General features: G+C 53.0%; 4 protein-coding genes and 1 non-coding gene across 11 annotated transcripts; 2 read left to right on the top strand and 3 right to left on the bottom strand.

The window, feature by feature from the left end:
* Window positions 1-3,384: 3,384 nt before the first annotated feature.
* On the bottom strand, window positions 3,385-12,150 carry Psmb3 (proteasome 20S subunit beta 3). The gene is made up of 6 exons (XM_051175486.1): window positions 11,992-12,150; window positions 11,544-11,728; window positions 7,744-7,851; window positions 5,631-5,808; window positions 4,278-4,372; window positions 3,385-3,498 (listed from the first exon to the last, which is right to left on the bottom strand). The coding sequence occupies exons 1-6, from the start codon at window positions 11,992-11,994 to the stop codon at window positions 3,450-3,452; spliced, it is 618 nt and encodes a 205-aa protein (XP_051031443.1). The 5' UTR covers window positions 11,995-12,150; the 3' UTR covers window positions 3,385-3,449.
* Window positions 12,151-12,923: 773 nt separating this feature from the next.
* Trnan-guu (transfer RNA asparagine (anticodon GUU)) lies at window positions 12,924-12,997 on the top strand. The gene has a single exon. It is a non-coding gene; the product is annotated as a tRNA-Asn (tRNA).
* Window positions 12,998-15,274: 2,277 nt separating this feature from the next.
* On the top strand, window positions 15,275-26,123 carry Pcgf2 (polycomb group ring finger 2). 4 transcript variants are annotated; one of them, XM_051175440.1, is made up of 11 exons: window positions 15,275-15,392; window positions 15,923-16,035; window positions 21,458-21,611; window positions 22,129-22,225; window positions 22,390-22,445; window positions 22,528-22,578; window positions 22,811-22,919; window positions 23,018-23,072; window positions 23,158-23,253; window positions 23,909-23,989; window positions 24,545-26,123. In XM_051175440.1, exons 3-11 carry the CDS (start codon window positions 21,500-21,502, stop codon window positions 24,914-24,916), a joined length of 1,029 nt encoding a protein of 342 aa, XP_051031397.1. In that variant the 5' UTR covers window positions 15,275-15,392; window positions 15,923-16,035; window positions 21,458-21,499; the 3' UTR covers window positions 24,917-26,123. The 4 variants fall into 4 exon arrangements, with proteins under 4 accessions (XP_051031397.1, XP_051031408.1, XP_051031416.1 ...); XM_051175451.1 differs by lacking the exons at window positions 15,275-15,392; window positions 15,923-16,035 and adding an exon at window positions 16,090-16,357; XM_051175429.1 differs by lacking the exons at window positions 15,275-15,392; window positions 15,923-16,035 and having other exon boundaries at window positions 21,381-21,611.
* A 207-nt stretch (window positions 26,124-26,330) lies between these two features.
* On the bottom strand, window positions 26,331-29,707 carry Cisd3 (CDGSH iron sulfur domain 3). Of its 3 annotated transcripts, none has more exons than XM_051175504.1 (4): window positions 29,587-29,689; window positions 29,266-29,379; window positions 28,868-28,987; window positions 26,331-26,673 (listed from the first exon to the last, which is right to left on the bottom strand). In XM_051175504.1, exons 1-4 carry the CDS (start codon window positions 29,650-29,652, stop codon window positions 26,494-26,496), a joined length of 480 nt encoding a protein of 159 aa, XP_051031461.1. In that variant the 5' UTR covers window positions 29,653-29,689; the 3' UTR covers window positions 26,331-26,493. The 3 variants fall into 3 exon arrangements, with proteins under 3 accessions (XP_051031461.1, XP_051031468.1, XP_051031455.1); XM_051175511.1 differs by having other exon boundaries at window positions 26,333-26,673; window positions 29,266-29,298; window positions 29,587-29,707; XM_051175498.1 differs by lacking the exon at window positions 29,587-29,689 and having other exon boundaries at window positions 26,338-26,673; window positions 29,266-29,510.
* Window positions 29,708-31,379: 1,672 nt separating this feature from the next.
* Window positions 31,380-52,423, bottom strand: Mllt6 (MLLT6, PHD finger containing). 2 transcript variants are annotated; one of them, XM_051175363.1, is made up of 20 exons: window positions 51,967-52,423; window positions 50,699-50,778; window positions 50,167-50,221; window positions 49,867-49,976; window positions 48,810-48,913; window positions 48,557-48,650; window positions 46,231-46,446; window positions 45,576-45,674; window positions 43,217-43,436; window positions 41,821-42,432; window positions 41,318-41,499; window positions 41,062-41,170; window positions 39,967-40,033; window positions 39,703-39,848; window positions 39,131-39,328; window positions 38,955-39,043; window positions 37,624-37,973; window positions 37,200-37,290; window positions 34,553-34,909; window positions 31,380-33,805 (listed from the first exon to the last, which is right to left on the bottom strand). In XM_051175363.1, the coding sequence occupies exons 1-20, from the start codon at window positions 52,073-52,075 to the stop codon at window positions 33,764-33,766; spliced, it is 3,330 nt and encodes a 1,109-aa protein (XP_051031320.1). In that variant the 5' UTR covers window positions 52,076-52,423; the 3' UTR covers window positions 31,380-33,763. The 2 variants fall into 2 exon arrangements, with proteins under 2 accessions (XP_051031320.1, XP_051031329.1); XM_051175372.1 differs by having other exon boundaries at window positions 43,301-43,436.
* Window positions 52,424-59,072: the final 6,649 nt, after the last annotated feature.

Raw genomic sequence — 59,072 nt, 5'->3', positions numbered from 1 at the left:
CCAAGCTTGGAAGCCAGGCTCCTGGCCGGTCCTATTGTCCATGCATATGAAACGTGTAACAATCTTATCAAAGCAACTACCGGGTATCTAACTTGTTTAACATTGAGTTTTGTGGGTTGTTTTTTTGTTTTGTTTTGTTTTTGTATATTGTTTACAATTTTGAGAGGTAGCATTCTGTTTCAAATGCTCTGTTTTCCTGACAGTATTGTTGAGTGGGTCAAACTAATTGAGCTGTGGTTTGGTGGACTTTATATTGTGTTTTTTCAAGGTCATTCTCTGTGCTGTCTTCAAAACCTCGGGTTTGGCCCCGATTCCTTTGCCATTCATATGTTTAAAAGCTATAAGTTTTCTTCCTCTTTGTGACAAAGATGTGCTATTGGGCTTCAATCTCAAAGTGATCTCTCTCTCTCTCTCACACACACACACACACACACCTATCTGCTCCCTCTTTTTGGAGTCCCCCCATTTATTTTCTGGACAGCAGGTGTTGAGATCCTTAACTTCACTCCTCAGGGCCATAAAGAACGGCCAAACCATCCAGAATCCTTTTGGGTCTTCCATGAATAGAACTTTGAGCAGAAAGACCCAGACAATTGGGTGAGGCCTGGATTGGGAAAAGGGAGGGAATCCTAGTCCCAGTTCCTCATCCAGCCACTTACTGTGTAGCATCAGTCACAACTTCTCTGGCCCCCTTCCCTCCTGTGGAAAGTGTGAGAAAATATGTCTCACTTGCAGCTCAAGTGAGGGTACTATGAAAACTCTGAAAGACACTAAGTAATGGCCTCAGGCTGTGTTCCCTGTCTTAAGCCCCTCCCCGTATCAGCGTACAGGGCGGGGCAAGGGGTGTGGCTCTGCGTCAGTGCTCATTCTCTCCTTATCTAGCTCAGGGGTTACTGGTCTGTGGCTGGCGCCATGAGTGGCCCCCAGGCTGTTCTCAGTGGCACTATAGTCCCCCACCCCCAGGCAGCTCTTCCTCTCCCCTCCATCACTTCATCCTGGGCTTTAGGCCTGAACCGGTCCCCTGGCAGGGCTCACGGCAGGAGACTGGAGTGAGTCCTGCAGAGCCCTCCTCTCTCCACAGTGTGCCAGGCCCGCCTGGGGTGGAGGTGGACCAAAGACCCAGGACCTCCTCCGTAGCCAACCCCACCCCCATTGTCTCTTTATCACTTCAGGTTGAGAGGGAAAAGCATTAGTTCTTCCCAGCACTTGACCTACTCCAAATGTTTAGGGCACAAAGGACAGTGTACTTAGCCCCCAGGGCCCCGGTGTGTGGCGCCCTGAGTTTAGAGACCTCAACTCTGTGGCAGTAATGGTGGTTGGGGTTCAAAGGGAAACACATGGCAGCCCCAAATCTGCCAGCCATGGTCCCAGTCCTCCTCTGAAATATGCCTCTTAGGAAGAGCGACTCAAGGGAAAATGAGACTCAGATGTCCTTCAACAGGCTGGGACGCCAGAAAAGGGGCTGGGAGACACTAAAGAGCCTGTCACTTGCCCACATCCATTTTGTGAGGTGGGAGCCCACACATTTAGGGGGAGCCCGTCTGCTTGGCATATCTTGGCAGCAGGTCAGAACGTGGAACACACAAAATAATAAGTTTGGAGTCACCTTTGGAGCCGAAGGATTGAAGTACCACCCACCACACGTGACTTCTCCATTTCCAGCTGCAAGTTCCATTTTTTTAAATAGGAATTTTCACCCCTGTGCTTGTCTGATGTCTGCTCTGAACAGTTCAAGCCCTTGTTGCTGTTTTAAAATGCATGCGTGTTAAAATAAATCTCCAACCGGAGGACAAAATAAAAGTCAAAAAGCTTTGTGTACATCTGGTATGAGTCCTTTGATGACATAATCCACCCTCTTCAGAATTAGAATTGTTTTGGTCCCAGTTTTAAAGGCGGTTCGGGCAAAATCAGTGTATGGTTTGGAGAAGCAATATGGCAATATGGCAATTAATGAGCAACGTTGAGCTCACAGCACTGGGCGGCATGCCTGCCAGTTAACAGGATCATGTACCATGCCCCTTCCCTCACTTCAGCTGTGGATAAGACTGGCTGGAGCCATATATCCCTACAGGCTGTGTGGCGCTGGAAACAGCAGCCATGTGTGCTTCAACATGGGTTTACTACTTGGGCTGGGCATGTTTCTCAGTGATAGTGTGCTTGCCTAGCATGTGCAGGTTCTGGGTTCCAACCCCAGCATATGCACAGCACGCACTTTAGTTTAACAGCTCTCAATGTTAACCTGGGCCAGCCATTATCAGTGGCATCTGAGACTCAGAAACAAAACTGTTAACTCATCCCAGACCTTCTGATCAAAAAGTTAAAGAAAGAAAAAGAAAAGAAGGTAGCCAAATGCCACCACAGTGGTGTGTATCAATAGCCCCAAGCCTGCAGAGGAAGGCAGAAAGGCCACGGGAGTCTGGAAGGCAGACACAAGCCTGGGCCGCGGTGAGTAGAATACTGCCCATTTGTAGTGAGATAGCCACCCCGCCCGCCCGCCCGCACCTGTTGAGGCGTGGGGACAGGCACAACAGGTGCAGGTGGGGTGGGTATCTCACCACAATGTCCCTTGTAGTCTAAAGAAGAGAGTTAGGCTTGATACAAAACTATATACAAAGGCAGTGAACACCATGTGTGCTCTAGGCGAAGGAAAGGTAAGAACATTCACACCTAGACCTATCGCCAGTGACACAACCAGAGCAAACGGCAAGAGCTGTACAATGTTGAAGGCCTTGTGCTCAATTCCCCTAACTCTACAAAAGGTTATTTTAAACAGGAGAGTTTGGATGGGCCCTCCAGACAATTCGGAGGCTTCCTGGAAACCACGCAAACATCCATTTACTGGCGCACTGAATCTACTGCTGGCTTCAAGATGGCCTACTGTGAGCCCGATAGTGTCCCAAGTGGTCAATGAAACCATCAGGGAGGAGGAGACTGGGCCCCACCACCCAGGTGATGAACCAGACAAAAATAGAGAGTGACATAGATCATTCATGGGTCCTTGGCCAAATCCAAATAAAGCACTGGAAGAACGGTGGATTGCCAACAGCTTAATGAAGGAGGTCTAGGTTTGGGGTCAAATGGAACGCCTGTCTATATCCTCGCAACACCGCTTAGCAAGTGTGAGTGACCAGTCCAGGCCAGCGCAGGCGTCAACTGGTGACTAGGAGGGAGCCCCATGTGTGCCAATGAAGCAAGACAAATCCTAAAGGAAACAGGGTGGGGGCGTAGGCCAGTAGCTGAAGGTGTGCTCAGCAAGTCCAAGGGCCTGGGTTCAAGTCCCAGCACCAAAAAAGAAAACCCAAAGAGGCCTGAGATAAAGTAGCTCTTTGTACTGGACTCTGTCCCCAGTGGGGACAAAGCTGCAGGAACAAAGACAAGTGGAAATGAAAGAAAAGCAATTTTATTAAAAAGAAAAAACAACAAAAGGAAACTGGGACCAGAGTGCGGAGTTAGTCCATCCGGGCCTTCAGTGTCCTGGTGGTGATCTTGTCCTTTTCACTGCCAAGGGAGAAATATCAGGCGCACACAAGCAATCATGTATACAGCTCTCACCTGCCTGCCGCCCTTCTGACCCTCCGCTGTAAGAATGGGAAAGGCTGCCTGGCGCCTGCTGCCCTACAGACCGTTATGAAAGGGGCGGGGATCTTTTCTCCAGAGATGGTTTGTGCTGGACTGAGACAACCTCTAAAAAAGCAGAGGCCCCGGAACAAGTGGCTTTGCAGGCACCCATGTCTCACCACAGTGGACACAAGAACCTTGGGCCACTCAATTCCGCTTCTCATGGTGAGTAAGCAGGACCCACTAGGAGGGGGACACTGTACCTTCCATTCTATCGGGTTCCTGGTCATAGCCTCAAACAAACAGGGAGAGAGCATCTCAGGTCTGGCTGGGGACGGGGATGTGGGATGTGAACCATGCACACAGCTCTAGGCTGTAGACTAGAAGGTGTGTGGAGGATAGACAGCCACTAGCAACGCAATCTGCAGGAAGTTGCTACCCACGATCACCTCTGAAACTTTGGGGACACTATTAGGAAGGTGACACAGGGCCACAGTCACCAACAGAGGGCTGGAGTCTGAGCTGCACCCAGCTCCTACTCTGGCAAAGCATTCACACTGCTACCTACACCTATTGTCGGCTCACGCCTTCCTTCTCTGTCCCTCTCTTCCTTTTTTTTTTTTATTTTGTTTTGTTTTTCCAGGACAGGGTTTCTCTGTGGACCTTTGGAGCCTGTCCTGGAACTCAATAAACCAGGCTGGCCTCAAACTCATACTCACATGATGTGGACAATGACGCCCATGCCGGATACAGCGTCCCGGTCCACAGCATTCAGCATGGCTTGGGAAATGGTTTCAAACAGGTGTTCTGGGTCCTGCCAACAGAGGAAAGCTTTCAGACCGGGGCTGTGTTCCTTCTCAATCCCTCCAGATGCCCTGTTTAGGCCCCGCCATGCCTGGTTTGAGGGATAATGGTTCCTTGGATATGGGAACTTCTTAGCTCCTTCCTCAGGAAGAAGCAGGGTGAAGCAAACACTTCAACCCATCTTGGGCAAGTGTGTCATAATTATATCCAATGACGGCCTCGGTTACTCCCTTGTAAAAGGGACAGCAGCTCTGCTTGGTTCAGGTGCACTTCTCACTCAGCAGCCTGAGACATCCTACATGACTCGGGTACATCAAAACTCAGCCCATCCAATCTTACAAGCCCACCCCTCAAACCAGCCCCTCTTGTCAATTTTCCACCTTGGTTTCCCTGCCTTGACTCTGGCTGCCCTGCTGTCCCCAGTCAGGACCTCAGCATCTCCTGGACATGAGTGACCACAAGCCGTCACAGAAAGCTGTAGTCTGGAGGCCTCAGGTTGCTTCCACTGAAGGAACGCATTTACATATGGTGTGGGTTCAAGGCCACACCCATTCTGTCGGTCATCTCCAGCCTCACTGCATTCACCACAAGCTTTCTTCCATTTTCACTGACTTATCTGGCCCTTCCTGTACCCAGGACAGGCGTTCTGCTGGCCCCCGGGGCCTGCTTTGTCCCCTTCCTCTGTGCACGTGAACAGCCATTTGAATGACTTGCTTGTTAAAAGCACTAAGCCCCTGAGGCCACTTTGGACGTGGCTTTCCCCAAGCCTGCAGGGCCTAAGAGCAGCACTTCAGCGCCTGCCTGCCTGTCAAGTGTAGCTCTAATGTCTTCATGTGCTTTTCTCGTGCCCTCTCTGAGGAATGGTCCAATTCACAGCTGAGGTAAATGGAGAGCAGAACAGAACCATCAGTCAGAAGAGGGTTTTGATCCACACTTGGGAGGCAGAGGCAGGCAGATCTGTGAGTTCCAGGACAGCCAAGCTGTTACACAGGGAAACCCGTCTCCTGCCAGTCATGGGGGGTGGGACGTGGGACAGGAAGCCCAGTATGATGCTGCAGTAAGCATGTGACCAGGGTGGGTCAACAGAGGCTATGTCCTCGAGGCCTGCCCGCCCGCCCGCCCAGGTGGGACGGCTGGAAACCCTCAAATGGCGCAGCAGCTGTGGTCTGCCCTCTTGCCACACCTTCCCCTCTACTTCTTGCTGCACAAACACATGGCTATGGTGGCACCGGTTCAGGGGCCAGCCTTGCCGGGTGTGGCTAACTTACCATGTTGGGCTCCCAGAGCGACTCGCACATCCCATACATTTGTTCGGAGCAGGTACCACTGACTACAAAGTCATCAGTCACCATGGGGCAGCCGATGAGGTCTAGAGAGCAAATGAAGGGCTTAAAGGTCTTCGGGTCCAACCCAGCAATGACAGGCTCTGTATAGTAGGGACCAAACCTGTGGCCAGGGTGAGAGAGAGTCCAGAGTTCAAGAGAACTGGCTTTCAACACTCGTCGTCTCTTCAGACAAGGAAGGCTACCGAGGGAAGGGCATGGAAGCATCTTTTCCCTGTGGCTAGCTCTGTGCAGCCTGTTCCCCTTTCCTGGCAATGTTCTAAGGTATGTTCACCTGCCGCACCATGACTGTACTCTATTCGTGCATTTATACCTCTGCTCACTGACAGAGCACATGCCCAGCAAGCATACAGCTCAGTGTTTGAGCTCCATCCAGCACTGCAGCAAAGTTTAAAAAAACCAGAAGTGGCTGGGACTCAAGAGTCAGGAGGATCAAGCGAGTTGGACACCAACCTGGCCTACAAACAAAACCTTCTGGGATCTTAATGTACAAGTTCAAGTTGGGCATGGTGATACACATCTTTGATACCAACATTTGGGAGGCAGGAGCATCTCTGTGAGTTTGAGGCCAGCCTGGTCAACATAGTGATTTCTAGTTCAGTCAGGCCTACACAGAGACCCTGTCAAAAAAAAAACATCAACACCAAATGGCCAGTAGTCCCAGTAGAAACTCCTTGTTTGTAGCTTTTTTTTTTTTTTTCTTCTAGACAGGGTTTCTCTTGTATTGCTTTGGAGCCTGTCCTGGAACTCACTCTGTAGACCAGGCTGGCCTCAAACTCACAGAGATATCCGCCTGCCTCTGCCTCCTGAGTGCTGGGACTAAAGGCATGTGCCACTAATGCCCAGGTATTTTTTTGTTTTTTGAGACAGGGTTTCTCTGTGTCCTGGAACTCGCCAAGCTGGCCTCAAACTCGGAGATTCCCCCCTGCCTCTGCCTCCTGAGTGCTGGGGTTAAAGGCTTGTGTCACCACACCCGGCTGCAAAGTTATTTCTTTGATTAAAATTTTATTTTGTGTTTAATTACGTGCCAGAACTACCATAGTTCTGAGTTTCTCAAGCCTCCTGAGCATCAATTTTACAAGATATTTAAAACTTGTATCATCTTCTTCTGACATATGATGACCCTCAACTTTCTTTTTTTTTTTTGAGATTTTTTTTTTAATCTTTATGTGTATGGACGTGTAGTGAGAACCACCCAGCTGCACCTGTGGAACTGGTCCCCACAGGTGCCTACGTGAGCGTGTGGTATTTGTCTGGGGTCTGGGACAGGCTTGCTCTCTCTGGGTTCTGGTCAGGTTAAGGAGAGCAGCCTGGGTGTGGCTCCTTGGAGCGGGAACTTGCGGGTCATTGGTTTCTCGTGTAAGTGACTTCTCCCAGAATAAAACATGTATTTTATCCTCGTCCGTGCATCTTAATCTGCACATCATCATGGGTCTTTTTGCCTGCATGTACATCTGTACACTACATGCATACAGTGCTCTTCAGAAGCCAGAAGAGGGCATGAGATCTCCTGGAACTGGAGTAGCAGACTGTTGGGAGCCGTCCTGTGGGTGCTGGGAATCAAACCTGGGTCCACTACAAGGGCTCAGCCAGTGGGTGGTGGTGCACACCTTTAATCCCAGCACTCAGGAGGCAGAGGCAGGGGGATCTCTGTGAGTTTGAGGCCAGCCTGGTCTATAGAGTGAGTTCCAGAATAGCTAGCGCTGTTACACAGGGAAACCCTGTCTCAAAAAACAAAACAAACAACAAAAAAAGGGCATTGGGGTGCAAGCGGGAATGGGTGGGACGGCAGGCAGGTCCTGTGAGCCAGCATTCTCGAGGCAGGTAACCCTTGAGGAACCTGGTGTGTATGAGTTCAGGCCACCCATGGCTAGAGTGAGACGGTCTCAGACAGGACGGGAGGTGGGGAGGGAAGGAGAGTAAGGTGAGAAATGAAAGAAAGAGGGAAGCCAGGGAGAAACAACACTCCAAAGAACCCTTCTAACTAAGCATCCGAACCTCCCCTCCCCAGCTCACTGCCTGTCTGGCTTCCACTCACCGCTTCTCATACAGGAGGTTGGCCACCATGCTCATGAGGGTGTAAGGCTTGATCTGCCGACCTTCCTTCAGCTCATACAGGTTCAGCCGGAACTTGAGGCGCTGGGCACTGGGGTAGGAGGAGCAGAGAGTGAGTCACTGATAAAAGTCCTCTAGTCTTCAACCTGTACAGTCAGGACTAACACAGGGAGACACAGGGCTTCTGTCCCTACCAGGGAATGCTGGAGCAGGTACTATCCTCACTGATGAGAAGGTGCCTACAAAGGATGACCCCTTGTCTCTCAGCGCCACCTCAGAGTTCCAGGATAGTCCCTGCATAGAACCAATCAATGCCACACCTACTGAACAAATTAGGGCTTCCTAAGATACAGGAGCAGAGGTCTTCGGGTGAATGAACTTGACTTCATCTTATAAATGAGGAAGCCAAGGCCTTGAGTATGAGGACTTGCTGCCCACAGCAAGCAGGCAAACCGCATGGGAAGAGCCTGCAGAGAGACACAGCAAAGTAGGAGGCTCAGGAGCCCAGGGAAGCTGTGTTCTCAAGGCTTTTCAATATTCCTGAAAACCGCCAGGTAGTGGTGGTGGCCTTTAGTCAGTCCCAGCACTTGGGAGGCAGCGGCAGAAGCAGGCGGATCTCTGTGAGTTCGAGGCCAGTCTGGTCTACAAGAGCTAGTTCCAGGACAGCCTCCAAAGCTACACAGGAAAACCCTGTCTGGAAACTCCCCCCAAAGAAAAAGGACTCCCCCCCCCCCATCTTGTGGGACTCTAGCACCTGTGGCTGCTTGGACCTCATGTTCCTCCTGGAAATCCTACCCCAACATCCCCCTCTTGGTTTTTGTTGTTGTTGTTGTTATTTGTTGTGTTCATGTGGAGGTGAGAGGGCAACTTGTAGGGAGTCAGTCCTGTCCTTTCCCCACCTGGGTTCCAGAGACTGAACTCCGGCCACTGGGCTGGGCCACAAGCACCTTTACCCTCTAAGCCATATTATAATGCCTCCCATTCCCTCTCCTTTCCTGACTTCTCCCTGATCTCTCCAGGTACAGCTTACCCCCTACCCCACATACTGCTCTCTAGCCTCTGTTCCCCTAGATTCAACATGTCACCAAAGTCTCCCCAGCCCTGAGGGGTGACTTCAAAACCATCGCTTTGAAGGGCTTGCCCTAGTTCCTCAAAAGTGTCATAAAAGAAAGGAAGGGAGGGAGGGAGAGAAAAATCACCATCAGGGCTAGAGAGATGGCTCAGTGGTTAAGAGCACTTATTCTTGTGAAGAACTCGGGTTCGGTTCCCAGCACCCACATGGAGGCTCATCACTTCCTCAGGCACCTCAGGCATGTGGTGTAGACATGCATGCAAAGTACTCAAATGCATAAAATAATTAAAAAAAAACTGCCCCCTCCAGTAGTGGCTCACATGCCCTTAATACCAGTACTTGGAAGACAGATGCATGTGGATCACTGTGAATTCAAGGCCAGCCTGGTCTATACAGTAAGTTCCAGGACACCCAAGGCAACACAGAGAAACCCTGTGTTGAAAAAAAAACAAAACAAAAAAAAAAAAAAAAAAAAAAAAAAAAAAAAAAAGCTGGATCTGGAGAGATGGCTCAGCAGATAAGAGCACTGACTGCTCTTCTAGAGGACTAGGTTCAATTCCTAGCACCCACATGGCACCCCAACACACGAAAGCATACATGCAGGCAAAACAACAATCCACATAAAATAAGAATAAATAAATGATTAAAAAAAGACCTTGTCTCAAAAAACAAAACAAAAAACCCAACAATAACAACAAAACACCATCTTTCCCCATAACTGTCCTAACTGCTGATCTCAGTTACATGTTCACAACAGGAACTGTCTTGGAAATGTCCCTGACAACTGACCTGCCAGGCAATTGACTAAATCTTCCTTACATGAAATGGCATTGTTTTCAAATCACCTTTTAATTAGAAAAGTTCCCCTGGATCTTCAAACATGCCGGGTTACTTTGTGCTGAAAAAATGTCAGCACAATGTGTTCTAATCCCCCTTAGTGTGCAGCCCAGGCCAACCTGGAACTCACTAGGTAATCCAGCTAACCTTGGGGTAGGTGTCAATCTCCTGCCTCAACCTCCATAAATGCTGGGATCATAAACAGGAACTACCATAATCATCTTATCTCCTTTCCCTAATGCTAGAGATTGAATGCAGGGTCTTATGATTGCTGAGTATATACTCTACCACCGAATTACAGCGCATTCCTGCAAAATACTTTTCATTCAAGTTAGTTCAATCTGATGCAGAACCTTCAGACACAGAGGATGGCCTGCATTACATTTAAAAAATAAGATAGGCCTGGGGTTGGGGAGGGGGAGGCTGGGGAGATGGCTCAGTGGGTAAGAACACTGGCTGCTCTTCCAGAGGACCTGGGTTCAATTCCCAGCATCTACATAGGAGCTTCTACAGCCTTCTACAACTTCAGTTCTGGGAAATCCAACAACCTCTTCTGTCTTTGGAGCCACAGCATACAGCTAGTGCACAAACATACAAGTGGCAAAACACCCATACATATAAAATAAACCTGAAATAATAATAATAATAAGAGAGCTTAAGGGATGTAGTTCAACAGCACATCACATCACATGCTTAAGCATTTAAAATCCTGGTCTCAATTTCTTGTACAGGGAGGGAGGGGGAGAGAAAGAGAGAGCTTGACTCCACTTCAAGGTTCAAGGAATCAATGAATGAATCTTTCTTTGGCTTCACAATGGCCACTAAGGCTAGTCATCAACTCCCAAAGTCCCATCCTTGAAGGCAGGGAGGTGGTCAATAGGCAAAAACACCTAATACCAAGCCTGACCAGAACCAACTCCTGCTAGATGTCCCCTGACCTCCACACACATGTGGCACCTGGGCCTACAAACACAATAAGAAATGTAGGGCTGGAGACAGGGTTCAGCAGTTAAGAGCACTGACTGCTCTTCAAGAAGAACTAACTTCTATTTCCAGCACCCACATAACAGCTCACAACCATCTGCCACTCAGGTGGGAGGAGGGCCAACGCCCTCTTCTGACCTCTGCAGGCACTGCACACATGTGGTCACAGGCATCCATACACATAAATAAAAATAAGGAAAAGAAATATTTTACTTTTTGAGCCCCATCATTGCTTCCCCCCCCCCCCACCAATCACAGCAATCATAACCTCCACGCTAGGGCCATCACAAATCAGGACCTGTTTTCCTCCCCTTTCAGACTCTCGATCTCTCAAATCACCTAAACACTGTCAACTAGGTAAGTGGGCAGTTAAAACCTACCAGCTCATCAGGGTTAGTTATCGCTCTGTAAGTCTGCTTTGTCAGCAAACTAATGCTTTAGTGGTACGCACACACAGCCTTTGGCTCCAGAGAGACCTGCACTGGGATCCTGGATGGCATTCATTAATGTGCACCTAAACAAAAGGTTCTCTGAGACTCTCAATGAGACAGCTAACCAGTAACAAAGACCATGATTAATGGATTCCCTGACAAAGATGCTTCCCATAGAGTCCAGCACAGACTAATGCTGGAAAACAAAGGTTGGGACCCATCTCTGGTTGTGTTGTTGTTGTTTTGAGACAGGGTTTCTCTGTGTAGCTTTGTAGACCATGCTGTCCTCGAACTCACAGAGATCCGCGTATGCCACCACCCCCAGCCTGGGACACATTTCTGTATCGCTATAGGTGTTCAGCAGTGGTGATGTTTGGCAGATGGCTCACATCAAGCTGCTCAAGACAAGCTGATCAACGAAGAGACACCAGGGTAAAGGTGGGGCTCTGGGTGACTTACACTGTCTGGACATCGGTAGCCAGCCCGGCCAGGCCTATGTAGAGCCTGTCACCCATGGGAAAGATCTTCTGGAAGTCCGTGGTCACCATCTGGGCCTGGATCCCGAAACGCCTGTCCGCAGCGATGGCCACACAGTTTTTTCCCTTCATGGCCATGACGGCCCCTCCGTTATAGGACATAATAGACTGGAGACAGACAAATCAAGGGGCTCAGTTCGTGGAGCTAAGTGTTGCCATAACCTTCAGCCCAGTCTCCGGAGGTGCCTGGACGCCCGGAGCTCCAGCCCTAAGATGGGCCCGGTGTGGCATCCAGGAACCGCACTCATCCGCACGGTCCTGCCATGCTCATTCTACTGACTACCAGGCCCTCTCCGTCCCGAATCCAAGCTTTGCCCGTCCATTCTTTCAATTCCCATCCCAGACTTAGTCCCTTCACTTCCCATTCTCACCATGATTGCACTCTAATAGGATTCCGATCGCCACTGCGATTCCTGAAAACCGGCTCTGGCTTTCTCTGGTCCAAGGCTCTCGCCGAGTCTCCCCATTGGCTGGTGGGCCGACCCTACCTGACCAGTGCAGTTTTCTATTGGACAGTCGTCCCGTCAGTCACAAATATGCATAGTTTGGTTGAGACACCAAAACGGAGGCACGGAAAGCGGAAAGTGAAAAGTCACTGTGAGTGCGGAAGAGCCTGCGGCCCGGGGCATGTTGGGATATTGGCGGACCTAGACTCCCGCGCCTCCGCCCCCCCCCGGGGGTCCGGAGCAGGCACCACGTGGGCTAGGGACGCGGCCTTGTAGGGCTTCGGCTGTACGCAGAGGATATCCCTGGGCTTACTGTGGCGCTGTAGGAGTTGGGCATTTTACTCAAGCTATCTGACTTCATGTATTCATTCACAAATCCCTACAGCTTCTGTGTTCCGGGTATTTTGCGAACTACCCAGGAATACCTACTGGCGCCAACTATACCGAGGGCGGTCATTCATTGCAGAATGGGAAGATGACCGATCGTGCTGCGATGGTTCAGCTGCAGAGGGGGATTTTGTTATTGTTCTTTTGGGGGTGCTACAGATTGTTCAGCCTTTGAAGTCCCTCGCCCCATCCCCGCAGGTCGACTGACATAGCCCTTAGTCTCTCTTCACGCTAGAAAAGAATGTTCTGTGTCCTTCCACATCACTAACCGAGGATAACCTGGGCCAAGCTCTCCGGGGCAACCCCGGTGGGACGTGCATGTCCCTCGCCTTTCCTTCCTGAGACTAACCCGCCCTGGTTCTGCGGAATCGGATTTCTTTCGCTGGAAAAACTCGCGTTATCGCTGTTCTTGCGCCATATCGCGATCGCTCCTATTGACTCGGCTCTCCGCCGCCTGAATGACTGTCGCTGTCTCTGTGGCGCAATCGGTTAGCGCGTTCGGCTGTTAACCGAAAGGTTGGTGGTTCGAGCCCACCCAGGGACGGTCTAGAGTTTTGGTTGTGTGCCATTTTCTTTGAATCACAAAAGCCAGAGTCTCTACCAACTCATTTATATTAGAAATTCATTGATAGAGTTTCTCCCTAACGTCTCGCCCCCTCCACTGACCACTCTTTCCCTCAATCTGGATTACAGAAAATCCAAGGACAGGTTTCTGTCTGTCTGCCATGTTTCACAATGTGTTTTTCCTAGGATTAAGACTGAATTTGCTGTGGAGACTGGACAGCCTTCCATTGTCTGTGTCAGTGGATGATATAAACTTGAAATAGGACATCTGTTCCGGAGGAAAGAGGCAGGAAAGAAACCTCGGGGACAAAGTGAGGGATAAAGGTGAAAGAGGAACTAGCTAGCTGTGATTTACGGAGAAAGGCATACAACGAGGGGATGGAAGCAGAGATGGACAAAGGGTATTGCTTGCAGGAGGGAGAAGTATAAAGGACACAGAGGTAAAGCTGCACTTGCAAGCAATGGCCATTGTCACCATATTAAAAGGGATCTCATCCTTGCATAGCACTAGTATGCACTGGAAACAGCCCTTGCCTTGATGTCCCAGGTTCCTGCTCTTTGGGAACTTCTGATTTATGACTGATAGCGACCCTCCCTATGAGTAGCTATCAGCTGGAGGACAGGGTAAGATACAGACAGAAACATGAAGAGAAGCAAGGGTTCTTCATGTTTGCTGAGGTGTATTGGCTGAGGTGGGCAGGAAGGCTCTTAATCCGTTCTCTAGACATTTGGCTCAAAGGAAGTGTCTTCTGGACTCCCTCTCCCATGGGGGTTTGCACACCCATATGAACAAGCCTAGAGGGCCACCTGGCACCTCAAAAGACGGATAAAGAAGGGTCTTTTCAGGCTTGCCCTCACTGGCCCCTGCTCTATGTCAAAGCCCAGCGTACCTGCTCTGCCTAAAGCAATACTTGACATTCGCATATGCCGGGTGCTTCTAAGATGGTTAATAGAATAAAGAAAGACCAGGGGACTTCAGATGTGGGAAGGGTTGAGTCAGGGGCTCTCTTAATAAGCCAGAAAGTCTAACAAAGTCCCAGCATAGATGATTTATTGGAGTTTTAGTGGGCAGTGGGTCTTCGGCGCGTTCCTACTCTCCAGCGGTTTACTCCGAACTGGAACTTAATAGCTGTTTGAGGAGTAAATGGATACCCATTTAATAAGCAAGGTAGTAGCCAGGGGCAGCCAGACCTTCCTGAGTGCTGGTGTTGATGGAATCGAGATTTCTGACGCCCCTTCGGTTTTCTCTTGTTCGGGGACTTCTAGTGGAAAGAAAAAGGCAAGAGACGGGGGGGTCCCTGTTGCGGTATCTTTCCTGTTGAGCACCTGTGCTCACTGTAACAGAATCCCAGATACACTGGCCCTGATGACAGTGGGCGTGTCTAACCCGAGCTCCCTTTCCACAGTAGCTCGTGAGCTCGTGGTGCCCGATGTAAGGTCTGAGAGGCAGGTGACCGACTTTCCCGGGGCCTCTCCCGCTCGCTCTGGGATCACTCGGTCTAAGAGGAAATTTCTCCCGCCCGCCCTCTCCACCGTCATTCGGCCAGCGCGGGCCGAGGGCTGAAACTGGTGGGGTCACTGGACGGCCGGCGTCCACAGGGCTCCTGGTGAGCCGGCCAGTGTGTGAAAGCACTCAGTCCGGAGACCCCCAACTTCGGGGCTGCTTTGAGCTTGGGATAAGGAGAGAAAGTGGGCGCTCCGAAGCTGCACGAAGATTCGTTCCCTACTTCAGCCAACCCACTGTGCTGGCGCTTAAAGGCATTTCAGGCCGGATAATCCAGCTCTTTGAAGGGAAAGTCACAGTGGCCACCCCCAATAAATCAGAAGTAACGAATAAGCGAAATCGAGAGACCTAATGAGGCCCACGGTTCTCGTGGTAACGCAGAATCGATTCGTTTCCTCGGCGCCGTCTCTTCCAGCTCTCCTTCCTCTCCTGTCTGGGGCCGGGGCCGCAGGGGACCCGAGAGCAAGCGCTGGGTGGAGCCGAGGGTGACCGTAGGAGTCGGCTCGCATCGTCCGCGTTCGCGGTCGCGGGTTCCTCCGCGGTGGCGAGGGAGGCGCACCGGCGGCGAAAAGGCGCGCGTCCTCTGTCGACTCGTCGCTTCCTACTGCGCCCGGGCCTCTCGAATTCAGCTACTTATTGTGTCTCTGGCTCGGCGCCTGAGTTCGTGTCTCGGGCTGCTCTCCCCGCCCCGAATTGCGTTCCATTCTTCTCCGCCCGAGCACGCCGAGCGCGCCAGCCTCGGCCACAGCCAAACCCCGCGGCCACCGTGCGCTCCCTGCGAGGTGCGGCGGCGTCCCCGAAACGGCGGGGGGCGGGGGGCACGCTCTGGGTCACACGCGCACTGAGGATTCTCAAGGGAATGTCAGCTGGAGTGAGTAAACCTCGTTCCGACGCGTGGCCGGCGGCGCCGTGTCCCCCGCCCAAGCGCCCTTCGGTGGCGGCGAGGCATCGGGTGCTGCAAGACACATTTCCGCCCAGTCTGCACCTCACCATTTTCCAAGCTCCCCAGCTAGAGTAGGAATCGCAGGGTTGGTGGGAGAAGGGGCACACACTTATTTTTGGAGGAGGAGGTATCGCGACTGGAGGAAACACAACGGGATCTTTCCTCCCGGTTCAAGGGATCTGTTTGGATAAGAGGGGTCCTCGGGTTTAGGGGAAGCCCAGGGCACCGCCGTGGAGAGCAGCTGAGCTAGCCTCTCCCCCTCCTCTTTCCCTCTCTGCAAACATCCTGAAGGAATGAGGTCACGTGGGTGAGTAGTGGGCGGGACCTACTCTTGTCTGGAGGAAAAAAGCCATTTTGTCGCCCCCCCTCCACGGCCCCTCCCCTCCCTTCGCGTCCCCTCCCCTCCCCACTCTCCCTCCCACCCCAAGCTGCTCTTACAAACTCCTTTCTTACCATAGGTTTCTACCCTCCCGCCGACCGAGCGAGCGACAGGGCTGTGGCCCCCCTCCCCTCCCTTCCCTCCCTCCCTCCCATCCCCCCCTCCCCGAGACCCACCGGACCCCGAAGCCAGGTAAGCGGCGCCGACTCGCGCCTGCCTCCCTGCTACCTCGTAAGCGTCTGAGGCTGCCGACCGGGACCGGTCCACCTTTCCCCGCAGACCCCAGTGGGAGCCGGGAGCCCAGGCCTGGCCTGCCGATCGCGTCCCCTTCCCGCCCCGCCAGCCGCTGTCCAATCTTGCCCCGTCCGCCTTTCTTTCTCCCGCTCCCGGTCTCTTTTTTTCCTTTCCTCCCTTCCAAGATGGCCGAAGCGGATTCCCCCTCTTAACGATTTGGCGTCTCCCTCGACCACCTCCTCTTTGTGCAGCAGCCCCCTGCTAAGACCCTGCTCGCGAGGTATCGAGGGGGAGGGTCCGGGCGGCCACGAGGGCTTTGGGGGCACACGCTAGGGTGGGTCTCACCCCCCCAACCCAGTGTCTTCACCAGCCGGAACAGACTGTGGCTCTGGCCGATCAGCCCCCTTCGAGTCGGGCCAGGGTCGCCTCTCGAGTGAGCAGTGAGCGTGGTAGACGCGCGAGGACTTGAGGCCCGGAGGAAGGGGACTTGGCTTTCTGGTGGCTGCGAGGCCGGGGGAGGGCGCCCTAACTGCTGGGGTCCGGATCTTGGGCACCTCCCCCAGAGGTCCCTTTCCCCAGTCCCGGTGCGAGGCGCCCCGCCCCCTCCCTGAACCACCTCGGCAGAGCTTTTCCCTACGTCCCTCCTGGGGCCCCACCAAAGTTTGGCTCTAGGGAAGGAGGGAGTGGCTACTCGGTCACTGGGGTGCCTGATCCTTTGACCTGGGCTCCGGGGGAAGCACGGGTGGAGGGGGTAGAATGGGAGCGAGGAGAGATTTAGCATGCAGTAGTGGCCAAGAGGTCTGATGAGCTGTCCCTTCTTCCATGGGGGGGGGCGAATGGAAGAGGCTACTCTTTCTTCCCTGAGCCCTGGCGCGGCTAGCTCTGAAAGCTGAGGAACTCTGGGCCTGCAGACACCCCACTCCCTTCCTGTCTCCCAGGGACGTCTAGACAAGCCCCCTTCTCTCCCTCCCCCACTGCCCGGGTCTACCCCAAATTGCTCTGCTTGGCTTCAGGGAGGAGGAGGGTATGCATGTGTGAATTTAAATGTTTTAAGTATATACAGGTGTTACCTCGAATCTACCCTGCGTCTTTGTCTCATAGCCTTGCTCCCGCCATCCCCCATGCTGCCTCAGTCTCTCTTGGGCTCGCTCTCGCCAAGGGATTTCTCTTAGCCAGCTCTCACAGTCCTGGGCCTCCCGCTCTGTACTTCTTGCCGTTGTACTGTTCCTGAAACTCATGACCCCCCCCCCCCCACACACACACACATCCCTATCCCTGCGCCAAGGTGTTATTACTGTAACCGGAGGAGCATAAAGCCTGCTCTGTTGCAGCATTTGAGTGGAGAGGTTTTCCCAGGGGTTCCCCTAGCTTAAGGTTGGGGCTTGTGCACTTAGACCTGTGTTTGGAGTGAGGCAGGAAACAGCCTCCAGTCCGCCTGCCGCCTGAGTCTGGTCAAGTTGAAGTATTGGGAGGTGAGCAGGGAGGAGGGAAAATGACTCCCTGAGATCTTGGTTGATGGAGCTGTTGCCATGGGAACGGAGAAAGCCTGAAGTGGAAGAGGTTACATATTGTACAGGTCAGATGTCAACTGTAGCCTCCAACCTTTGGCCCCAGAGTGGAGTTGGGGGCCGAACTGCTTTTGTTGCTGGAAGACTTAAATTATAATTTACCCTGAGAAGATCAAGGGTTCATAGAAGGTTAATGTTAGTGGCTCCGGTTTCAGGCTGGATGTGATGCAGTGGGTGGGGATGGTTTCTACATCTGTGGAGTGGGAGCCAGTCTAGCTGTGTATGTAGTAGTGTGTGTCTGGCCAAGTGTCTGTGTGCCTTGTGTGTGTCCACCGTTATCTGGCTGTGAGAGATGAAGGGGGTGTGTCTAGCTCTGGATATGCTGTCTTGCAGTGTTGCCCTGAGTATATTCTTTGTTGTTGTTGTTTTTTTTTTGTCTAGTGGTGGGTAGAGGAGGCTTTCAGCCTTTTTCCAGTGTCAAAGGTTAGGAGAAGAGAGATTTCACCGTGTCCTAGTGCAGAGTGCCCTGGTCCATACGTAAACACATGAGGTGTGCATAGTTGGGTCTATGGGGCTGGAAGGGAACCAGTGCCACAAAGTCATGTCTACACTCTGGCTTGCTCTTCCCATGGTGCCTCAGTTTCCCCCCATCTGTACTGTGGAAGCGGTGTGTAGGCATTAGCTTTGGCCTCCCTTTCAGCAGGCCCACTATATGGGCTTCCTGCCCTCCACCCTTCTACCCACTGGCTTAGCTCTTCAGCTGAGTAAGGCACACCCACTGGGTGCCAGCATTTGCTGGGCATTAGAACAGGCAGATATTTGTCGGAGCATTGCCCCTGCTCCGCTGTGTGACCTTGGACAAGTCCCATCTTAAGTTTTTCCTCTGTAAGATGAGAAGCCTGCAGACCATGCTTTCAAAGATCACATCCACCCCTGCTAGTCAAGTTAGGATGTGACCTTGAATGACCTCTCACCACCTGGGGCTTGACTTGATTTGGTGCACAAGCAAGGCAGAGAGGGCTGTGGCTGGTGTCCCTGGGAGCAGCAGCAGCACTCTCTCTGTTGTCAGAGGCCAACACCTACAGGACAGAAGGAAGTCTGGTTCACTAGAGAGATGTGAGATGTCTGTGGGCAGGGGGCTGTATGGGGAGAGGAAGATGAGCTCCAATGGCAAGGGATTTGGTGCTGACCAAGCCCCTTTCCTGCTCCTGTCTGGGCCCCCTGGGAGCCAGGAGCTAGGGCCAGAGAGAACCTTTTCTGCTTCTTGGGGCCTGTGTCTTTTACTTTTTCTTCCACGGTCCCTTTGTCTCTCCCGACTGCCCCCTCCATAGTGATTGATGCACTGCATCCTTCCCCTCTTCCCCCATCACCACAGCTCGCTGGCTGCCAGAGAGGAATGAACACAGGTCCTGATTCTGGGCAGGGAAATGGGGAGGGGATGTGCTGGGGATTCCAGCTCCTGTTTACAGATACTCTTGGCACCTGCTGACAGGGCCCTGCAGGTAACCATGGCAATCAGGTGAGGAACCAATCAGTGCCTCTCCCCACCCCCAGCACCAGTGGTGGCTTTCTGAGGCTCCTAGGGATGGGGAACTGGGAGGCTCTCTGCTCCCCAGGGGAGACAAGGAGGTTTTCGGTCCATAGCTTGCCCTTCCTTTACTACCCTGGGCCTTCTTGGGGGAAACCTCAAAAATGATGGGCTGAGTAAGGCTTTTGTGGCTTCTTAGGAACCGGTATCTATTTGCAAATGAAGTGAGATGTGATTAAAGTGGCTAAGGCGCGCCCGTGTGTGTGTGTGTGTGTGTGTGTGTGTGTGTGTGTGTGTGTGTGTTACACATGTGTAGGGGAGAGGCTAACAGACAACTTACCCTAGCAGCCTAGAGTCCCTGGCTACTCTGATACACTTTACTTCTGTTTCTGTGTCTCTGGACACAGACACACACACAAGGCAGTCACATGAAGTACCTTCAGAAGCCCAGACAGCACGTACATACGGTGGCTATTACCCACGCTCAAAGAGACAGCCACTTGGAGTTTGTTCTATCCTCTGGATGGTTGTAATAATATTTGGGCTTCTTGCCAGGGACTGCGTTACCATGGAAACAACTAAACAGTAGAGTAGCCAGCAACCTCTGAAATTGTAAAGAGGGACCCCATGTAAGGAGAACCAGCTAGGGCCACCTATAGGGGCAGAAACTTTGCAGGCCAGGGGTGGCTGCCTCACTGCCTCCGGCTGGCTTGTTCCCCTCTTTCTTTTCTGTCCCAAGTGTGGCCTTTGTGTCTCTCATCTATCCCAGTCTCTGGCCAGGTGCCCTGGGGCCTTATTGGCTGTTTGGGTCCTGGCCAGGCTCATCCTGGGGTCTCTATAGAAACTGCTGATCCTGGCTGTGAATTTCTTGTCCTAGAAAACCCAGTGTGATGGCTTTAGAAATCTTTCTGGAAAAGAGAAAAGGTTGTAGTTGTAAAGGAGCAGTTGGGGCTTGGCCAGCCTCTCTAGCCCAGCTTCTGAGCTTTTGCTCTGGGAGAGAAGGAGAGAGGCCGCCTCCTCCGGCCCACAGCCAGAGCCAGCTTTGAAATGACTTTGCCCTGCCAGGGCCTGGCCAGGTGCATCGGAGAACTGGGGACAGAGAACACTCTCTGGCCAGTTTTGGCGGGTGTCTAGGCGAACCTGTGGTTTGTTGGTGGATAGCCTATGAACAGGTGGCAGAAGTCACCAGGTTGAAATATGGTGGGATACCAATGGCACATGAAGCAATTCTGTGTTCATGAAAGTGGGTTCCTGGACCATGTGCACAGTAGAGAGCACTTAGTGTAGTCCTGAGGGGGAGGGGGTACCACGGGGTGGTTCTCACCACAGGGCAGCAAAGGTCTTTTGGCCAGGCTCTTGGACTACACGTAGAGTACTGTGCCAGGCTGAGCTTGCTGCTCCTTTATAACTTGGGACATAATGAAAACCCGAGTCAGGGTTCTTGGTTGGAAGGCCAAAGGGTCAGCACATGGTAGATTAAAAGGAGCTATATGTGTCCAGGGACATCAGAGGAGGGAGTGTTCTGAGGCCTAAGTGGGACACAGTCAAAAGGACAAGTGATGGGCCTGTGTCCTGGTATCTCCCAAGAAGGCTTCCCTATGACAGATCTCTCTCATCAATGGAGTGGTGGTAATTTATTCTTCATTTTAGTCAGTGAATTGAGTTGTCTGGATGATTTCTCACACTTGTTAGTACTCAGTAAATATTTGGCCACTTGAATGGTCAAAGGACAACTTGCAGCCATCGTTTCTTTTCGCCTTCTGCCATGTGGGTCATTAAGCCTGACTACGAGTACCTTTATCTGGTGAGACTTATCACAGGCCCACGGGTCCCAGGGAGATCTTTTTTGGGGGCTGAGGGGAGAGTTCTGAGATAGGACTTCTCTGTGTAGTCCTGGCTGTCCTGAAACTCGCTCTGTAGACTCAGAGATCCATCTGCCTCTGCCTTCCTAGAGCTGGGATTAAAGGAGATGCCACCACCACTCCACACCCACCCCACCCCCACCTCCCAGGAAGATATTTTTAAAAGCACTGTTACCTTCCATTTTCCTGCCCTCCCACATCCATCTTCAAGAGTTGGTTAGTGTTTCTTATACTCTAGCTCCAATCTCTCCTACTGCTTGATGGCATAGCACCTTGTTTGTCAAAGTTGCAGAAGCCTCCTGTGCAACCAACACCCAATGAGCACTCAGAGAGAGGACCAGAAACAGTCCGCCTCAAATGTGGGCCTGGTTCCACATCTCAGACAGAAAAAAGGGTCATGGGCTCACGAAGGCTATTAACAGAAGCAGTGTGGGGAAATGGCTGAGGGTGGCGCCGTTTCTGATCCCGTTTCTATTTCCCAGGGTGACACTTCCCAAGTCTCCTCAGTCCTGACCCCTGGCATCATGCATCGGACCACACGGATTAAAATCACGGAGCTGAACCCTCACCTCATGTGTGCCCTCTGTGGGGGGTATTTCATTGACGCCACCACCATTGTGGAGTGCTTGCATTCCTGTGAGTTAGTACAGGGGTGCCCAGCTTGGGGACACTGCTTAGGGAAACTGGAACAGCCCTTGCCGTCCTGGGAAGCAGACCCTGGGTCACTGGGAAACTGCCGAGAAGGGACAAAGTAGAGGTAGTCCTGGGTCCAGAAGTTCATTCCAGGACAGCATCAGAAACCTCCTTTCTTTGGTATCTCTGGCTACAGTTTGACCCCGGAAGAGTTGGGGCCACTCATTTCTGCTGTCAGATTGGTTAAAGAGACTGGTGGGGTATCTTACCAGGCTAGCTCAGAGGAGCCTGGGACTTGGTGCACTTAGTATGTTAGGCAGGACACCATCCTGTCTCACACAGAGATGTAGGGCGTAAGGGTAGACAGGGCGCAATGGGCCGGATGTGTGAATGCGCAATGCCATGTTGGGCCTTTGAGTAATCCTGAGCTACTGGGTCATGATGGGAAGGGAAGGCTGAATGTAAGCACAGGCCTGGGCAGGGAGGGTTCTCATTGTCCTCTCTCTGTCCACACCCCAAGTTTGCAAAACCTGCATCGTGCGCTACTTGGAGACCAACAAATACTGTCCCATGTGTGACGTCCAGGTCCATAAAACCCGGCCACTACTGAGCATCAGGTGGGCTTGTGTCCCCTTACCCTGCCTCCCAGTGGCTTCCAGCTTGACAAACGCTAAGAAGTGCCAGACCGAGAGCCAGCACGCATGGCTGCCAGGCTTAAAAGTGGGACAATGTTGATACCTGGCTGGAGAGGTTGCTCACATTCATGTATGTTCTTTCCCAGGTCAGACAAAACCCTTCAGGACATTGTCTACAAGTTGGTGCCCGGGCTTTTTAAAGGTATCCCAAGCCCCTGTGTTTCCCTGTTCACCTCCCCCATTTCCCAGCTGTTGCCCGCTCATGCTCTACCTCCTTCCTCTAGATGAGATGAAAAGGCGGCGGGACTTCTATGCAGCGTACCCCCTGACGGAGGGTGAGTGTGTTCATTTTCAAGCATGCTCTGGTTCCCAAAGCAACCTGAGTGCCTAGAGCTGCCCCACCTGTGAGGATGGAGTGTGCCAGCTTTGGCCCTCCCACCTCTACCAGACCTCCTTGCTAGGCAGTGTTGTCCAGAGGGGGTGGGGCTCAGCCTCACTCCCATCCGCTAGGGCCTCAGTCCCTTGCACTATCTTTGACCAATCCCTCTGAGCTGTCTCCCTCTACAGTCCCCAATGGCTCCAACGAGGACCGAGGCGAGGTCCTAGAGCAGGAGAAGGGAGCCCTGGGCGATGATGAGATTGTCAGTCTTTCCATTGAGTTCTACGAAGGAGTCAGGCAAGTTCAACCTAAGCCTTTCCCCACTCCATCCCATCTTCCCAAGGCCCTGTCAGACATGTGTATTTGGTCCACAATCTTTCGCTTCTTTCCCGCAGGGACCGAGAGGAGAAGAAGGGCCTCATGGAGAACGGGGATGGGGACAAGGAGAAGGTGAGTGTTGAGGCCTTGGGAGTGACCCGTGAGCTGAGAGAGTACCATGGGATAGCCCCTCTCACTGGGACACCTTCCTCCACAGACAGGGCTGCGCTTCCTGCGATGCCCAGCGGCCATGACTGTCATGCACCTCGCAAAATTTCTCCGCAACAAAATGGATGTGCCCAGCAAGTACAAGGCGAGTAAATGCCTCACGTCAGACATCAGGGTCCATCAGTGTGTCTGGTTGGTGGGCATCCCAGCCATCACATAGCAATATAGCTGGACCTGCAGAGACTGGTAGGCTAGCCCAACTGTTCAGGATGAGACAGTCTGTGATTGTATGCAAAAGGCCCAAGACCGGGGAGCTGTGTGTGCAAAAACATGTCAGGCCTTTCGAGAAGGCCAGGGAGCTCCAGGACCCTGTTGAACACAGCACATAGTACTCCTTGTGGGTCTCGGATTCCACTGACCCTGCTTCTTAGACAGGCTCCCAGATGCTCCTGCAAAGGCTTCACTTAGCCTAACACTTGGGTCAGGGAGACACCAGTTAGGCCAGATGCAGGATGGGAATATCAAAGCTGCTTCTGTAGTTCTCCTTGGGGCACAGGCACGGGCCTGGGGCAAGGGGCCCCCTTGGCCTCGATGGCTCTCTAGGGGCCCTAGAAAGAAGGCCCCCCCCCCCCCGACAGGTTGGAAGACTTTGGACAGTTCTGGAAGGGAAGTCACATCTACAGCAAGGAGTGGCCTCCTGCAAACCACCTTCCATTTCACTCACGTCCAACCCCCAGGACTTAGCCCTGGCAGCCAGGGGTGTGAGCGCCAGGCCTCATGGTGTCGTTCCTTCCCTGCAGGTGGAGATCCTCTATGAAGATGAGCCCCTGAAGGAATATTACACCCTCATGGACATTGCCTACATCTACCCTTGGCGGAGGGTGAGCCTGTGAGACAGGTGGTAGAAGGTGGGGGCAGTCCCAGGGAGGAGGCCCCACGACATTGGTCCGTGGCCATGGTGATGAGACACCCTCTTAGATCAGGCAGTTCATCCCTTGTCTCTGGAGCTGGGCCTGGCCCTGGTGGCTCATCATGACAGGTCAGCTCTAGGCCATTTCTTTTTTTGTTTGAGACAGGGTCTCCTTGGCTGACCTCAGACTTGGTATGCAGTCCAGGCTGGCCTTAAATTCATAGCAGTCCTCCTGCCTCAGCCCCCTGGGTGCTGAGATTACTGGCATACCCTCCCCAGGCCATTACCACTCAGATTTGGGGTCACAGCACCACGGTGGTGTTCTATGGCTTTACAGCCCCACCTCCATCTCTTACACTCTTCCTTCACTGGGTCTGTGTCTCTATCTGGCTTCATCTGATTCTTCACTCTGCAGGCTGTCTCCTCTTCCCTTTGCTCCTGGTTGGGTGCAGGATGGGTGGTCCCCAGCTGGTCTCACTGCTGATACTTTCTTTTCTTATTGCTGGCCTCTTCCCTTTCACCACAGAATGGGCCTCTCCCACTCAAGTACCGGGTCCAGCCAGCCTGCAAGCGGCTCACCCTGCCCACAATGCCCACTCCCTCGGAAGGCACCAACACCAGCGGGGCATCAGAGTGTGAGTCAGTCAGCGACAAGGCTCCCAGCCCTGCCACCCTTCCAGCCACCTCCTCCTCTTTGCCCAGCCCTGCGACCCCCTCCCATGGCTCTCCCAGCTCCCATGGCCCCCCAGCCACCCACCCTACCTCCCCCACTCCACCTTCGACTGCCAGTGGGACCAACTCTGCTACCAACGGGGGCACTTCGAACTGCCTGCAAACGCCATCCTCTACCAGCAGGGGGCGCAAGATGACTGTTAATGGAGCTCCTTGCCCCCCTTAACTTGAGGAAAGAGACCCTCTCCCTCAGCAGCCACCTCTCCCCTCCCTTCTACTTTTTCTGGGCCCCTTTTTCCACCTTTGACTTTCCCTGGTTCCCCCCATCTTCACAGTGGGAGGTGGGTTTTATAAATAAATAATCTATCTATATATAAATATATATATGTACATAGGAAAAACCAAATATACATACTTATTTTCTATGGACCAACCAGATTAATTTAAATGCCACAGGAAACAAACTGTATGTGTGTGTCTGTGTGTGTGTGTGTGTGGGTGGGAGTGTTTGTGTCTAGGGTGTCTTCTGTAGTTTGCTCTGCTCTTCTGGGGGTTACCTGATAGTCTTAAGGGGCCATTGGAAGTATTAAAGCCCTCCCCTGTGTTCCTTCTGCTTCCCAGGGCAGAGGACACGTAGGGTCTCCTGGCTGACTAAATATGGGGTCCACCTCTGCTGTTCCCCCACACACCCCTGTAAGCGCCCCCCCCCCCATTCCCCATTGTTGAATATCCAGAGAATTGCTAAGACAGTGCCTTTTACAAGTGCAGTTTGTCCTCTGGCTGCGAGGACCCAGTGGCCATGGAGAAGGCATCTCCCTCACCTCCTTGGACAGTGGGAACCTTGTGCAAAGACTAGATGGTTCTAGATGGTTCTCCCTTTTTTATCCCCCTTCTTTTTTTCCTGTGTGTGGCCTTTGCACCATTTACCTTTATGGGAGAGAAGATTTAGGCTATGGGGAGACCCCTGCCCTGCAAAGTCTATGTGGGACTTTTCCTGCCCTACCCTGACCCAGAAACCCATACTAGCAAGACTGGAGGTGATACTGGGGGCCCAGAGTGGAGGGTTGAGGTGGGTAACCCCAGACAAGCACAGACTCCAGTTCTGCTAAAGGCCAACAGCTCTCCAGTCCACTTCCCCACCCCTAACAGGTCAAGCAGGGACAGGACAGAGGCATCTAGAAGCACAAGAAAATAAAGTGGACCCCCACTCTACCTAGTGGACCAGCTACTGGCAGACCTTGCCTACCTGGTTTCCCTCATGTGTACATAGACGGGGGAGGGGTCGGGAGGGCCAGAGTATTGACTCAGGAATGTGATGTCCTGAGCCCGTGGGTCTGTTTGCACCATGTCCTGAGTCTGAGGTCCTGCGACTGTACCCTCCTGTCCTGGGTTGTTTGTATCTCTTGGTTTTGTAATAAATACTGCATACTCTCTTGAGCCTGTGGTTCTTTGGGGCAGAGGGAGGAGGAGGGAGAAGCTGCTCCTTAGCCCCACCATGCTGACTGGAGTGGATCTGAACTACTCCACTTTGGCTACCAGATACCCTCTGCTTGCACAGATCGAGCTCTAGCAGGAGGTGGTATGAGCCGTGCCGGTGACCACAGTGAGCCTCAGAGGGTAGGCCTCGTTTAATGACAGCTTTACCAGAACCCGGGGCCTGCTCTCCCACTGCACAACAGGTGACAGGTTTTTCAGGAACAGTTGCGAACAAGCAGTCATGGCCCTTGGATGTCCCCTTCATGCCTCGGCACAGTTGCCTTCACAGAGGGGAAGCCTGCAGAAGGCCGGGAGCCACAGTGCCCCTCAGAGTGGGGAGCCCACTTCCGCTTTCTGTACCTGCTCACTCTTGTGGGTACCATCACAGTAAGGAGGACGCTGGGTGGCCTTGCAGGTACACAGGGCCACTGTGCGGGTCTCTTGGGCCTTGAACTTGAGTGGGGAAAGGCCAGTGCCCTGGAAGAAGTGGGAGCCATCACAGAAGGGCTGGTGGGAGAAAAAGAAGTCAGTGGGGTCAAAGAAGGCTGACAGCCACCAATAACTCCAGCCCCGGGGCATCCAGCACCCTCTGTGTCCTCCAGGTCTCTCTGTGCATGCATGCACACGTAAGCACACGTACATACACATACATACACAGACACAAAAATAAAAATAACGTTATTTAATTGCTTCTATAGAAATACTGCCACAGGGGTTGGAGACAGAGATGCTTCAGAGATTAGAGGTGCTGGCTGCTCTTTCAGAGGACCTGGGTTTGGTTCTCAGAACCCACATGGCTGCGCACATGGGATGTAACTCATATGCCTGTAACTCCAGTCCCAGGAGATCCGATGCCTTCTTTGGGCACAGCACTCATGTTGAATATACATGCATGCTCTTACATATACACATAAAAAAAATCTTAAAAAAGAAACGTGGGTGTGTGTGTGTGCATGCATTTAATCCCAGCACTCAGGAGGCAGAGGCAGGTGGATCTCTTTTGAGGCCAGCCTGGTCTACAGATCTATGCAGAGAAACACACACAAAACATACTATCACATTCGAGGAAATATTAGAGGCGGGAAAATTCAACTTCAATGTTTGACACTGGCATTCCCCAAGACCTAAGGCTGCCGGTGTCTCTAGGCAACGGATAATCATTTGAGTCATGCCACAGACCTCTGCTGAACTTCCCCATGGCCTCACTATACTGAATGCTGAAGGGCAGGAGAGATGGCTCAGTGGTTAAGACTACTTACTGCTCTATCAGAGGATGTGAGTTCAGTTCCCAGTGCCCAAACTGGTTAGCTTACAACTACTAATAACCCTGGGTCCCAGGATCTGATACACACACACACACACACACACACACACGGAAGTCATAGAGCAACTGTGGGGAGTTGATTTTCTCCTTTTACCCAGTGGGCCCTGGGGATCATACAAGTCAAGAAGATGTTGTGACAAGGGCCTCTAGCCATTGAGCATCTTGCCTGTCCCATTCTTTGGTTTTTGGTTCGCAGATAAATTCTCATATAATCCCGGCCTACCTTGAACAGGCTATATTGCCTGAGGATGAACTGTCCTCCTAGGACTCCACAAATGCTAGGATTCCAGATGTGTGCCATCATATTGTTTATTCTGTGCTGGGGACAGACTCCAAGGCTAATAGACAAATGTTCTATCAACTGAGAGCTATATCCCCACCCTTAGTTTTGTGTGTTCTGATTTTTATTTTTTAATTGCTAAGTGAATGTCCATTGACCCATGAAAGTGATATTCTTGTGAATGTTCCCCAGTGTGAGAGAGAGCCCAGCAACCTAGCGCCTTTCCAGAGTGGGGTCAGTCTTGCTTGGTTCTGTCTGTGACAACCTGCCTGCCTGGAGAGCATTACTAAAACAGACGATGATAAAGACTAAGACCAAAAAGAGGGGAGAGGCTTTGTTAGGGGCAGAATGGAGGACAGACAGACCAGCGCTCTGCCTAAAGGGCAAGGAGCAGGCATGTGTACCTACCCCACCCAGTTCTCTGGCTGGCATGCCCTAGAAACTGCCCCACCCTCTGGAATATCTGTTCAAAGGCCATAGCAAATTTTTGGCAAAGTGAGCCTTGGGATGTGATTTCTCATAGGAGTCTCAGGATCAGGAACAGTGCAGGGTTCTCCAGAAAGAAAGTGAGGCTCCTACTATAATGCAGGATGGCATCAGACAGGGCAGAATCTTCCCAGCAGTGAGGTCAGAAGCCTGGCACATGGGCACAGATGCTGCCTCTGAGGAGGAAGAGAGGGAAAGACAGACAAGCCCCTGGTGCCCCAGAGCTGGAACCCAGAAGTACACAGGGAGGAGAGACTGCAAGGAGAGGGTATTGACGCCGGTTACAGCACGGGCCGTTACTGAAGGGACAAGATGGACACCGCACCGTGAGCTGGCCTTTTGCTATCAAGCCCTGCTCTCCACCCCCATTTTATCTCAGGTATATACAGAAAGATGGGAAATATGGATGGACTGAAAGTTCCCAGAATATACCATGCTGACCTCAAGCAAAGGAGGGGGATGAGGGGGCATATATGTGCTGCATCTCCTATCTATCCAAGCACTAACCAGGCCTAACCCTGCTTAGCTTCTGAGGTCAGGCTTGTTCAGGGTGGTCCAACTACAGAATGGTGTCGCATTTAAGTGAAAGGGGACAGGAATAACTAACTCACTTGCTTCTTGCTTCGACCACACACACACCATCTGTAGGTTTTCCCGGCAACAAGTTCCAACTTGATAGGTGTTTTCTGTGCCACCACGGGCTTGGCTGGGTTTTTGGGGAACCATCGGGCCTATGGCCAGAGAAGATAAGAGGTTAAGGGTCATCCCAAGCCTTGAAGTACTACTAAAAGTTTGCATGATCCCGGCTCCTTTTTTCAAACCCTCAAGCGACTGTCCTTGCCTCAGTCCAGAAGCCTGGCTCCTTGCCTTCTACCCTCTGGTCCACCAAACTTTTCCCAGAGCCTGCTGGGAACAGGGGTGTCTCCTGTCGCTGTCTTCGACATAGTTCTGAGATTTGGGGAACTGGGGGACTTATGTGCTGAGGGAAGAAGGCATTCGGTGTACTCACCAGCCAAGAGGAGATCTCCCGCCTTTGGCACAGCTTCAACAAGGCAGGCAGGCAGGTGTGATTTGGAAACAGAAAAATAAAATCAGTGGAGAAGGGAGGGCGCCGGAAACCCATCTGAGAAGGAAAAGACCACAGGCTAAGGGGGCGTGGGAGCGACAAAAGAGTTGGGGAAAGGGTCGCAGTAGAGGCAGGTCTTGGCATCCACTCGGCGATCCCTTAGGAAAAATGACTACCCCAGGGGAAACGCAGCCGAGGGAGGAGTCTGGCCCTGGCCGGGGAGGCGGGGCTGGACGGCCCGGGGTCACCAGAGAGGAAGCTCACCGAGGCGCCGCGCATGGCCACAGCGTGCAGGCTTGTCCCCACGCCGCGCATCGCCGCTCTGCGCATCGCTGCGTCCGGGTCGCCACCCCCTCCGTTCCGCCTCCCCCACCCCCACCCGGAAGACGCCACCCGACCCCGCGCGGGGAGGGGTAGGCCGAGCAGAGCAGCCCTGGAACTGGCAGGTGCCGCCCTGGCCCTGCCGAGCCGAAGGCAGTGTGTTTAAAAGCACACGCAGTGTGGGGATGTATCACCCAGCAGGGCTCGGATATCTGCATCTTCACCTGCACCGCATATTCTATGCATTCCGGTTTGAACGATTCCCCCAAGTACTTGAAAATAGGGTCATTGACCATACATGCCCTGTCCTCCACCCACAAGCCCCCACGGTTGTTAGCCCACCTCCTGCCCTTCCATAAGGCCAAACAAAGCAAGGTCTCTTTGAATTTTTTTTTTTTTTTTTTTAGTAAAACATTCTTTTATTAAAAGAACAAGTGCTGTTTACGAACTGCCCTTCGTACAAATAACATCCGTTATACAAAGATACAAGACCCAGGCTATGCACAATTCCAGGCTTGGAGGTCGCAAGGGAACACTGCCGCTTGGGCTGAGGATATAAAGGTTTCAGAAAGAATGAAAAATGAGCCCCTGGGTTTGCAATGTGTGGCTTCCCTTCCTTGCTCCCCTAGGAAGGGTCTGCTACATGGAAACAGGCTGGGATGGAAGGAAGGGAGCCCAAAGTTCGGTCTTTAGTGCCAAGTGGGCCTGGAGAAAGTGAACACAGGACAATGGGGGCCCTCGGTCCCCAACTCTTTAGTAGGTCAAGACAGGGTGGTCTGGTAGAAATTTTAAACACACCTGCAATCCAGGAGGAAGAGGCTGGAAGGATCATAGGGGCTCCCTGACCCCACCTTCCTCCAAGACCCTGGCGAAGTTACCTCAGTCCTGGGCACCTCTCCCCAGGGACCAGTTGCCTGCCCTTCGGCCCACAGCACTTTTAAAAGAGGATGTTGGAAAGCAGCAGGGGGAGCCTGTGTCTTTGAGAACCTGTCAGCATTGTCAGTTTGGGAAAGGAAAATGTGTTAGCCTTTCTTTGGGCTCCCCTCATTTGTCTAGGCCCTTCCTTAGGGTGGGCACTCCCTGGGTCTCAACCAGATCAGGGTACCTAGGGGCAGCAGTAGACCCAGGAGCCTGAGGGGGAAGCCCACAAGCTTGGATGAGGGAGAAGGAATGGGGAGATACAATTTATTTTTTTAAAGGCAACCCTTAAAGTGTCATTGTCTATGGAGAGGATTCATCAGCTCAGAGCTAAGACAGTCAGTGCTACATAGATAGCTTCCCACCATGGGCACAACCAAACCATCACATGCACACACCACACACACAGGACAGCCAGCCAACCAGCTGCAACTAAAAGGCTGGGCAATGGAACAGGAATAGCCAAACTAGGTACTGTGGCTCATGACTGCTGTCCCAGAGTACCTGTCCCTCCTAGGCTTAGAGCAGTCACCTGTAAAGCCAGCTCCAATCACCCATAAATACAGCTGAGTCCCTTCTAGCACTGATATCAACTAGCTGTAAACCCCACCCCTTGGTGGGCACAGACTCAGCATGCATTACTCACTCATCTTCTCACTGAGGGTGGTGACATTAAGATCCACTCATGCATTCTCAGACTCCACTTCCGCTCTGCAAACCACATCCTCCCCCTCCCCCCACACAGAGATGGCCCCAAATCTGCTTCCTTCCCCTCACCCCACCAAAGCTCTTTATCAAAAAATGGATCAAAGCCAGTCATGGTGGCACACACCTTTAATCCCAGCACACAGGAGGCAGAGACAGGCAGAGCTCTGTGAATTTGAAGCCAGCCTGGTCTGCATAGCAAGTTCCAGGACAGCCAGAGCTATATAAGAGTAGGCCTTGGGGGGGGGGGGGCACCAAGGCTGGAAGATGTGAGGTCATTATGGCCGTTCTGCAATACTCTGTTCCCTTTCGAGGGTCACGGTAATTTTCCCTGTGAAGCTGCACACCGAGAACTGTCACAGCTCCCCTCATGCCTCACTATAAGCAGCAATGCCACCAAGTAGTGGTGACAGCACACGCCTTTGATCCCAGCTCTCAGGAGGCAGAGGCAGGCAGATCTGAGTTGCAGGTCAGCCTGGTCACAGAGAGAGTTCCAGGACAGCCAGGGCTATACAGAGAAACCTTGTTTAAAAAAGAGCAGCACCAATCCATGCAAGGCCCAAGAGCTCTCAGCAAACCGAACCTGACTGTCTGCCAGCGCATCCTGGCCCAAAGTAGGAAAAAGCGCCTGAAAGTTGAGACCAGGGTTCTAGAGATCTGAGTGACCAGGGCCAGGGAGCAGCTGGCCCAGGGCACCTAGAACTCCTGTTCCAGACATCATGGGGTGGGCCTGGATGAGCAAGTCGTCTAGGAATTTGGAGAATCACTGGCTTTTCGACAAGGAGTTAAAGAGCTGAAAAGATGAAAATGATGTCTTTCTGATATTAAGTAGTTAGAAAAGTGAGTATTTCTGACGTCATCTCAAGTGTCCCCAAAAAATCCTTCCTAGTGCCAAAGAATTTGCCTCTGAAAGGTTCCCAACCCACCCTAATATCTTACAAAGTCTTACCAATGGGAATATTAATAGTATTTTCCATATCAGAAAAAAAAAAAACAGTTGAGCAGCACAGGCAAAAATATATCTGCACTACGTTTCTGTCATTGCCAAAAATATACACATCTTTTTTTTTTATTAAACGAAAAAAAAAAAAAAAAACAAAAACAAAAAACTCCCAAAAAACCCCAGAAACAAAACCCAAACAGAAACACACCAAAATGCACACATGCGAAGAGACCCACAGACGTGGACATTAGGGAAATCTGGAACTGACCCTCAGTCCCAGCCAGTGCAACCAAAGGGACGCAGACCTCCGTGGCTGCACTCCCAACGGCTTGGGCAGACTGACTGCCACCTACTACTACACCCTGGAAAAGAGCTGGTGGGTGAAAGGGACAGTTGTTAGTGTAAGTGGCTCTACTAGCTGGTGAAAGTGGGGCTTAAGAGGCAGGCTACGTCTGAGGGGGAGACTTTTGCTAAGAAGAAGTGGCATTTACCCCTTCCCTAGTCTCTTGTGCTAGGGAAGACCAAACTACTAGCGGGGGAGGAGGCCCTGAGGGGGCCCTGAGATGGAGTGGAGTCCAGAGGAAGGAAGTAAGACAGTATCCTGTTCAGAACCCCCAGCCCCCCAGGAATGCTCCAATACTGGAGTACTATAGTTCCTTTTAAGTTAACCATACATGCCCTGGAAAAGGACCAGAGCTGGTCAGGGGATAGACAGAGGTGACAAGAGCTAGGAACTCCTGCTCTGGTACTGGCCACTGAGTCTTCCCTTGCCCTCGGCAGCCCCAGGTCCAGAGAAAGAGGTGACAGACAGACAGGTTAAACAGACTGACCATTCAATACACACACACACTCACACACACTCAATCATACACACACTCACGCAGCTCCCTCTCCCCACCCTCGGCACTCCTCAAGCCAATAGTGCAAAAAGGGGCAGGGCACCAAGGACAATGAGGGTCTTCCCCCTGCCCAGCCCCATCCTGGGGCCCCAAGAGGTGCTATCCTGCCCTTCCTCAGCCCCCCACATCTGTAGGCTTTTCCAAGCTCAGCTTGTGACCCTTAGCGGGGAGGGATGACAAGAAACAGTCAAAGGATCCCTTCTGCTGGGAAGAAACTGAAGGTCACCTGGGACCAGCCCTTTTTCCATACGGAATTTCCACGCGGGGATAGGCCCAGGGCCCACCCACCCTCACCTTCCCCATCCAAGTGCTGACTGGTTTATGTGGTAGGTCCAACCAACTCTCCACTTCCTATGCCATGACCTACTTTGCTCTTTGGGGGGCCCCTAGGCATCTGCAGAGGACGGGAGCTCCTAGGCAGGCTTCGAGCCTGTCTTCCCCTGATCCGCTCTCCTGAAGCAGCCAGTGCAGTGAGGGAATGGGCCAGGTGGAAGGTCTCCCCTCCAATCCCTCTCCACAGCACCTGGAAGTCCAGGCACACACTCCCTGGGCATTAGCACAGGCTCTGGGCCTGGCTCTGCAGAGTCTGGGCCAAGGTTCCCATTCCAGGCAAGGCCCCTCTAGCCATATAGGGGTCAGGAGGGGCAGGGTAGAGTTAGCCTTTTTCCTGGCTAGCTGAGGCTCCTTTGTCAGCAGTCTGGAAAGACAAAAAGGAGACTTTGAGTGCTGGAGGCATCTGGCTCTAAGACCCAGTTAGGATGGGAAAGGCTGCCAGAGGAGTAGAGTATGGAACAGCCAGGCCTCTGCCTAGCCTAGTGTGTGTGAAGCAAGGAGGCACCTAACTTATACCCAAAACTGACTTCTTAGGCTCAGGGTAGTCCTCCAAGGAAGGAAGGAAGGCTTTTTCTTCTGTCATTGGCCCACCCAGAAGGTCATCTTTTTCTAACTGCTGTATACAGAAAAGAAATGGCCTTTTCTAATTGCTCCTCCCATTGGAAAGTTGTTTTCCTTTTAAAAAGAATTTTTAAAAAAATCATATTCAGTATGTATGTGTATGTGTGTGTACATGAGTGTGTGGACAGCAGAGAATAGATTTCTGGAATTAGAAATTTCTCTCCATCCACTATGTGAGTCCCTGAGATCAAATTCAGATCATTGGACTTGGTGACAAGCGCCCTTTTACACAGTGAGCCATCTCACCAAGCTGGAAGGTTGTTTTCTCCTAGTGGCCCTTTTATTATTGGTACCTGCTCAGGGTGGCCTTTCTTGTCTCTGAAGAAGGAAACCCCAAGGGGAGCTGAGGTCTTGCTGTCTGCAGCAGGCTACCTGGTTGACCTAGGGGATGCTGCCTCCCACTACAGATCTATCTGATGATGTCACTATAACCATCCTCCTCTGCTTGTCCCTTACAAGGGCTACAGGAAAGCTCCGGGCCCTTACTTACCCCTCCTTTAGGGCCACTCCCACTGGCATCTGCCCCAGGCAGGCTGAGAAAGGGGTTGGTCTGGGCAGTGAGGACTGGAGGTCCGCCCGCTGCTGCTACTGCCGCAGCCGCAGCTGCTGCAGCCATGAGACTTGTATTGCTGCCGAGTGAAGGGGCCACCAGGGCTCCAGCAGGCAGCAGGGGTGGAGCTGATGCGGTGGGCAACAGGCCAGGGGTGCCCGCGGACAGCAGTGGGGCGGAGCTTCCAGCCAGTAGACTGGCCATGGGCAGCTGGGAGCCCCCAGCCATCTGCAGCCGCTGTAACTCCCGTTTCTGCTGAATCTGCTGGATCATTTGGTAGACCACAGTCTGGTGCTCCTGCAAAGACAACAGACCGGCAGATCACCGGCAGTGGGTCCCTGCTGTTTCTCCCTAAGGCTGCCTGCCTTGCCAGACCAGGGCCCCTCATACTGCAACCATAGGGCCCACGGCGGAAAGACCCACGATTCTGTCTCTACTCTTGCACTCTAGGCCTCCACCTCCCTATATAGACAAGAAAATGACTACAAGTACCTGGGTGAGTGCAGATCGTAAACATCTCTAGCCCTGCCCACTGTGTCAGGTCCTCAGTCCCCAAGACAACCACAGTGCTACTCCAAATGGAAAGCACAAAATCAGGACAACAGTCACTTCCCTTTTTTTCTTTCCAAATACTGGTTTGAAAGACTTAAAAAAAAAATATCAGGGGGCTAGAGAGATGGCTCAGGGGTTAAGAGCATTGGCTGCTCTTCCAGAGGACCATGCTTTAATCCCCAGCACCCACATGGTGGCTTACAACTGTCTGTAACCCAAGTTCCTGGGGGATCTGGCACCCTCACACAGACAGACATGATGCAGGAAAAATACCAATGCATATAAAATAAAAATAAATTGTTAAAACACACACACACAAAGATATCAAAACTGGTGGCAGAGAAGGCTCAGTGGTTAACAGCACTGGCTGTTCTTCCAGAGGACCCAGGTTCAATCCCCAGCACCCACATGACAGCTCACACAAGTCTGTAACTCTAGTTCCAGGGGATCCAACACCCTCATACAGACATACTTGCAAGCAAAACACCAATGTACATGAAATTAAAATAAACAAACAAACAAACAAAACCTGGTGGTACTCTGGAGGCAATAGGCCAAGGCAGAGGCAGAGGCAGGAGGATGGATGCGAGTTCCAGGACAGCCTAGTCTGCATAGCCAATCAGAGCTAATGAAATACTGCCTCAACAGCTACTCTTCCAAGGCACCTGGATTTAAGTCTCAACAGCAACAAGGTAGCTTTCAACAATACATATACTTCCAGAGAACCTAATGCCCTCTTCTGGTCTCTGTGGGCACTGCACACATGTGGTACACAGACAAGGCATAAATAGAAATAAAATGGAAAGGAAGAGGGCAAAAAACTTTGTTTTTGAGGCAGGGGCCTATTTTAGTCCAGGCTGGACTCAAACTTGGTATGGAGCTGATAATAACCTTGAACTCCCGATTCTCCTGCCTCTCCACCTATCCACCTATCAAGGTATTGAGATTACAGCCATAAAACATCATACCCAACTATTTTTTCTGTAACTTTAAAAGGCATTTATTTACAGTGTCTCAAAAACCAAAACAAAGTCAGGCATGGTGGCACACACCTTTAACACCTTTAATCCCAGCACTTGGGTAGCAGAGGCAGGTGGGTCTTTGTGAGTTCAAGGCTAGCCTGGTCTACAAAGCAAGTCACAGGAAAGCCAGGGCTGTTACACAGTGAAGCCCTGTCTTGAAAGAAAAAAAAAAAAAAAAAAAAAAAAAAAAAAACTAGCTGTCTCGAAAACAAACAAACAAAAAGTAATCTGTCAAAGAAATTTTGTTCTTATTTCTGTTCCCATGCAGTAATCAGTTAAATTGCTTCTCCTATTGAACAGTTTTTAAAATTACATTTATTTTGTGTTAGGAGGTGCAGTTGGTGGTCGGAGAATGTATTCTACCCTCCTATACCATGAACAGCAAGGCCCTTTACCTGTGGAGACATCTTAACAGACTTTTTACTATGTGGGGTTTTTTATTTTGTTTTTTTTTTTTTTTTTTTTTTTTTGTTTTACTTCTTTAAGCCACAAGTCTTACTCTAAAGTCCTGGGTAGACTCAAACTCATTTTGTAGCCCAGGCCCACCTTGAATGCATGGTTATTCTCCAGCCTCAGCCTGCAAAATGCTTAGACTACTGTCACATCACACAGCATGTCCGGTAACTGTCTGTTTGCCTTGCTGGGGGAGACACAGACAAGGACCTGGTGCATGCTGCGCACCTAAGCCACACTCTGGCTTCAGTCCCTCATCTTTAAAAGGTGACATCACTTCTCCCCAAAGAAGAGAGGGCACAACATGTCAGACCCCAGATTTTGCTTGAGAGAATGTCACCTGTTCTGACCTTTCCCCTGCGACCCTGCAGGAAGGCCCTGCAAAGCTCAGTTACTGCACCTGCCACTCGCACTACAAAGTGACCCAGGGTCTCCCACGTGCCCACAAGCCCCACGGGTTCAATGCCACCAGCCTGAAGCCCCTTCCTGGATGACTGTGTTCTTGAAGGTAGGCTCTTTGGGTAGAGCCAGCAGGGGATGGCAAGGGAAGGGTCACTCACTGGGGTCAGCTGTGGAGAGGCCAGGAGCTGCTGGAGCTGCTGGAGCTGCTGCTCTTGCTGCTGAAGGAGGTGCCTCTGCTGCTCTGTCAGGCTGAGGCAGGTGTAACACAGATGACGAAGTGCACGTTAAGTGTACCCCACACCCATGAGCTCCCACACTCCCTCAGGCCCAGACAGATGGGCAACCTGTCCAGAAGACTAACAGTAGGGACACGGTTAAAATCTAGTCCTCTGAACTACTCCTGTCCAGATACACTCAGGACTAAAGTTCCAAAGAATCCCTGAAGTCAACAGACTGTCAGGACTATAAATCCGATAGGGTCAGAGGGCATTCCCTTCTTTTGGGGGGACAAAGGTGTTGGATGGAGCATCCCTCCCACATCCAGCCTCCCATACCCTTCCCTAGGGTTGAGCTCTCCCTCACCTGTTGAGACAACCTGGCAGCTGAAGCGTGGGGGCCCCGCCAGCCTGGCTCAAGCTTGCAGGGTTGGGAGCAGCAGCCCCATTCAAGCCCCCTAGAAGCCCATTGAGGGGCAGGCTCCCGCTGCCCGACAGCCCACCTAACAGCCCCTCAGCCATGGGCATGGCCCCCAGCCCCGCTGCTCCGGGTGCCCGGCCCAGCCCATTCTGCGGCTGAGGTGGGAGCGGGGCAGGGGCCCCAGGCAGGGCCAAGGGCAGAGTAGCAGGGCTCTGCTGGAGCAAGGGCAGCGGTGGAGGCGTGCTGTGGAAGGACAGCGATGAGCTGCTGCGGCTCGGGCAGCCTGAGTGTGGGTCCTGGGGAGGGAGAGGGAGGGGACAAGTCAGAGGGAAGGGGGCCAGCCTGACTTTTCTGGCCCCCAGCCCAGTACCCACCAGCATTCTCCTGGTGCAAAGCCCCCTAAACCTCCAGGCAACCTGACCCAACAGCAGGGCCCATTATTGAGGCCCAGCAACCTTTGTTATTCTGATTTAATAACAAACAATGGTAATGGCACTGGTTTTTCAAGGGACCAGGTCCAGGGGTTAGTACTTGACCTGTACTGCCCTGTTATTTCCACTTTGGAACTCTAACTGGAGAGAGAGGCTGCCCAGGTTCAAATTCCATCCCCACACCTCAGTGCCTTGGGTAGCCCTGGGTTCAACCTCTGCCTTGGTTTATGTATTCATGCAGTGTGGGTGATAGTAACAGCCATTCCAGAAGTTACTGTGAAGACTAAAGAAACTCATGCTTTTAAGTTACAGGGAAAGCTTGCAACTAGTGTTATTTTTATGATTATGACTTCCCTAAGTCACAGTAAATGGCAGAGAAGAAGCAAGCACCCGGCTTGTTTGATTCCAATAATAACCACAACATAACAATAGCAACTGCTATTCCAACCGCCACCAATTACACAGGGATTAGTTTGTATGAGACACTGTAATAAACCCTTCACAAATGCTTCTCAACACTCCATCCCCAAGACAGCCTTCCCTCACGCTCCTTTAGCCCTTAATTGAGCTCATCTTTCTATTTCTCCTTTGCAATTTGTTGTTTTCTTGGGCTCAGCCCATTTTCAGGAGGCCTGAGTCTACTTTATTCACTGACTGCTTAATCAGTATCCCGTATTAAGGAGGCACCCCATACATATTACTTATTTAAAATAACAGATAACCAGAAGAGAACCAGTTGTTCAACCAATCCCTTCAGTGGCCAGCTTCCAACAGCTGCTGGGTACTAACTAGACTGAAAGTACCCTCTCCAGTCCCTCCTCCCTGTCCCCTCCTTGAAGTGCCCACCTCGGAAGACGTGGACAGGGAATTGTCCAGGCCAAGGCTGTTCTTCCCTGGAGGGCTCTTGCTGGTGCTCAAGGAGTCGTTGCTGCCTGCTAACGGAGGAGATAAGAGAGGTGCAACGGGGCTAGTTCAAGCACCAGGCAGGAGTTCCCCTCCCCAGCCTGGACTGGATCTCTCACCTTGAGGAAGCAGCCCATAGGGCCCTGGGACAGGGCCATTAGTGACAGTCAAGGCAGCAGGCAGAGCGGGGAAGGGCACGGAGAGCTGTACATTGAGGATCTGGAGTCGCTCCTTCTTGGCTGTCAGGCTCAGGATCTGCTCCTGCAGCCGCTGGTTTTCCTTCTGTAGCGCATGCAGGGCCTTCAGCATCTCCACAACTTCAGAGAGGGGAGGGAGGAGGAGCCTGAGGTTATTGGTGCAGCATGCAGCAAGGAGGCAGGGCCAGCGGGAGGGACAGGGTGACCCCGCTAGCCGGAGGATGGCTCTGGGACACAGCGGTCTGAGGACACTTCAGGAAGGCCCTGATGCTCCTGAAACTGAGGGGAATGGGGACAGCCTGTGGTTTGGTTACGGTCTGTGCCAGAAGGCCATGGGGTAGAGAGAGCATGAAGAATGCCCAGAGCACCACTTAGGCAAGGTTAAAGATGAGTCCTGGGGCCACTGGCCAGGCTAATAATAAATAGGCTTGAGTGAAGCCTTGCAGAGAAGGGGAAAGAGTGGCTGGGCCCCCATCCCTGTGCACCCCACTTACTGTTGACACCAGCCTCTCCATCACCCTGCTTCTCCAGCAGCTGCTCCATATTAGTTGTCCCTGGGGCTGTGGCGTCTAACTGGCCACCCCCACAGGGTGCTGATGTTGTCTGGTCAAAAAGTGCAGGGAGGCTACTGATGGGAGACCTGTGTCCGGAGGAGAAATGGGCTCAGGCTCAGCTAGCACCCTGGTTTCAGCACCTACCCATCCCCACCCCACCAACAGGAGGTCCCCAGCCACTGCCACCCACTCTCCCCTCCTCACATGGAAGAGAGACTCTCCTGGGGGGAGGTCCCGTGACACCGGAAGCTGCAGTCTTCTAAGTCTGGCTCTTGGAAGGAGAAGGGATGGCAAGGATCAGGGGGGAGGAGGGGCATCTGCCTCAGGACCCTCCCTGGGAAGTGGGCACTGCTTCTAGAACCTCAGTGCAGGGCCCCTTCCTCTGTACCCCCCTCAATCCTAGCCTGGTAGCTCATGCTGGCAATAAGCTGAGCATGGCACCCCCATCTCAGGGAAGCTTTCTTCCCTTTCTACAGGGTTCCTGCTGCTGCTGCTGCTACATCTTCCAGTTACAAAATCTGAGGTCAAGACAAACTTGGATCAACGGAACAGACACTGGCTGTGTCACCTTGAGATGGTAACCAGCCTCTCTACAGCATTCCTCCCAGGATTAAAAATAAGGTCATAAAGGTCACGTGCTTAGCTGGAGGGCTCAACAAGCACAAAGCAAGCCCTTCATCGCTGTAGCATCCTAATTAGCTTCAACTTTTTACATTCATAAACTCAGATGAGAAAACTGTTGGCTATAGTGCGCATGCACACACGCACACTCTGGATTATAGAAAACACACCAATCTTATCCAACTGGATCCTGAAACTAAAGTCAGATTTGTTTTCTTAGACTAGCTTACCTGCACTGGCAGCCTACAGCTAAGCCCCAACCCCAGGCTGACAGGCCTGGTGTCTTGTTCAGCTCCCAGGAGCTGAGTCTCTAGGAAGAAGGTTGGGAGAGCTTGCCTCCTACCCCCTTAACTCCTAAATACCTGGAGAGCAGAAAGCCCAGCTGGCAGGACCTCTGTGACCCCCGGACCAGGGGAGATCGCGAAGTACACTGGGCTGGCCCAGGATTGCCTGAGCTTAATCATTCTCTGCCTCTCTGCCTGCTGCGTGAGCAGGCCACTTCTCTTACGTGGGATGGAGCAGCACTACCAAGCCTGGCCCTGCACTGCTTTTCCTGCAAGGTGCCCGTTTGGTAGTGTCTGAAGTAAGTCTGTTTAGACAGAGTAGGCAACAGCTAGAGGGAGAGGATGCTCATGATTTCTACAGCAGAAAAGGGACCAGGAGCAGGGGCCAGCATACCTGTGTGGCTATTCTCGGCTTGGGTGAGGAGGGGGTTTACAGTCCCCATGGGGGTTCCAAAGATGTGGGAAGAAGGGAGACTGAAGGTAGAGCCAGCCAGAGAAAACACCTGTTGGGAAGGGAAGGACGGACTCTGGCCTCTGTGCTTTTGGTCTACCACAGTTGACTGTGTGGCAGGAAACGAGGCACCCAGGAGAAGAGAGGACCACAGGCGAGTGCTGCCCCCATCTGCCCAGGAAAGGCGAACAGGTCTCACCTGAGTGGTGGAGATGGAAGCAGAAGAGGATGGGAGGGTGCTGGGGAACGGGGAACGGCTGAGGCGGGGCAAGGCTGAGGTCCCTGGAGGCCCCAGCAGGCTGGAAGAGAGTGGGGTGCTACACACAGCCCGCAGCATCCCTCCACCATGGGAGATGGGGTCCTTATTACTGGTGTAGATTCCTGAAGGCACAAAGATACAGAGGAAACCCTAAGGCCACCTACCCAGACTCCTCCTCAGACAGTGAAGGCAGCCCGTCTTCAGGGAACATCTCATGCCTGGCTGGGACTGAAGCCATTCAGTTTACTACCCTGAAAGTCCTGCTGGTGTTTACCCCAACTTCTATGTACAGAAGACATCAGAGGGAGCTTCTCAGAGGTAATGCCGCCTCCATTCAGCCTGTTTCTCCCTAGCTACATTTCTCTAACTTTCACATGTATGCCCCGCCCTCTCACAGGACTGGCCAGATATGGAGATGGTCTTTAACTACAGGAGTCACTAACCTGCCCCCAGCAGAGGGGATTCCAGGCTCAGACTGGGCAAGCTTCCTGAAGGCCCAAAAGTCCGGGAGGCCAGACCCCCAAGGCCAGAGCTGACCAGGGAACCCCCGGAGAAGGGTGAAGCAGCAGTGGCAGTAAAGCCAGCCAGCTGAGCCCCAGCAAGGGAGGCAGCCGGGCCCGAGGCACCACCGTCTTTGCCTCGGCCGCCCTTGGGACGGCCTGGCCCATGTCGGCTCCTCTTGCTGGCTTTGTGCTTCTTCTCCTTCAGTCCTGTCTCAGGGGCCTCCTCAGCAGGTCCAAGGGTGGCACTCAGTGCAGGCATCCGCTTATGGGTACCTGCAGAGGCCCCGGCCCCGGAAACATGGGGAGACTTATAGTCCCCGGGTGAGGGGGCGCGGGCCCGGCTGGAGTTGGAGGTGGTAGAGAAGCGCATGATGGGCCCAAAGCCAGAGAAGACCACCTTCTGTTCAAAGAGGTCAGCCTTCGGGGGCTCAGGGACAGTGGGCGAGGCAGGCGCTGGCGGAGTGGGGGCTGTGGGCTTGGAGTACTTGTCTTCCTCAGGCTGCTCCAGCTTGGGGAATGCTGCGAAGTCAGGAGAGCTTTGCAAGGATGGGCCTGCAACAAAGGAGAAGAATTACTGCTGGACCACCTCCCTCTTTCCCTACCAGCAGAAAGGAGAGCACTAGGTAGGAAATTAAGCCTTTGTGTGTCCTAGGTTAGCAGCACCTGCTGGAAACAAAACAGGAGGAAAGCAACTTCCACCTTTAAGCAAATTACTGCTACATTAGCACTGGCTGGGGACAGGCTCGCACTCTTTAGCACAGGTTGGTCTCAAATTCAGGCAATCCTGCAGCTCCCAAAAGCTGGGATTACAAACCTCTGCCTGAACTAATGGCCCTTTTGACACAAAAGCAGGGGACATTACTGGGGGGCTAGAGGGGTTGGCCCTGTAAGGAAAAGAGGAGCTCTGACTTAAGAGGGAAAGGAAGGCCCTAGAGAGGAGGCTCATCAGTTAACGAGCACTAACTGCTCTTCCAGAGGATCTGAGTTCAATCCCCTGCACTCACATGACAGCCCACAAGCATCTATAACGATAGCTGCTAGCACAGCTATCTATAATAGGTTCTGACAAGACCATCTACAAGGATCCATTGCCCTCTCCTGGTGTGCAAAGTACCAATATACATACATAAATAAATCTTAAAAAAAAAAAAAAAAGAGGGAAGGGTAGGGAGCCCACCTGGGAACTGAGCCACGGGGTGGGCGTTCCCCTGCCTTGTTACCCCACCTCAGTTTGTAAAAACAAATGAGAGATGTAACTATCAGGCAAGGCCCTTGCCACAACAGCACAAGTCAAGATGTTCCCGCTCCCACACTCCTTCAAGACGCCCAAACTCACCTGCAGGCTGAAAAGACCCCCCAGAGGAGGAGGAAGAGGAAGAGGAGGAGGAAGAGGAGGACGTGGAGGTAAAACTGCTCACACCTTTCCCACTGCTCAGTTTCTTCCCCTTATGACTCAGGCTATGGCTGGAAGACTTCTTCCCCTTTGAGTCCCTGCTGCTCTCGGAGGTCTCCTGAGTGCCGCCCTCATGGTGGGAGGAAGTAGTAGCTGAGGAGACCTAAGGGAGAGGCAAAAGAGGTTCATGGCCAGCTGCATAGTCCAGCTCAGCCTGACTTGGGAGTGAGGGCAAAGGCACAGGACCTGGGCTCCACTGGAGTCTCCTGGGAAGGCTTTCCAGGCAGGGAGCCTGTGGGAGGAAGGCAATAGAACAGGGAGACAGGAGGCAGCTGAGGAATTCTAGGGAATGTCCTGAACCCAAGGTCTCCGTCTTTGCCCCAGGACTCAAGAGAGAGATCAGTCCACACTGCGCACTGGCCCGCTCATCTAAGGTTCATTACTCAATACTTCTGGCCCTCCAGCTGTTTGTTCCCACTCACAGCCACCTGGCTTTGGCCCATCTCTGACCACTGCAAGCTCTTGTTAGATAGCCATGCTTGCACACCAACCCTCCACAGGGCAGCCTGTCTTTGCTCCTCCAACATCCAGCTAGGAAGTCCCCACTCTAGGAAGCCTCCCTACACACCTACGTGAATGACCATTCCGTCTTACTCTCGGGCCGCTGGAGACCACACATGCATGTCAGAGGTTGCTATGCTGCCCTGAAGTGAAGTACACTGTCCTATGCCTGAGGTACAATAACCTGGGACGGCAGGGCATTGGGAAGTATTGGAGGAGCACAGCTGTGAGCCTAGAAGGCTCTGCCCTCCCTGCCTGTATGTTAGTTGTTTAGCCTCGGGACCTGGTTCTACTGCACCATCCTTAGGATGGGAGTCCGGGGCAGCTCCATGCCCGAGAAAGAAAGAGAGAAAGAGAGAGAGAGAGAGAGAGAGAGAGAGAGAGAGAGAGAGAGAGAGAGAGAGAAGGGCGTCAGTAAATAAGGAGTCTGATGGTGGTGGCTGTTATAGTACCTAGCAAAGGCAGCTCTGGGTGCTGGCTAAGAACACAGCCCTTCAAGCCAGACCACTTTGGCTTAACACTTTACCACTAGCTGTGTGCTTCTGGACAAGTTATGTAACTTCTCTGTTGGCTCAGCTTTACTGAGGAAGTGGGAGTGACTAGGTGCCTACCACACTGGGTTATTTTGAGGAATAAATCCCCCCCCCTTGCCCCTTCTCTACCCTGGCTCCAAAAACAGTCTGGCCTCTCTGTAGTTGTGCCTCATGTACCTGGGAAGGTGATTTTCTTTAGGGTGGATAGATACCAGGTATTCAAACTTGTGCTCTAGGAACAAATGAGGGGGAAGTGAGAGCCACCCTGTACTGCTACCCCTCCCTGGGCGGAGCCCTCGTCTCTGTCTTCCTTTGTTCTTTCCTGCAGCTGGAGTTCTGAAGGAAGCCAGATGTGGTTCGGAAAGCCACGGAAGAGAAGAGCTGGGGGAAGGGGGCTTAAATGTTGGGATGGTTTGTGGGGGGGGGGGATAGGCAAAAACTCTCCAGCACGTCCAAGGGTTGGTAGAGGACCCCAGAGGTCTTTCTAACTGCCTGGAGGCTCCTGGAAAGGTCAGACCAGCTTTCCCAGGTGAGCCCAGGGAAGCAAAGCAGGAGGGGAGTTTCTGGGGCAGTTGCCACAGCAACATCACCCTGGAAACCTGATACCTGAGCCTCCTGCTAAGATGCCCAGTGCCCTGCCACCGTGTGAGGAATGGAGGTGCCTAGCAGTAATGGGACAAGGAGTGCTTTCTCCAGGCCCCCAGGGGACTCACATGGATCTGCTCTGGCTTGGAGTAACACTCACTGGCCTAGGGTAGAGCCTGCCCTGCCTGTTGCTCATTCAGATGCTACCCATTTCTAGAGACTGCTGAAAAGGGTGGGTGACTAGGGATTTCAGGGCATTGCCAGAGCCTGCTCCCACCCGCACTCCCACCCTGCATCAAGAGGGACCTCGAAGTCCTCCCAGTGGTAGGAGTTCTTAGCCTGTCTGTCCCCCAGGGCTGGGCCCCAGAGCATGAGAAACAAGCCTGAAGGCGATACATCTGCTCTCCAAAGACAGGATTCCAATGCCGAGCCTCTGCTTGGACAAAGGTACCCACAGGGCAGCTTGCAGGCAGGGAGTCACCCCACCTTACCCTTAGGATGTGTCAGGGCTTGCTGGGCAGAGGGTGCTCAGGCAGGCTCCTGCTCACCTTGACCCTTCTTCACACTGCATCTTACTCACCCTCAGAATAGCACCCCAGCACCCTGAGAATGAGCAGTGGTACCTTATCAGCAGTGGGGACCACAGGCGGGGTGAGGATGCTGGCAGGGGACTCAGGTCGCTTCTTGTGCTTCTGTTTAAGGCGTTCTTTATCCTTCCGACTCTGGGGAGGAAAAGGTGAACAGATACTGGTGGACAGGTTGTTTGAAGGAGGTTAACCATGACATGTGGGTACGGGGAACTGAGCCCCTCTTCAGAGTGGGGCTTGTGAGTTCTCCCCCTCTACAGAGGGATGGAAGACTCCAGCTGGACAGGAGTGGCTCAGGCAAGATCCTCTGAGAGCCAAGAGCCCCTCCCCCATCTTCCCTCCTGCTAAAAATAGCCTGTCCCATTATCGTGCCAGTGACAGAGCGCCACACACATGAGCAGGCACTCACAAGGGTGTCCCCCTGGTACACCGAACAAAAGCAGGCACTTCTTGGCACGGGGCACAAGGGGGTAGGCTAGAGATGTGTGCAAACATCTAGGGTCATAAAATTGGAGGTGGGGACACTGTCATGTCGTGAGGAAACAGAGACTACACAGACACAGAAGTCAGGTGCCAAACTCTGAACCTCAAGTGCACTTCCTTAGCTCCCTCTTCAACCTCAGCAGAAGGTCTTGGCACCTGGTGGGAGTCTCTAAAAGAGAGAGCTACATGACACAGGGCAGGCCTTCACCTTCTTCTGGCCCTTCTCATGGTGGGTCGGGTGCTTCTCCTGCTGAGTGGACGGTGAGGCCGACCGACTTCTCCTGCCAGTCAGGAAGCTGTTGCTGCTGCTGCTGCCCCCTGTGCCGCCTCCGCCACCACCACTGGTACCACCGCCGCCGCCTCCTCCACCACTGCCTCCTCCTCCTGTTCCTCCTCCTCCCCCACCGGAGTGACGGGATGGCTTCTGGGGTAGAGATGGAGAGGAACTGCCAAACCTTTTTCGTGAGCTTGCGGAAGGTTCCTGAAGGTCACATGATCCCAGGGCCAGTCCCTCTGCCCCTGCAGGTCACCCATTTTCTGTGACAGTCTGGTCAACCTAGAAATCCTACAGCTTCCCCAGCTGTCTTTTGCTTGTTTTGTTTGATGAGACAGTTTCTCTGTGTAGCCCTGGCCCTCTTGGAACTCAGCTCTGTAGACCAGGATGGCCTAGAACTCAGAGATCCGCCTGCCTCTACCTCTGCTGGGATTAAAGTCCAGCACCACTGTCTTAACAATGTACAGATTCAATCACAGAGGCTTAAATGAGGCATGTACCAGCCTGAGCCCCCAAGGTACAGTGAGGTTGGGGGTGGATCTGGACCCGGGCCTCTTGCTACACTCCAGAATGCTCTCCTCAGAATGCTCTCAGCAGGCGGAACCACACAACCCATTCCCACCTCCTTCCCTTAGAAAAGGGGTATGCAAAGGAGAGTCTGGGAGCCCTTGCTCTTTGGGGACTGTATTTCTCTCCAGCCACCATATCTTCCTCTTCTGATCCTGTGTCTCTTCTCTGTCCAGCTAGATCCACACAGATCTGCTGCCCTGAACTGGGGGCCGCAGGCAATGAACACCAAACTGTCTCCCCGGGATTGTCCCCCTTGTGCCTGATCTGATGGCTTTACCCATTCCAGGCTTGCAGCGGCTCCCTAAAATGACCAACTACTCCCCACTGCCAAAGCCTAGGATTAATTTCAAGCCTCCACAGCTTTGGGCCCTGCTCCTACTTCATCAAGCTCCAGATCTTTCCTCCCAAGTCTTTCACATCTGGACCAGTCTATTCTGGACACCCACAGAGGCAGCCTCAGCCTTGTAACCTCCATCTGCCCTTGCCACCCTGCCTGGGGACCAGCACCAAATCTGATCGTCTCTACCTAGTGCCACCTGCAAATGCAACAAAGCTCCCGACCTTGCCCTAAGTGGCCATCAAACTCTAAAAGCACGGCAACTATGTAATTTATGAGCAAACCAGGGCACCGCTGAAAAGAGAAAGGGAACTATTAATCATTACACCAGCACAACTGGCACAAAACAAGATGGTCTGGGGTGAACCAAGGTGTGCACCCCTCTCGGAGGCCAGCTGCCTCCTTCCTGACATCCCCCCACACCCCGGGATCCACCTCTCCCCACCCAGTGATTAGCTCCAGCCTGGATCTTATTTCACATTCAACTTGGGCTTTTCGACCACTCCACTCTCGTGTTTAGACAAGTCCGCCTGCAGCGACTCCTGCATCCAGCCCTGCCCCTCTGGTCCCTCCGCCACAGCCCCTGTTCTTGCAGCTGCCTCTTGACCCAGCTTCATGGTTGATGCCAGGGTAATCTGTCTATAACACAAATCTGATCATATTACTCTCTGGCTTAGGAGTTCTCCAAGCTGTGGCCTGGGGCACAGAGTCCTGGCTGCAACCTACCTCTACAGATAACATCCCTGCCCAGGGAAATCTCCAAGTCTGCTCAGCCATGGGAGCCTGCCTCATCTCCCTACCTCAAGAACCCTACCTGCCTGGTCTCATCAAATACCCTTCCCTCCTGCACCAGCACCGGTTCCTCCTCACCTTAGGTTCCTCCTCGTCTTAGGTTCCTCCTCGTCTTAGGGCTTTGTCTACTCCTGGCAGGGCTGGCTGATGAAACTGTTATCTTTGAACCCCACCCACCAGCTGTGAGACAAGCTAAGTAATATTGGGGACTTATTTACATATCTGTGAACTAGGGCACATGCAGCACTTTTGCAGCAAGGTCAACAGTCCCACGAATGTGACAAAGACACTGACCCAGTAAGAGCTGTTATCATCCTACTTGTCCTTCTAGTTCTCCCTAACTTAAAGATTCCTAGATTGACAGGCCTTGGGGCTGGGGTCTCTCTCATAGCCTTGCCTGCCTGGTTCAGTTCTGATTTGCACCACACAGGCTGCAACTCACTCCCAGTCATAGGTAGAGTTCCTGAAGAGCAGGGACTAGGGCATGGGGGTCTCTTCAACCCTCCAGCGCCAGGCACAGGCCTGTCCCAGCCAGTGTGCCTGACAGCCGGCAGGACTCACCATCTTGCTGAAGTGGTATTTGCAGTAGCCACAGTACTTGACATTGTCCACCTCCAGCACCTCTTCCTCACACAGCAGGCCTGCCATCTGGGCACTGAGGAGAGGCAGGTCAGCGGGGTGTAGCCACAAACCACAGCTGCCCCCACCTCCGCCCTCCTGGACCCAAGTTCCAAGCATGCCATCACCACCATCTCTCACAAGACAACCCCACTCAATAGCCATCACAAACCCTGAAGCAGTTTGGGAATCTCACCAAGTGACATGAAAAGCCTGTCGACAACCATGGCGGTTACAGGTCATGCAGGCTCCTGAGGCAGCTTTGCTCTCTCGGCCCTGTTCCTCACAGATGTAACAGGTCTGCGGGGCACAGCACAATTGACCCATCCTCCAGGGAACCCCACCTTGCCTGCTGAGGGATTCTATGGCCTCCCCTCAATTCCATCCTGTCCCCCACCCCCCCAGATCAGTGCCATCTAACAGAATTTTCTGCAGGAACAGAAATGTTGGTCTCTAACCTATAAACAACACAAGCCCCCAAGCACTTAAAATGTAGCTGGTATGACAGAGGAAATGAATTCTGAATATTCAAAAGTTTGTTTTTATTTTATATGAATGAGTGTTTGGCTACATGTATGTATGTGTACCACATTGTGTGTCTGGAGGCCATAAGAGTACACTGGATTGATTCCCTGGAACTGGAGGGAAACATGGTTGCACACTGTCACCTGAGTGCCAGGAACTGAACCTGGATTCTAGGCAGCAGCAGCAGCAAGTGCTCTTAACCACCAAGCCACCTCTTTAGCATGAGCATTCCATTTTCAATGCACATCCTCATATAGCCAGCACCACCCTTGTTAAGGTCTGAGAAGCTGGCATCGATGTTAGCCTAGCTCCCTGACACCTGCTGGACCTCTGCATATGCTGTGTCTTTTTCATGGAAGTCAGTTCTTTCTCATGGCCCAGGTCTCAGCCTAAACATCTCCTTCCTTAACCACCTGATACCCAAGCAAGCCTCACTGGGTGTCCTTTATCTCAATGCCTGTTGACACATCTGTCTTGACTAATGGCAAGCACTGGGTGCCTGCTGTACTGTGTCTGGCGCATAGTAGAAACTCAAGAAAAGAAGTGCACTACTCACTAAAGGCTGATCTCTGGCTGTGCTACCTTGAGGAAGCTTACTGTTCTGCCAGTTACAGAACATGCACAGAAGTAAGTATCCACCCATCTCCTGAGTTCCCCCAAGACAGAGAGTATAAGGGTGGCACCCCAGGACGGCAGGCCAGGAAGGGGACTAGTAAGGGGCCACTGACCTTGTTGAAGCGATCATGAGGTACATACTGCAGCACAATGGGCTCCATGGTGAGCACGTTGGCAAACTGCACCTCCGGGATGTAGAGGGCACACACCACGTGGGCCCAGCCTGGGGCAGTGTGGGGATTAGCCTCAGCAGGACATCGAGCTCAAGACCCCACCCCTCCCAACATGAAGCTGTAGACTGACCCCTGCTTCCACAACCTTCCTGTACCAACCAGAGCAGGGAGAGCCAGCCTCCACCCCACACCTGCTCAGGGGGCCTGGCTGACCTCTGCAGGTGTTCAGGGTCCCCTCACCTCCATTGTCAGTCCTCTTCAATGCCCCATCTTTGTGTGGGCACAGCTCACACCTCTGCCAATGCAAGGAGCACACGGGTTGGGGGACTCTGCTGACCTGGGCCCTCCCTGATCTCATATCCAAAAGGACCCAAGATGACATAAGATCTGGGCAAGGGGGTGGGTGAAGGTGTACAGGAAAGAGGCTTGGCCATGAGCTCCTAACCGCTGAAGACTAAGGAGGACCTGAGGTTCATTCATGAAGCCCCTCTACTTCTGCAGCCTTGACAACCTTTCATAATAAAAAGTTACACACACACACACACACACACACACACACACACAGAGCACACATACACATAAAAATCAAAGCCCCCATGCTGGAGGTGGGGCAGTGATGAGCAGAGGGAGGGATGGGGCTGGTGATGGGGGTCAGGAAACAGGATATCCTGAGTGGCAAAGTTTAGTTCTGCCCCAGCCTCAGGGTACCCTAGCTCAACCTGCAGGAGATGTTCAGATATGGAAGACAGAAAAGGGAAAGAACAGAACTCACCACCCTGGCTGCTCGCTCCTGAGATTCACATTTCCTGCAGAACCAGGGTCCAGTTGGCACCTGGACGATGCCATAGCAAGCTGAGGATAGGGGAGGAGAGTCACTGAGCAAAGCCCTCAGCCACTGGTTTTTTTCCCTGAGTAACTGGGGCGGGGAGACTCAGCGGACTAAAACCAGCCCAGGAGGTGACCCTGGGTCACTCTGAAACAGGACCACAAGAAATGTCCAACAGCATAGAACCAACCTTCCATCAAACTGCCAAGCATTCCAAACAGCGGCAAAAAGTCTGACAGTCCTTGACCTTAAACTTACAACGACCCTCCATCCTCATCCCCCCCCCCTTTTTTTCCTGGACCTGCTTCCAGTCCTCTGCCCTGAGCAATCCCTCAGGCATCAGAACAAGAAATAGTCATGATTGTAACACGTTTTGTTGTTATGGGGGTGGGGGGGCACTTCTTAAAGGGCCAGTAAGGGATAAGGAAAGGAAGTCGGGGGTCCAGGAGCGTCTTTTTCTGCCTCTATCACAGGTCCAGGTCAAAAGTCAAAGCTGAGCAGGTGCGGTGCAGGTAACCAGAGGAGACTGGCGGGAAGAGCCCGCAGCCACAACGATAAGGGTTGTCTCAGGAAGGGGGGGCCGGTTGCCTGCGCCAGACAGGCGGAGATGCCAGTCTGAGCCCTCGGCAAGATTCCTTAAGGAGTTAACTCCCGAACCATGTGCTGCTGGGGGAAACTCCAAACCTCCCTCTCCTCCATTCCGTCCCCCTGTACCGCCGCTCTCCCAGCCTCAGCTCTTCCCTGGAGGATTTCAGGAGTCCCTTCTCCCGTGGGACCCTTCTCCTCCCTTCCTAATTCCGCTCCTCCCAGTATCCGGAAGCAAGGAGGGATGACCCCCCCTTGACCTCTTCCTCCCGTAGCGGGAACCAAAATAAACCGGGCGGGAGGGGGAACACCTCACAGGTAAACATTCCCGGGACAGCACCGACCCCGGCGGTGCAGGGCTCAGGGAGTTCACTCCTTGCTCCCTGGACTCTCCCCCAAACTCCTTCAACTTGGGGTGGGGGGCGCAGGACTGGAACAATAGGCAAGAAAACAATGCCTGACCCGGTCCTGGAGGACCAGGCTGGCGGGGGGGGGGGGAGCCCACGCCGCCCTTCGCTTCAGGTGGGTGGGGGAGGGGCGCGCGCCCCAGGAGGGCTCCGGAGGGCGCGGCCGAGGGCACCCGGTGTGCGCGCCGCCCCGGGGTCCCGCAGCCCCCCCCCCCGCCTTACCTTGGTGGACGGCCACGCTGCATGCGTGCCCATCGCAGTAGACCAGCGGGTTTTCGGCCCAGCCCCTCTCGTCCGAACATACGCAGCAGCCTCCTACCATCTCCTTCATACTCCCATGAGCTCCCTCCGGGGCTGGGGCTGGGGGCCGGCCGGCGGGGGTCGGGGGTCAGAGGGGGAGGGAGGGAGCGGGGGCCGCGCGCCTCCTCGCCCCCTCCTCCGCCGCCGCCGCCGCCGCTTCTTTTCTTTGCCTCCTCCTTCCTCCTCCTCGGCGTCCTCCTCCTCCTCCTCGCTCGCTCTGTCTGGCCGCCCCCCCCGCCGTGCTCTCGCCCTCATGCCCCGACGGGCCCCCCCCCCAACAATGAGACTCGCGCGCCGCGCTCCTCTTCCGCGCCGTTCGCCGGCTACCAGGGCCGCCCGGCCGCCGTGCAACCCGGGCCCGGCGGGGGAGGCGCCGAGTGGCACATCGCGGGCGCCCGCCCGCCCCGCGCCGCCCCGCGCCGCCCGCTCACGCGCCGCCCCCCCGGCCCCCCTGCCCGGCCGCGGCAGCCATGGCCGCGCGCCTCCGCTCGCTCGCTCGCTCCCGGCCCGCCCGCCGCCGGGTAAAGTCTTAGGTTCAGGGAACAAAGCCTGGCTTGGTAGGGAGCTTTTCGCTCGTGCGCTCCGTGCAGCTTTTCCCGTCTTTTCTTTTCCCTTTTATGATTCTAGGTGGATAGTTCCCGAGCACTCTCCTCTGCAGGTCCTCGGTGTCACACTTTGGGTCTCCGATCGCCCCCCCCCTTGTTCTGCAACCATAGGGGAATCTGTGGAGAGGTTTAAAAAGGGGGGGGGCTTTAAAAGGAACTGGGCGATGTGAACTATTCGCCCATGCTTGTTCTTGGGATGGGGGAAGGTGTCTCTGGATGGCAGCTCATGGTCAGTGTCCCTGGAGGGTAGACAGTGTCACATGTAAACTTTTACGTTTTTGTTAGTTTGAGAGCCGGCAGTTCAGGCTGGCCTTGAACTCACTGCTTGGTCAAGGATAACCTTGAATTCTTTAATCTGCCTCAGCCACCCGAGTGCTAAGAGTAAAAGCATGCACCACCACGCCCCACACAAATATTTGTTGGCTAGGTTAGCATCGGTTGGCCGCCAGAGTAGGTATTCCTGCCCTCCGGGAGCTTCCCTTTGAAGTAGTTACTCTCAAGATTTCTAGACACCTTTGGGGTACGCCGAGGTACCACAGTTTCATCCAAGCCCCACCATCTGATTTCTCAAAGACCTAACTCCACCTCCAGCTTCAAGGCGTGCCTAAAGATTTAACGCTAGCTAAGAGATCGCTACCTTGGAGGCCCTTGCAAACAGAATCACGCCTGACTTCTGGGCGTGCACACAAACACAATAGTGCTCACAACCGCAAAACGAAGGATTAAAGTCCCCGAAATTGGGTCTGGGGTTTAGGGGAGGGCGACCCAAGACTCACCCCCCCACACACAATGGTCTAGGCCCAAAGACAAGACCTGATCCCCCTTTTTTCTTTACAAGGGAGAGCCGGCGTCCTCACTGGGACCAAAGGTCAAATACCCCCTCAGCGGGAGGTTGGGTGGCTGAGGGGAGACCGCAGCCCTGGGGGCTTCATCCACACTTCAAAGACCTCTAGGCCGGGATCGCTTCCTGGGGGGGGAGGGGCAGAAGGCTGGGAGAGGAGATGGCGGGCTGGGGGATTGAGGGTGGAGGGGCCGCTCCCCCTTCAGCGCACTGGCCCCCTGGCCGACTCTTCCGCCGGGTCCGCCTCCTTTTCACCAGCACCTGTTCAACCGGAACATCAAGGGGCCAAGGCCCGCAGCTCCCCCTCCCAGTCTCTTTAGTACCTTTCATCCCGGAAGGGGGGGTGAGTCCCCGCCCAGGAGGGGGAGCAGGGCGGGGGAGAACTTGTCCTTGACCTGGTCTGTGGCGTCAGGGATTTACTCCCTTAATCCTGGCGAGGCGGGGGTTTGGGGAGGTCTGTGAAGCTGATTTCTGGGCTGGAGCCCCCAAATCTGCTCACTCCTGGACCCTGGGAATCCGGAGGCTGCCGGGGCCAAGAGGCTGTCTAGAGAAGTGGACCTAAGGTAGTCGTATCTTGTGACTTCTGGATCAGGACTCGTCGAGGGCCGAGATCTTCTTGGCTACGACTGTTTTTACTCAGACTGAACTTCGCTCATACGAAAAGTTAACTCAGAGGAAAAACTTTACTTGAAGGTTTTAGCGAATTGCTACTACTACTTCAGGAAAACCGCGAAAATGTCTGCCCTACCTTTGCGACAGTTTTAAAATATCGGAATATTTACCTCTTGAACCCTTACTGTCAAAGTGGCCAGAGTTTCGGGATTCGCCGGACGGGGGTTCAAAGTCACGACCCTTTGGTCCCTATGCCCAGGAATTGGTGACCTGGGATGGGGACAGGGAACGGATGCCTGTCTTGAGTCCAACATGTCCCCAAAGCTTTTAGGATGGATGTTTGATGCATGTTTAGCGTTTTAGGAACGCAGTTTGATTAAATTCTTCCCCACGACCTTTTAAGGTGGGTGGAAACGTCCACCGTTTTGTGGAGGGACTGCGACGTGAGTTAAATAACTTGGTCAGAGACGCATAACTTGAACGCTTGAACGCTAGAGCCAAGGTTTGAACCCAGTCTTGTCTTCTGCTAAGACTCGGACTGTGATACTGTGACTCCAGCCTGTGGAGAGCTGAACTGCCCGTCTCTTCCCCCACGCGCTCTATTGTAAGGGATCCCCTCTGGTCCTGGGGAAACTCTGCAGGCTTGGCTGGGTTCGCCGAGGGTACCGGGGCGGGAGCTGTCAGGCTCATTCTCCAGCTTCCAACCTTGTCCTGAGCGTCCACTTTGTGCATAACCACAAAAAGCAAGCAGGAGCAGGTCTCGACCAACAAGTGGTTCAAGTTCATAGTGCTCTCCGTAGTATGACTTATTACTGAGTTGAATGTCACGTTTATTCTGGCCGTACAGCTTTCAACTCGTGGGCTCAGCAGGTCCCTCCAATAAGCGGGGCGTTATCGTGCGGCGTGGACCGGGAATACCTTCGTAAAGACCAAATACACACAGTAGGCACTCAACCCCGGTGATTCCTCTCTACACCCGCCAGCGAGGCGCGCCAGTGCATGCAGCGCATCCCTTCCCCGCTTCTCGCACCTCCGCCCGCCTTGCACGTCCCGCCGCGAAGGGACTGGGGCAGAGAGGGCGAAACAGAAAATTATTTCCACCCTCTCGGCCCGCCCCGCCCCGCCCCGCCCCTCCCGTCCCCGGAGCCAGAAGGGGATTGTGGGGCCGCCTTGGCCGCCGCAGGAGCCGAGCGGGGCGGAAGCGCGCGCCGTGCTGCTGCTCGGGCCCGACCGCGCCGGCCCCCCGCACCTCCCGGCCCAGGCTGCGGGCTGCGGTCGGGGCGGTCCCGGGCCCAGGCGCCTGCCGCGGGGCGCGCTTCCGCGAAGTCTGGCTCGCTGCTTCCCGGAACGGAGCGGGGGAGGCAGAAGAGTGGCGGTTTCGGTTTTTGCCCTACCCTACATTTGCTTTCACCGGTCCCCGGGGCCGGGGGTACGACCTCTCTGGGCTAATAGGCAGACGTAGGCTGGAAGAACGGACTGCGCGGGTGCCCACGGGCGGATTTGCTTTTCTTTATTCCTTCTTTGCGAACTGTTTTCAACCCCCAAAGCAAAGCTGCTGACCTTGGGGGACTCGTGGAGAGGTTAAGTGCCTTTCCGGAGGTAACCTAGCCAGTGAGTAAGAGGATTCTAGTGATCGGGTAGACCGACCTTGCATGGGGTAGAGGGAACGCGGACGGGCGAGGAGAAGGGTACGTTCTACTTGATCTCAGGTGCCTACACCAGTCCTGCCATTTACTAGCTATGACTGGTTAGAATACATACTTGAGCTCTTCAGTTTCTTCAAAATACGCTATACCAAACCAAGATTTAAAAGGGGCAGGTTGCCTGTTGCTATCAGGGTGCAAGGACGGGCGATTTCCCACCAAAGGTGATGACCGCCCATGACCTATCTAGTGGGGGAAGGGACATGAGGCAGCACGTTCGTTCGTTCCTAAATCGCAAGCGCTGTGCAAGATGTTGCTCAGGGGCCCATCTGAAGAGGAACCGTGGGAGTTGGGGGCTTTCCCAGGCCGTAGGCTGTCCAGAGTCATCGCTGTTGCAGTGGCCCCGAACATGTGCTTTTCACACATGTTCACAGGAGCACACAGCACTTGGGGTTTGTAAGCAAATTCATGCAAATAGCTTTAGTTTGCCAAACTGTAAAATGGAGATAATTAGATCCTCTTTCTCCAGCCTGAAGTCCTGGCAGGTGCTTTAAGAACCATGTGAGCTTCAGCAGTACCCGTGGCGGGGAGGGGGGGGGGGGAGAACAGTGACTTCCTCTAGGGAGTTAGGATGAGTGGGAAGGGTTTTGAAAGGTTCGTGGGGTAAGAGTCATCAGCTTCAGAGTTTCTTGGAATGTGATCCTAGCCTCCCTCCTTAGCCTCTAGCCTTGTGTATAGATAGTAGTTACCATCTGACAGTAGGTTGGGGGTTTCATCTCGGAAGTCCCCTTGGACTTAACACTGAGTTGGTTACTGCGTTCCCAGTCTGGGGATGACTTGATGACTGGTAGGTTTTCCCTACCAGGTTCCTCTGTGCTATCAGTCCTTCCTGAAGTCTCTCTCACGTTCATCCCTCTTGTTGTAGTTAGAATCAGACAGAAGTCGAGAAAGTTCAGCCAGTATTTCAGTGAATCCTGGGGCTGGCAGAGAGCCATACACAGGTAACACCTGGGCTGGTGGGAATGACAGCGATATAGAGAAATCACTCATTCCACATGGTGGGGCAATGGGATTGTTGTGAACAGTTCCTGCACTGTAGTGTTTATGAGGTCAGGAAAGGCATGAGCTGGGGCCCAGTGTGTGAACAATGTCTCATAGGCAGATGGAGGCAGAAGAAATTCCAGGCAAGAACCCAGCACTCTCAGACCAGGAGACCCCAAACCAGTGTGCTGAAGTTACATTTTATAATAGCCGGATCTTAGCAGGTGTAGCTGGAGAAACCACAGTAGGAATTGCAATAGAACTACAGGTTAAGAGACTTTCAGGGTCTTTCCAGAGTGTCTGGGCTTAAACCTGGGGGTTAAAGACAGCACTTAGGGTTCATAAGCAATAGATACAACTAGCTTTGGTTTGCCAAAGAGTAAAATGGAGATGATTAGGTCCCCCTTCTAGTTGTGCAGCCCAAGAATAGAACCCAGGGCCTTGGCCTTTTAGGTAAGATGTGGTTGGCCATATGTGTTCACTCTACTTCCCTCAGAGATTGCCTAGGGTTGGGTGGAGTCTCGACGTTGGGGGGTGGTTCGGACAGTAATTCTCAATCTTAAAGTTCATGTGAACTCCCAGGGATTTTTCATTCAATTGCGGGTTTTTTTTGGTTTGTTTGTGTTTTTGTTTCGAGATGGGGTTTTTCTGTAACTTTAGTGTCTATTCTGGAACTCTCTTTGTAGACCAGGCTGGTCTCGAACTCACGGAGATTCCCCCTGTCTCTGCCTCCTGAGTGCTGGGATTAAAGGCGTGCATCATCATTACCACCACCCAGCTCAAAGATTTTTTAAAAAGATTTATTTATTTATATATTTTATTTATAAGAGTGCTCTGTTTATATGTATGAGGATGTGTTTATGGAGTCCACAAGAGCCCAGATTAAAGGGAAGTCAGGTATTTATTGGGGAATCACAAATGACAAAGCAAGGTAGGGAACTGCCAAGGTCTTCTGCCCTTGTCACTGGATGCTACCATCTGCCTGCCAAGCACAAACCAAGGAACCCTTGCTTGCTTCCAGCCCACAGGTAGCCTCTGTGCCCCACCCAAAGGGGCAGGTTCCTAAAAGACTATTGGCTGGAAGAATTCCCACAACTCATGTGTGCTTGCATGACAGAAGAGAGCATCAGATCCTATCCCAGGAGGTTGTGAGCCACCATGTGGGTGCTGGGAATTGAACTCAAGACCTCTGGAAGAGCAGCCAGTGCTCAGCCACTGAGCCATCTCTCAGCCCCTAAAATGCAGATTTTTATCTTTTATTTTGTGTGCATTATGATTTTGCCTGCATGTATGTCTGTGTGAGGCTGTTGGATTGTTGGATCCCAGAGTTACAAACAGTTGTGAGCTGCCCTTTGGGTGCTGGAAATTGAACCCTGGATCATCTGGAAGAGTAATCAGTGCTCCTAACCACTGGGCCATCTCTCCAGCTCCCAGATTTTTAATTTATTTATTTTTATTTTTTTTAGAACTGAGGGCTGAGCCCAGGTCTACCACTAAGTGTAATCCCCAACCCCAGGAGTTTTAATATTTTTAAAAATTATTTTTTGGGGGCTGGAAAAATGGCTCAGCAGTTAAGAGCACTGGCTGCTCTTCCAGACGACTTGAGTTCCATTCACAGCAACCACATGGAGGTTAAAAATCATCCATAATGAGATCTGGTGCCCTCTTCTGGCGTGCACAATGAATAAGTAAATAAAACCTATAAAAAAATTATTTAGTTTTCTGAGACAGGGTTTCTCTAGCTCAGGCTGGTCTCAAACTCGCAGCAATCCCCTTGCCTCGGTGTCCGGAGTGCTAGGATTATAGGCCTGTTCCACCATGGCCAGCCTGAGCTCTACCGTGTTCAGTAAAACCCTAGGTGAGACGTAGCTGAACACAAGGGGCACACATGAACAGTGCTGGGGGCTGGGGTGGGGCTGGGGCAGGTGTAAAGAGGTCCAGGTGAAAGGTGAGTTCAGCTAAAGGCAGCAGCAGGAGGAGACTGGGGTGGATGGAAAGAAGGTCAGGCAGAAAGGGTAACCTGGGACCAAAGGCAAGGCACAGGCCATGGCTCCAAGGTACACTCAGCAGTCAAACAGGAGTGGAGCCCGGACAGAGCCATGGGCACGCCCACTCAGGGTGTCTCTGGTAATGGAGGCCACAGCTCTCAGGAGACACTCAGCTGTTCCAGTCCAACTCTTCGGAAGACCTTAGCTGGAAAGACTCAGTTGGGTGACCAGGCAGACTGTCACCAGAAGCAGCAGAGTTCATGTCATGGAAGACAGAGGGGCACTTAGGACAGAGGTA

The sequence above is a fragment of the Phodopus roborovskii genome, unplaced genomic scaffold (genome assembly GCF_943737965.1).
Source record: "Phodopus roborovskii unplaced genomic scaffold, PHOROB, whole genome shotgun sequence".
NCBI classification, from domain to species: Eukaryota; Metazoa; Chordata; class Mammalia; order Rodentia; family Cricetidae; genus Phodopus; species Phodopus roborovskii.
Note: the sequence above shows the minus strand (reverse complement) of the source record. Positions and strands in the feature narration are given on the sequence as shown.

Coding starts and splice junctions, on each gene's coding strand:
- Psmb3 (XM_051175486.1), bottom strand. Junction 7,852..11,543: donor GCTACCGATGTCCAGACAGT/GTAAGTCACCCA, acceptor CTCCTACCCCAG/TGCCCAGCGCCTCAAGTTCC. Junction 5,809..7,743: donor AACCTCCTGTATGAGAAGCG/GTGAGTGGAAGC, acceptor CCCTGGCCACAG/GTTTGGTCCCTACTATACAG.
- Pcgf2 (XM_051175429.1), top strand. CDS start 21,413: ATGGCTGAGGGTGGCGCCGTTTCTGATCCCGTTTCTATTTCCCAGGGT. Junction 22,226..22,389: donor CGGCCACTACTGAGCATCAG/GTGGGCTTGTGT, acceptor GTTCTTTCCCAG/GTCAGACAAAACCCTTCAGG. Junction 23,990..24,544: donor ACATCTACCCTTGGCGGAGG/GTGAGCCTGTGA, acceptor CTTTCACCACAG/AATGGGCCTCTCCCACTCAA.
- Cisd3 (XM_051175498.1), bottom strand. CDS start 29,466: ATGCCAAGACCTGCCTCTACTGCGACCCTTTCCCCAACTCTTTTGTCG. Junction 28,988..29,265: donor GGGAGATCTCCTCTTGGCTG/GTGAGTACACCG, acceptor CTCTGGCCATAG/GCCCGATGGTTCCCCAAAAA. Junction 26,674..28,867: donor GTGGTCGAAGCAAGAAGCAA/GTGAGTTAGTTA, acceptor TTCTCCCACCAG/CCCTTCTGTGATGGCTCCCA.
- Mllt6 (XM_051175363.1), bottom strand. CDS start 52,075: ATGAAGGAGATGGTAGGAGGCTGCTGCGTATGTTCGGACGAGAGGGGC. Junction 40,034..41,061: donor AGCCGAGAATAGCCACACAG/GTATGCTGGCCC, acceptor TCTCCTTCCAAG/AGCCAGACTTAGAAGACTGC. Junction 37,974..38,954: donor CCCTGTCCACGTCTTCCGAG/GTGGGCACTTCA, acceptor CTCCCTCCCCAG/GACCCACACTCAGGCTGCCC.